At 42.4% G+C, this 72,089-nt stretch overlaps 2 protein-coding genes across 2 annotated transcripts; both read left to right on the top strand.

The window, feature by feature from the left end:
* Positions 1 to 25,006: 25,006 nt before the first annotated feature.
* Positions 25,007 to 26,550, top strand: LOC123938215 (late cornified envelope-like proline-rich protein 1). The gene is made up of 2 exons (XM_045999377.1): positions 25,007 to 25,077; positions 26,244 to 26,550. The coding sequence occupies exon 2, from the start codon at positions 26,266 to 26,268 to the stop codon at positions 26,548 to 26,550; it is 285 nt and encodes a 94-aa protein (XP_045855333.1). The 5' UTR covers positions 25,007 to 25,077; positions 26,244 to 26,265.
* Positions 26,551 to 38,442: 11,892 nt separating this feature from the next.
* On the top strand, positions 38,443 to 38,769 carry PRR9 (proline rich 9). Its single transcript, XM_046001010.1, has one exon. It carries the CDS (start codon positions 38,443 to 38,445, stop codon positions 38,767 to 38,769), a length of 327 nt encoding a protein of 108 aa, XP_045856966.1.
* Positions 38,770 to 72,089: the final 33,320 nt, after the last annotated feature.

Genomic DNA, 72,089 nt, shown 5'->3' with positions numbered 1-72,089 from the left:
GCTAAAATTAACAAGTCAGGAAATGACAGATGCTGGCGAGGATGTGGAGAAAGGGGAACCCTCCTCCACTGTTGGTGGGAATGCAAGCTGGTCCAACCACTCTGGAAAACAGCATGGAGGTTCCTCAAAATGTTGAAAATAGAACTACCCTATGACCCAGCAATTGCACTACTGGGTATTTACCCTAAAGATACAAACATAGTGATCCGAAGGGGCATGTGTACCCGAATGTTTATAGCAGCAATGTCTACAATAGCCAGACTATGGAAAGAACCTAGATGTCCATCAACAGATGAATGGATCAAGAAGATGTGGTATATATACACAATGGAATACTATGCAGCCATCAAAAGAAATGAAATCTTGCCATTTGCGACGACGTGGATGGAACTAGAGCGTATCATGCTTAGTGAAATAAGTCAATCGGAGAAAGACAACTATCATATGATCTCCCTGATATGAGGACATGGAGAAGCAACATGGGGGGGTAGGGGGATAGGAGAAGAATAAATGAAACAAGTTGGGATTGGGAGGGAGACAAACCATAAATGACTCTTAATCTCACAAAACAAACTGGGGGTTGCTGGGGGGAGGTGGGATTGGGAGAGGGGGAGCGGGCTATGGACATTGGGGAGGGGAGGCGAACCATAAGAGACTATGGACTCTGAAAAACAACCTGAGGGTTTTGAAGGGTCAGGGGTGGGAGGTTGGGGGAACAGGTGGTGGGTGATGGGGAGGGCACGTTTTGCATGGAGCACTGGGTGTTGTGCAAAAAGAATGAATACTGTTATGCTGAAAAAAAAAATAAATAAAAAGGGAAAAAAAAAAAAAAAGCATAGCATGTTAGAGACTTCATCTTCAACAACTACCACTTAAGACCCACTCACTCTGTTCCCACAATTTGGGAGCATACTTCAGGAGAGACAGCCATGATTTATGTGTAATCTCATGCTCCTCCAAACCTTTGCTCCCTGAGACTAAAAATCACCCACTCAATTTTTCCATTTCTTAACAGGCACGACTTGATTCTCTCCAAATTTGTTGCTTTGTCTCTGAGTCATTACAATGTGACCACGATCCTCTTAGACAACAGAACCCAGAACTAGCCCCAATCATCCAAGACCTGGGTAGACTTGGACAGACATGGGCATCTTGGTACAGTCCCAGATGACTCCCCTTGATTGAGAGCTCACTCTGTGTAGGCCAGAGTGTGCTGGGGCTCATTGCTATGAGTGGGAAGTTTGGGGAGATCTTAGTCCCTAAGGACGAGGAAGTTCGTGAAGGAGAGGGCACTTTTTCCATGTGACTACTCAGTTCCTCTACTGTCGCTGCCACAGATCAAGTTTATTTACAGTTTTGTATTGGTTATCATCAATCCAGGTAAGATATCCTGCAGTAGCAACCTTAATCCATGGCACAATGCACCCTGCCAATCCCCTTTCGGGTCCCTGAGCCCTGCTCCCCATCCCCAGCTGGCAGAAGGGCAACCGCCTCCATGCAAATAAGAAGACCGCCAACCCAGAAGTAGTTCTTCAGAGGCTCCCTGCCCTTGAAGAGCTGGGCATTCAATTGCCCCCTGCTCCTCTCCAATCCTTTTCTTCTGGCATTGACAGAAAACACTACACAGCATAGGAGTGACTTTCATCTACTCAAGGAGAAAGATATCTTCATAGACCACTAATTTGACTACAGTTTATCAACAGTGCCCTCCCAGAACATCCTCCAAGAAACAGCAAGAATTGGCCAAGGGGGGCATGTTTTAGTCATCCTTCCTGGATGCCATTCTATTTCCAAACTGCTATGGGCAGGACCATTGAATCCTTCTGATTGCTACCTCCTCTACCATTGTTGCCCCTGCCAGTTCCTGAATACAATTCAAAGTGTGAATTAACTGTCTTCCTTAGCTTTCTGTACCTCTGGTTTTCACCATTCTGGGGAACTTTAGTAACCAAATTATTAAAAGTAGCCTAGAACCAAGAAAATAAAGCTATTTTAAACAATTTAAAATTCTTCAGAATTTCCTCACTTTTAAATTCCTCACCCTCAGCTGAAACAACCTCATATTCATATTAATAATTTCCTCTCCTCTTAAGGTAGCTCATCCCTCACTCTTCCCTGGCCTTTTCTGAACTCTTTAAGAGGATGTTCCTTCCCTGATGTTCCCTCCAATAAAAGTAATGTCTCTGAACATTTCTGACTTTGCTTCTGGGCCTGGGGAAGTAGAGAATGTTCCTAACAGGAAGGAGTTACCTGGGTAGGTGAGTGGGGCCTTAGGGGACATCTTTAAAAGATCCTGGGGATAGTCACGGGCCCGTGAAGGTGAGGAAGGTATGCTGCTAAATTAGAAACAGGCTTCTAGTCCACAGAGACTCTCTTCATTAGCCCACACTGTCTCCCTCCCAAGAGCCCCTTCCCTGAGAAAGAGCATGCAGGGGTGGTGGGCAGGGGAGGGCTCTGCAGGCTCAGTGGGTAGGAGCTTCAGCTCTGAGTGGGGACCCTGAAGTGTGAACTGACCCTATCCCGGGCCTCTCCTGGGGGAGGCTGTCAACCCAACAATGCCTTCAGCCTGGCCTCCAGGATATCCAAGCCTGAGAAAGGCAATAAAGGTTTCAGAGAACTTCCTCTCATTACTGTGTCTTCTCTGGTTTCATGAAGTAACATGTATCTTCTGGGTATTCTATTATTTTCATCTCTCAAATTCACTGTTAAATTTACTAAGTAAATTGTTAATTTACCAAGAATCTACTATGCTCACCCTGAGCAATGTGCTGGAGACACAGACAAAAATAGCCCAGGACCTCTCAGAGAGGTCACCAGTCTTCCAGGTTGGGGAGGCTAAGATGGAGAGGCTATATAACTGACTGTTATATAGCACTCAGTCCAGAGAGTGAAATGGAGGTGATGAACATGCATGGAACAAACAGAGAGGGGATGGGTAGATGCAGACTTCAAGGAGGAACTCAAACAATTTAGATACTAAAGGTTGATGGTCAAAGAAGGAAGGAAAGGGCATTCCACACAGAGGAAATTAACATGGAGACTAACTCAACTATTATTTCCTATATTCCTCAGAATTTTATCCTATGACTTCCTCCAACAAGTATCTACCAATTGCCATTTTTTTTTGCTTGACTTTGCTTTTAGAACTGGATAGTGAGCATTCACTATGAAGTACAGGGCAAGATGGAAAGACAAAGGGAGGAACCTAACAGTTTTACTGCTTCAATACAGCTGCCCGAACTCTAACAAAGCCAGTATCAGAGGCAAGTGATAATTGGAAATTTGACCTGCACTTACTCAGGAATCAAGCTAGTGGTACCAAAACCAATCCTGGGATTATTTCCCCAGTTACTGAATGACTATTTGGAACAGAGAATGCCAACAGTTGGAATAATCAGCAAATTAGCTTCCTTACCTTGGGTAAGGGCTATTCTGGAAGAAAAGAATAAGGCAACTCCCTGGAATTCAACCCTCTCCCCATCCACACCATCACCACCTAAATTATAAACTAAAAAGCAAACTTTCATGTCTGGAGGAATCTCAAATATTGGCCACTTCAAATACTTGAAAGGCACAGCAATAGCTCTCTCTAGTATGCATCTATTGAATTTCCTGCTCTTTGTGTCAGCAATGTGAGGCCCATAACCCAGCATGCAGTAGTGTTCAGTAGATGGTTATTGATTAACAGCAATTTTAGAAAAGAATACAAGTAAGTTCACATTGTTAAAATTGATTAAAGACAAATTAGGTGATATGCACAAACTTTAACAATTTATGAAGAAGGCAGTCTCTGTTCCCAAGGGTCCTGAGAATTGCAAAATGGGGCAGAGGGCAGGAAGATTTTATAGGATAAAGAATATGGAATAACCTCCAGTTAAAATAAATAAGTCATGGGGATGGGAAGTATTACATAGGGAATATAGTCATTAATAACTTTGTGTGGTGACAAATGGTGACTACACTTATACTGGTGAGCACTGCATAATGTATAAAACTGTCAAATCATTATGTTGTACACCTGAAACTAATATAGCATTGTTTGTCAACTATACTTCAATGAAAACTTTTTGCAAATAAAAAAGGGAATATTGGTCTTGGCATAAAAGAAGCATGGAGGATAGAGGGCTGAACAAAAATGGATGGTATAGTTCAACTTCTAAGAGTCCACCCCTTTTCACGACCCTTCACCTCAGATTTCCACACTCAAGCAAACCGCCCTGAGGGGGTGGCCATGGACTGACACACACACACATTAAACATCTGACTCATCCTAGGCTGTTCTTCCTGAGGAGAAGGATATGTCATTATTCACCAAGTAGGGCCAAAGAAGGATTTTCTGGATAAAGAAGGAGCTTGACAAGTGTTTTTAGGACCTAGAGAGTGACACCTGGAACCAGGAAGTCAGGGGGAATTCCTCATGTTCTCCCAAGCAGGGCAGACTCCACAATAAAAGGGCCACGGTTGTACCTTCCTCAGCCAGCTTGGAGATATCCTCACAAGACAGGTGCACTTGGAGTGGCAGGTCAGTGAAATGGTTCAGCCACCTGGGGAGAGCACCTCACAACTGCCCAGGACCTCTTGGGGCTGCAGATAGGGGATGCTGAATGTGGACCTTGACTCAGCTTTTTCAGTGGGTGTGATGGGAACTGGAAGGGTTAGTATTGATAAGGATGGGTAAGTTAGTGGATAGACATGTCTTCATATCACAAATGGAATTTATAGAATGATTTTTTTTTGAGAAATATGGACACCAATCACTATGATATAACAAGCTTCAAGTGAGAGAAATGGATGCTACAAATGTTAAGTGATCTTCCCCAAGTCCCAGGAGGAGGATGTGTAAAGTAGGGACAAACTGGATAGTGGACATCCCAATTTTCATTCTAGTACTCCTTCATTTTGGATGGATTAGTTTAGATAAAATTACCATCTAAATAAAAAAAGTAGGATTGGGTGGAACACTTAACTTAAAACAAAACAAAACAAAACTAAGGTTGTATGCTAATATTCCTATATTCCAGGATTGGATGTTTAGCTGCAAGATAGCTCTTGCTTACAGCTTGCTTGCCTTTGACAATGAAGTCATGGGGTGGGGGCAGGTTATAATACACCCCTCAAATATCATCACCAAATGAGCTAAGCAGGACAAGATATGCAGAACAAAACAATAGGGAAGAGAGAAGGGGTTAGATACTGGCCACAGAAATAGGCCTCTCCTGAGGTTAAACCCTTGACCTTGTCCAAGTTCAGAGATTGTGTGACCAGAAAGAGCCCTAGAGAAACAGAAAATAGCTCCCCTCCTTAGCAGAATCCAAAAGTTACTGAGGAGGGTGAATCAACGGGGGAGCCTTCCTCTATCATCAACCCGACAGAGGACATTTCTGCTCATTTCTAAGGTGGATTGCTCTGATATCATGGCTAGTAATTTCCACACACATGCACCGTTCAGGTGGGGTGCCCTTTCAGGTATTGACTGGAAGCTGTCTTGTCCCTCCCCCACACCATAGACTCTATTCTTCCCTACTCCAGGCTGAGCATAAGCCATTACTCCCCACACACACTGTAACACAATTTTTGGATTTTTTCTCCTTGTTGTCTTCCTTTGAACTAGCAATAGGTACTCCCTGGATACCCACCTGTCTATCAGATTTCTCCCTGATTCCTAAACCAATCTTAGGATATGGTCATTGTTTATCCCATTTCAAATGTAAGGCTAAGGAAAAACAAAGGTAGTTGATTTGTTCTTCTTCATACAGCTAGTAGTTGACAACAAGGGGTCAATAGCCAAGTCCTTCTGACCTAAGCTCCCAGCTTCTCAGTTCCATATGTGGCTACATTGTTGGTGTAAAACCTGCTGGTCTTTCCCCTAAATTGGGTACTGCTCAGATGACAGAGTCCCAGGAGTGCTGTAGACCAGGAATGGTCGCCTTAGGGTAGAAAGAAGGACTGACCACAGAAAAACCTTCCTACATTCTTTTTTTTTTATGTTAATGAAAGCATGATCCTTTTTTTTTCTTTTTTCAATTTTTTTTTATTTCTTTTCAGCGTAACAGTTATCATTGTTTTTGCACCACACCCAGTGCTCCATGCGATACGTGCCCTCCCTATTACCCACCACCTGGTTCACCAACCTCCCACCCCCCACCCCTTCAAAACCCTCAGGTTGTTTTTCAGAGTCCACAGTCTCTCATGGTTCACCTCCCCTTCCAATTTCCCTCAACTCCCTTCTCCTCTCCATCTCCCCATGTCCACCGTGTTCTTTGTTATGCTCCACAAATAAGTGAAACCATATGATACTTGACTCTCTCTGCTTCACTTATTTCACTCAGAAAAATCTTTTCCAGTCCCGTCCATGTTGCTACAAAAGTTGGGTATTCATCCTTTCTGATGGAGGCATAATACTCCATCGTGTATATGGACCACATCTTCCTTATGCATTCGTCGGTTGAAGGGCATCTTGGTTCTTTCCACAGTTTGGCGACCGTGGTCATTGCTGCTATAAACATGGGGGTAGAGATGGCCCTTCTTTTCACTACATCTGTATCTTTGGGGTAAATACCCAGCAGTGCAATTGCAGGGTCATAGGGAAGCTCTATTTTTAATTTCTTGAGGATTCTCCACACTGTTCTCCAGATTGGCTGCACCAACTTGCATTCCCACCAACAGTGTAAGAGAGTTCCCCTTTCTCCACATCCTCTCCAACACATGTTGTTTCCTGTCTTGCTAATTTTGGCCATTCTAACTGGTGTGAGGTGGTATCTCAATGTGGTTTTAATTTGAATCTCCCTGATGGCTAGTGGTGATAAGAATATTTTCATGTGTCTGATAGCCATTTTTATGTCTTCATTGGAGAAGTGTCTGTTCATAACTTCTGCCCATTTTGTTGATATGATTATCTGTTTTGTGTGTGTTGAGTTTGAGAAGTTCTTTATATATCCTGGATATCAACCTTTAGTCTATACTGTCATTTGCAAATATCTTCTCCCATTCCATGGGTTGCCTTTTTGTTTTTTAACTGTTTCCTTTGCTGTGCAGAAGCTTTTGATCTTGAAGTCCCAAAAGTTCATTTTCACTTTTGTTTCCTTTGCCTTTGGAGACGTATCTTGAAAGAAGTTACGGTGGCTGATATTGAAGAGGTTACTGCCTATGTTCTCCTCTAGGATTCTGATGGATGCCTGTCTCACATTGAGGTCTTTTATCCATTTTGAGTTTATCTTTGTGTGCGGTGTAAGAGAATGGTCGAGTTTCATTCTTCTATATTCTTCTGTCCAGTTTTCCCAGCACCATTTACTGAAGAGACTGTCTTTTTTCCACTGTGTCTTCTTTCCTTTCCTTTTTTCCTGTTTTGTCAAAGATTATTTGACCATAGGGGCACCTGGGTGGCTCAGTGGGTTAAGGCCTCTGCTTTCAGCTCAGGTCATGATCCCAGGGTCCTGGGATCGAGCCCCGCATTGAGCTCTCTGCTCAGTCGGAAGCCTGCTTCCTCCTCTCTCTCCCTGCTTCTCCACCTACTTGTGATCTCTGTCTGTCAAATAAACAAAAACATCTTTAAAAAAAGATTATTTGGAGGAGGAGTCAAGATGGCGGAGAAGTAGCAGCCTGAGACTACATCAGGTAGCAGGAGATCAGCTCGATAGCTTATCTAAACATTGCAAACACCTACAAATCCAATGGGAGAGCAAAGAGAAGAAGAACAGCAACTCTAGAAACAGAAAATCAACCACTTTCTGAAAGGTAGGACTGGCGGAGAAGTGAATCTAAAACGACGGGAAGATAGACTGCGGGGGGAGGGGCCGGCTCCCGGCAAGCGGCAGAGGAACGGAGCACAAAATCAGGACCTTTAAAAGCCTGTTCCACTGAGGGACATTGCTCCAGAGGCTAAACCAGGGTGAAGCCCACGCGGGGTCAGTGTGGCCCCAGGTCCCGCAGGGTCACAGAAAGATCGGGGGTGTCAGAGAGTCGGAGAGCTCGCAGGTATTAGAACGGAGAAGCCGGCTGCAGAGACAGAGCCGAGGACTGAACTCTCAGCTCGGGGTTACCTTGAACTGGTCGCGGGCTGGGTGAGCTCGGAGCGCGGCTAGAGGCTGGGGATACGGAAGTGATTGGGTGCTGTCCTCTGGGGGCGCACTGAGGAGTGGGGCCCCAGGCTCTCGGCTCCTCCGGGCCAGAGACTAGGAGGCCGCCATTTTCATTCCCATCCTCCGGAAATCTACCGAAAGCGTTCAGGGAACAGAAGCTCCCAAAAGCGAACCCGAGCCGATTACTTAGTCCAGCCGCCGGTAAGGCCGGTGCAATCCCGCCTCGGGCAAAGACACTTTAGAGTCACTACAACAGGCCCCTCCCCCAGAAGATCAACAAAATATCCAGCCAGGACGAAGTTCATCTATCAAGGAAAGTAGGTTCATTTCCTAAGACAGCTGCGCAATTCCAGAGGAGGAGAAAGCAAAGCACGGAACTCATGGCTTTCTCCCCATGATTCTTTAGTCTTGCGGCTACTTAAATTTTTTTTTTCCTCTTTTTTCAATTTTTTTTCTTTTTTTTTTCTTCTTCTGCTAATTTTTTTAAAACTTTTACCCTTATCTTTTTTAACGTTTTTTGACTAGTTTATCTAAATATATATATTTTTTCTTTCTTTTTTATATTTTTTCTTTATTTGTTTTATTTTTAAAATTTTTTCTCTTTTTTTTCCGTTTTTTTCTTTTTTTCTTTTTTTTTTTTTTTTCAGAACCTGTTTTTATCCCCTTTCTCCCCCCCACAATTAGGGGTCTCTTCTGACTTGGTTACAGCGCATTTTTCTGGGGTCTTTGCCACCCTTTTAGTAGTTTATTTGCTCCTTCATATCCTCTTATCTGGACAAAATGACAAGGCAGAAAAAATCACCACAAACAAAAGAACAAGAGACAGTACCGAAGGCTAGGGACCTAATCAACACAGACATTGGTAATATGTCAGATCAAGAGTTCAGAATGACGATTCTGAACATTCTAGCCGGGCTCGAAAAAGGCATGGAAGATATTAGAGAAACCCTCTCTGGAGATATTAAAGCCCTTTCTGGAGAAATTAAAGAACTAAAATCTAACCAAGTTGAAATCAAAAAAGCTATTAATGAGGTGCAATCAAAAATGGAGGCTATCACTGCTAGGATAAATGAGGCAGAAGAAAGAATTAGTGATATAGAAGACCAAATGACAGAGAATAAAGAAGCCGAACAAAAGAGGGACAAACAGCTACTGGACCATGAGGGGAGAATTCGAGAGATAAGTGACACCGTAAGACAAAACAACATTAGAATAATTGGGATTCCAGAAGAAGAAGAAACAGAGAGGGGAGCAGAAGGTCTATTGGAGAGAATCATTGGAGAGAATTTCCCTAATATGGCAAAGGGAACAAGCATCAAAATCCAGGAGATGCAGAGAACGCCCCTCAAAGTCAACAAGAATAGGTCCACACCCCGTCACCTAATAGTAAAATTGACAAGTCTTAGTGACAAAAAGAAAATCCTGAAGGCAGCCCGAGAAAAGAAGTCTGTAACATACAATGGTAAAAATATTAGATTGGCAGCAGACTTATCCACAGAGACCTGGCAGGCCAGGAAGAGGTGGCATGATATATTCAGAGCATTAAACGAGAAAAACATGCAGCCAAGAATACTCTATCCAGCTAGGCTATCATTGAAAATAGAAGGAGAGATCAAAAGCTTCCAGGAAAACAAGAACTGAAAGAATTTGCAAACACCAAACCAGCTCTACAGGAAATATTGAAAAGGGTCCTCTAAGCAAAGAGAGAGCCTAAAAGTAGTAGATCAGAAAGGTACAGAGACAATATACAGGAACAGTCACCTTACAAGCTAATCATGGCACTAAATTCATATCTCTCATAAGTTACCCTGAATGTTAATGGGCTAAATTCTCCAATCAAAAGACACAGGGTATCAGAATGGATAAAAAAACAAAACCCATCAGTATGTTGCCTGCAAGAAACCCATTTTAGACGCGAAGACACCTCCAGATTTAAAGTGAGGGGGTGGAAAACAATTTACCATGCTAATGGGCATCAGAAGAAAGCTGGGGTGGCAATCCTTATATCAGATCAATTCGATTTTAAGCCAAAGACTATAATAAGAGATGAGGAAGGACACTATATCCTACTCCAAGGGTCTGTCCAACAAGAAGATCTAACAATTTTAAATATCTATGCCCCTAACGTGGGAGCAGCCAACTATATCAACCAATTAATAACAAAATCAAAGAAACACATCAATAATAATACAATAATAGTAGGGGACTTGAACACTCCCCTCACTGAAATGGACAGATCATCCAAGCAAAAGATCAACAAGGAAATAAAGGCCTTACATGACACACTGGACCAGATGGACATCACAGATATATTCAGAACATTTCATCCCAAAGCAACAGAATACACATTCTTCTTTAGTGCACATGAAACCTTTTCCAGAATAGATCACATCCTGGGTCACAAATCAGGTCTCAACCGGTATCAAAAGATTAGGATCATTCCCTGCATATTTTCAGACCACAATGCTCTGAAGCTAGAACTCAATCACAAGAGGAAAGCTGGAAAGAACCCAAATACATGGAGACTAAACAGCATCCTTCTAAAGAATGAATGGTTCAACCAGGAAATTAAAGAAGAATTGAAAAAATTCATGGAAACAAATGATAATGAAAACACAACGGTTCAAAATCTGTGGGACACAGCAAAGGCAGTCCTGAGAGGAAAATATATAGCAGTACAAGACTTTCTCAAGAAACAAGAAAGGTCTCAAGTACACAACCTAACCCTACACGTAAAGGAGCTGGAGAAAGAACAAGAAAGAAACCCTAAACCCAGCAGGAGAAGAGAAATCATAAAGATCAGAGCAGAAATCAATGAAATAGAAACCAAAAAAAAACAATAGAAAAAATCAATGAAACTAGGAGCTGGTTCTTTGAAAGAATCAATAAGATTGATAAACCCCTGGCCAGACTCATCCAAAAGAAAAGAGAAAGGACCCAAATCAATAAAATCATGAATGAAAGAGGAGAGATCACAACTAACACCAAAGAAATACAGACAATTATAAGAACATACTATGAGCAACTCTACGCCAACAAATTGGCCAATCTGGAAGAAATGGATGCATTCCTAGAGACATATAAACTACCACAACTGAACCAGGAAGAAATAGAAAACCTGAACAGGCCCATAACCAGTAAGGAGATTGAAACAGTCATCAAAAATCTCCAAACAAACAAAAGCCCTGGGCCAGACGGCTTCCCAGGGGAATTCTACCAAACATTTAAAGAAGAACTAATTCGTATTCTCCTGAAACTGTTCCAAAAAATAGAAACGGAAGGAAAACTTCCAAACTCATTTTATGAGGCCAGCATCACCTTGATCCCAAAACCAGACAAGGATCCCACCAAAAAAGAGAACTACAGACCAATATCCTTGATGAACACAGACGCAAAAATTCTCACCAAAATACTAGCCAATAGGATTCAACAGTACATTAAAAGGATTATTCACCACGATCAAGTGGGATTTATTCCAGGGCTGCAGGGTTAGTTCAACATCCACAAATCAATCAATGTGATAGAACACATTAATAAAAGAAAGAACAAGAACCATATGATACTCTCAATAGATGCTGAAAAAGCATTTGACAAAGTACAGCATCCCTTCCTGATCAAAACTCTTCAAAGTGTCGGGATAGAGGGCACATACCTCAATATTATCAAAGCCATCTATGAAAAACCCACCGCAAATATCATTCTCAATGGAGAAAAACTGAAAGCTTTTCCGTTAAGGTCAGGAACACAGCAGGGATGTCCATTATCACCACTGCTATTCAACATAGTACTAGAAGTCCTAGCCTCAGCAATCAGACAACAAAAAGAAATTAAAGGCATCCAAATTGGTAAAGAAGAAGTCAAACTATCACTCTTCGCAGATGATATGATACTATATGTGGAAAACCCAAAAGACTCCACTCCAAAACTGCTAGAACTTGTACAGGAATTCAGTAAAGTGTCAGGATATAAAATCAATGCACAGAAATCAGTTGCATTTCTGTACACCAACAACAAGACAGAAGAAAGAGAAATTAAGGAGTCAATCCCATTCACAATTGTACCCAAAACTATAAGATACCTAGGAATAAACCTAACCAAAGAGACTAAGAATCTATACACAGAAAATTATAAAGTACTCATGAAAGAAATTGAGGAAGACACAAAAAAATGGAAAAATGTTCCATGCTCCTGGATTGGAAGAATAAATATTGTGAAAATGTCCATGCTACCTAAAGCAATCTACACATTTAATGCAATCCCTATCAAAATACCGTCCATTTTTTTCAAAGAAATGGAACAAATAATCCTCAAATTTATATGGAACCAGAAAAGACCTCGAATAGCCAAAGGAATATTGAAGAACAAAGTCAAAGTTGGTGGCATCACAATTCCGGACTTCAAGCTCTATTACAAAGCCGTCATCATCAAGACAGCATGGTACTGGCACAAAAACAGACACATAGATCAGTGGAACAGAATAGAGAGCCCAGAAATCGACCCTCAACTCTATGGTCAACTAATCTTCGACAAAGCAGGAAAGAATGTCCAATGGAAAAAAGACAGCCTCTTCAATAAATGGTGCTGGTAAAATTGGACAGCCACATGCAGAAAAATGAAATTGGACCACTTCCTTACACCACACATGAAAATAGACTCAAAATGGATGAAGGACCTCAATGTGAGAAAGGAATCCATCAAAATCCTTGAGGAGAATGCAGGCAGCAACCTCTTCGACCTCAGCCGTAGCAACATCTTCCTAGGTACAACGGCAAAGGCAAGGGAAGCAAGGGCAAAAATGAACTATTGGGATTGCATCAAGATCAAAAGCTTTTGCACAGCAAAGGAAACAGTTAACAAAACCAAAAGACAACTGACAGAATGGGAGAAGATATTTGCAAACGACATATCAGATAAAGGGCTAGTATCCAAAATCTGTAAGGAACTTAGCAAACTCAACACCCAAAGAACAAACAATCCAATCAAGAAATGGGCAGAGGACATGGACAGACATTTCTGCAAAGAAGACATCCAGATGGCCAACAGACACATGAAAAAGTGCTCTACGTCACTCAGCATCAGGGAAATACAAATCAAAACCACAATGAGATATCACCTCACACCAGTCAGAATGGCTAAAATTAACAAGTCAGGAAATGACAGATGCTGGCGAGGATGCGGAGAAAGGGGAACACTCCTCCACTGTTGGTGGGAATGCAAGCTGGTGCAACCACTCTGGAAAACAGCATGGAGGTTCCTCAAAATGTTGAAAATAGAACTACCCTATGACCCAGCAATTGCACTACTAGGTATTTACCCTAAAGATACAAACATAGTGATCCGAAGGGGCACATGTACCCGAATGTTTATAGCAGCAATGTCTACAATAGCCAAACTATGGAAAGAACCTAGATGTCCATCAACAGATGAATGGATAAAGAAGGAGTGGTATATATATGCAATGGAATACTATGCAGCCATCAAAAGAAATGAAATCTTGCCATTTGCAACGACGTGGATGGAACTAGAGCATATCATGCTTAGTGAAATAAGTCAATCGGAGAAAGACAACTATCATATGATCTCCCTGATATGAGGACATGGAGAAGCAACATGGGGGGTTAGGGGGATAGGAGAAGAATAAATGAAACAAGATGGGATTGGGAGGGAGACAAACCATAAATGACTCTTAATCTCACAAAACAAACTGGGGGTTGCTGGGGGGAGGTGGGATTGGGAGAGGGGGAGGGTGCTATGGACATTGGGGAGGGTATGTGCTATCGTGAGTGCTGTGAAGTGTGTAAACCTGGTGATTCACAGACCTGTACCCCTGGGGATAAAAATACATTATATGTTTATTAAAAAAAAAAAAATTTGGAAGGGGAGGCGAACCATAAGAGACTATGAACTCTGGAAAACAACCTGAGGATTTTGAAGGGTCAGGGGTGGGAGGTTGGGGAACAGGTGGTGGGTAATGGGGAGGGCACGTTTTGCATGGAGCACTGGGTGTTGTGCAAAAACAATGAATACTGTTACGCTGAAAAAATAAATAAAATGGGGACAAAAAAAATATTATTTGACCATAGAATTGAGTGTCCATATCTGGGCTCTCCACTCTGTTCCACTGGTCAATGTGTCTGTTTTTATGCCAGTACCATGCTGTCTTGGTGATCACAGCTTGGTAGTAAAGCTTGAAATCAGGTAATGTGATGCCACCAGTTTTGTTTTTGTTTTTCAACATTTCCTTAGCAATTCAGGGTTTCTTCTGATTCCATACAAATTTTAGGATTATTTGCTCCAGCTCTTTGAAAAATACCAGTGGAAATTTGATCGGAATGGCATTAAAAGTATAGATTGCTCTAGGCAGTATAGACATTTTAACAATGTTGATTCTTCTGATCCAAGAGCATGGAATGGTCTTCCATCTTTTTGTGTCTTCTTCAATTTCTTCCATGAGTGTTCTGTAGTTCCTCGAGTACAGATCCTTTACCTCTTTGGTTAGATTTATTCCCAGGTATCTTATGGTTCTTGGTGCTATAGTAAATGGAATCAATTCTCTAATTTCCCTTTTTGTATTTTCATTAAAACCTTCCTACATTCTTAAAGTGTTTTCTTATTTGGAAGCTGCTGCCCATGGTGGGTACTGTGATTTGACAGATGTGCTAGAAAGTTTGATGGGAAGGTTTTCTCTGAGGCTAGGGTTATGGTGGTTTGAAAAGGTACCAACAACAAAAGAAAACAAATGCAATGAAAAAGCATTTCCTATTTCTTACAGATTCTCTTCAACCCAGAAAGATGTCTTTTCAGCAACAGCAACAATGCAAAATCCCTTGCCAGACCCCTCCCCAGTTCCTGAGTCCTGTCCTCCCCAGGTCCCTGTGCCTTACCTTCCCCAGGTCCCTGTGTCCTACCCTCCCCAGATCCCTGTGTCTTGCCCTCCCAAAGGGCCTGAGCCATGTCTCCCACTCCCCAGCCAGCATAAGTGCCTCCCTGTGCAACCTCCCCCATGCCAAGAATATCTACCAAAGCAAAAGTGATTTCTCTGAAGCCACCCTCCTCAACTTGGTTATAAAGCAGATGGACTCTCTTTCCTTTCACTGTAGATTTTATTTTCATCCAATAACATGGAACCACATATGGCCCAGAAGAGGTTAATTCTCCAAATTCAAGGTGAATCCTCCATAGTTTGCCCACGAGCTTTTCTCATTTTACCCCAAACAGCAGAAGTTGGCCAGATGTGACATGTTCTCAGGGCAGTCCTTGGAGGCTGGACAGGTATGTACTTCTCTGGCTATCATCAGCTATAATGGCCCATTCTTCCACCATAGCACCTTCTATCCACAATGCCATTGGTCTCTCCATAACAACTTCTACCTCTGGAAGCTGAAAAGAATCCCACAACGCAAACAATAACTCTTCTTTAGATTTTATAAAGGAAAACAAAATTCTCCTAACTGATGTTAAAATTCACGTGAGAAGATACTCTCCTCTTCTACATCCCCCAGGGTAGTTGTTGAAGTTTCCTGTCTTCTTTACACCTCCTCCACTCTATCTCTCATGGCTAGTTAGACCCTTCTTGGGACCAACCCCTGGCTCTGTGGTCCCTTCCCCAGTCCCACTGGAATCATGCTTTTGACTCTCTGTTTGATCCATTAAAAGTATTATTCCTAAGGAAACTTGACTTTTGTACAGTTACTACTCAGACCATTATGGGTATAGATAGGGTTTGGGAAGCTGGGGAATGGAAAAAGTTACATAACAGGAGTAATGGCTTATACAAGGAAACAGAGCACAGGAAAAGAGGAAGTCCTCCTTAGAAACACCCCTCACCCAGTCTCCAAACCCAACTGACTAGCCCCAAATATTGGCTCTACTTTCAGCTCCTCAGCCTTCTTCCCAGAGGAAACCCACTCTAGGGAAAGGAGATGAGCAGTACTGACGATGGAATGATGGGACAGCTGAGGAGCTGTGGGGTCAGCAGGACTCTCAAGGAAGTGGAGAGTAAATATTCCCTTTGAATTGTGTTTAGATAATTATACCATCCTTCAGCTACAATGCTAAATGAACAGAAAAGATTCAGAACAGCATGTGACCTCCATAGTGTACAGTGATAAATAATGTATTTTTAATTGAAAGCCCAAATGCCTCCCCTATATTGGATACTGTGGGATTTGCTCTAATACAAGGAATGGCTAAAAAAAAAAAAAAGAAAAAAAAGAAACATGGTAATTTTAAAACTCCCCTGAAGCATCAAGGAGTGGGTGCCCACAATGTGTGATGCCATGTAACAGCTCTGTTTTTTTACTGTTTTTTTAGGGAGATGCAAATATAAACCACAAAACTTTGTGGGGGAGACAAGAAAACAGAACAGCCACCAGACCTCTAAATGACTGTGTGTTTGTGAATGGATACAATCTTGTGGCTGAATGGCTGAATGATGTCTCCCAAAGATGTCTACAACTTAATCCTGGGAATTTGTGGATACGTTACTTTACAGGATTAAAGGGATTTTGTAGGTGGGAATATGAAGGTGAAGTGAAGGATATGGAGATGGGGAAAGTATCCTGGATTATCCAGGTGAGCCCAGCGTACTCACGTGGCTTCTTATAAGAGGGAGTCAGTAGGATCAAGAGTGAGTCACAGGAAATGTAATGATAGAAACAAGATATAGGAGTGATATGAACAAGGGGCCATGGGCCAAGGAATTCAGGCAGCCTCTAGAAGCTAGAAAAGGCAAGAAAACAGATTCTCCTTTGAAAGTTCCAGAAGGAAACACAGCCCTGCCAACATCTTAATTTTAAACTCTGACTTCTAGAACTCTAAGACGATAAAATCACATTGTTTCAAACCACTGAGTTCATGGTGATCTGTTACAGCATATAGAAAACTAAAAGAAACTTCATTCCCTCTGCTTAAAATTCCTGAAGAAAACAGGAGGTGGGAGGATGAGGCAGGGGGCAGGGGCATAAAGAGCACTTGGCTCATGAGTCCTGGACCCCCTAAACTAGGTCTAGTGGCCTGCTGGAGATGACACTCAGGAGAGCTGATTGTTAAGTATTTAGAAATTTGGAACCTATTGTTAAAACATTGGTAGCTTGAAATTGTCCAGGATTTACACCCTGAAAAGCACACAAATCCAGGCTTTGCTATTCTCCCTGCAGCAGTGTTACCAGCCACCATCGATTAGCCCCAGCTTGGGGTCTGATAAATTCAGTAGTGCTGTGACAGAGACTGCCAGGTGGCAGGGGGCTATGGGTACCTTCTAGCTGCTGAAGACTTCAGTCTTATACCTGGGAGGATCTGAATTCAGGATGAGGGCCCAAGCTCCAGAAAGGAACACAGGAACCATCACCTTGATCTCAGCCTGGTGAGACCCTGAACAGGGATCCCAGCTAAGCCATGACCACACCTCGGAACCAAGGGCACCATGAGATCCATGAGGTAGTCAGTATGTGTTGGTTAAGCTTCTGTTTGTGTGATTTGTTATTAGCAATAGCAAACTAACCTGCATTCTATAAATGGTTTCTTGCCTTCCCAAATATCCTCTTCCTCAGGTTCCTAGTCCTTTTTTTTTTTTTTTTTTAATTTTAAAGCATTGTTTACACAGTCCCAAGTCCTGGTTCTACCCCATCTTTGTCTCTCTCATCTTGAGAGATTCAGATGACACTATTCCTCCAGCTATTAGGAGTGGACCTAACAGGACAAACACAAGGATAAGTCAATCCAGGAGAGAGGCACAGGATCCATGTTCTTAATTGAATTGCTGGTAGATGTGGCTGTGGTGGTTCCTGTGATTGTGGCTAATTCCAGGGGATAGAATGGCAGTCACAAAGGGTAAAAAGAGTAAAAAAATGTGTGAGCAGGCAATGACACTCCCCTCCCCTCTTGGTCCCTCATGATTATTGTCCCACTGTGAGTGTCCAGCCCACCAATGAAGGGCTTCTGTTAGAAGTGTGAGAGAGGTCCTATCACAGCAGAAATGAAGGAAAGGTTCCCCAACCCTCCCCAGATCCCTGAGCACTACCCACTGGCTCCAGCCAGCATTTGTGCCACCAGTGCAAGGCCCATGGTGCTCCCGGGGAGACCACCAAAGCAGACATGCAGCCTCTGAGGCCACCACTTAAATTCTTCTCATTGCACCTCCTTCCCCCACTAAGCACCACACAGTCCCACAAAATTCCAGCTCTCATGTGCTCCAAGTATAAAACCTTCACACTCCCCTAGTTTTCCATAGACAGTTAAGCAACCCACCATGGGTCCTATAACAAGGGATTAGACCAGAGTAGCCTGATGGGTGCTTCCTTCCCTTTCTGTCTTCTGATCAGAGCTGGTTCTTCTAGCAGCTGCGGGTCCAGTGTTGCCTCCTGGTGGTGAGAAGATCATTAGGAAAACCGTTCTCTCCCTCCTCCCATGTTAAAAATATGAAGCGCTGGGTGTTATACACAAATAACAAATCATGGAACACTACATCAAAAACTAATGAAGTACTGTATGGTGACTAACATAACATAGTAAAAATATAAAATAAAATAAAAATATGAAGACCTTGTAAAGCAAAGATGTTTCCAGAATTAACAAGAGCTGTCCTAAATCATCTGAAATTTCCCCAGAATTTCCTGATTTTCCAATCCCACTTTCAGGAAAGGAAATGGGTCCCCAGTGTTTTATTGCACGCACAGAGATTAACCATGCAGAAGGTACCCGGTGTGCCGAAGGGGCTTCTCTTCAACTCTGTTGTCTCCATTCAGACATCTCTCTCAGTGAGACCCCATAATTTTCCCCCTTGCAGGGAGATGGGAAGGTGACAGAGTCATAGGAGCACACAGGAAACAGAAGCTGGTTGGAAAACCTTGGGAAGAGTTTGAGGAGAATATGGGTCACAGCAGAGGGAGTGGGGAACTCTGTTCAAGGGAATGACTCCCACCTTCCCACGGCCTCAGCCTCCATGACAGCTGCTACCCTTACAGGTCCACCCTATCCTGTATCTTGCCTTTACTCCTGAAGCAGATCTCTCCAGGCAGGGGATTTGGGAGGGTTGGGGGTGGAAGGAGGAAGGGTTCTGGGCAAGGAGGAACTAGTTCCAGAGAAGGGAAGATTGACCCTCTAGGCTGGAACTTGACATGTGAGTCCATCTCTATTTGCTGTATCCTGGACAAATATGGGTGGTCTGGGATTTCTAGCCCATAGGCCCAAAGATGCCTGCCTCCCGGGGTCTCTGGACTGATATAGATATACTGACAATGGAAGCTGACCTTTGGAGACGGATCTCTTCATTATCATCTCCACCTTCATGGAGCCAGATCTCCCTCCTCTAACAAATAGTTTATTTTGTTCTTTTTTTTTTTTAAGATTTTATGTGTTTATTTGACAGAGAGATAGAGAGCACAAGTAGGCAGAGCAGCAGGCAGAGGGAGAGGGAGAAGCAGGCTCTCCACTGAGCAGGGAGCCTGATATGGGGCTTGATCCCAGGACCCTGGGAACACAACCTGAGTCAAAGGCAGATGCTTAACCAACTGAGCCACACAGGCACTCCTAGTTTATTTTATTCTTAACTCTCTGCTAGATTTTGTCTTGTATATCCACTCATTCATTCCCCATTCACTGAGCATCTATTATCTATCAAGTCCTGTGCCAGCACTGAAGATGCAAAGAGGAATAAAAAGGTCCTTCTCTGGAGCAAGGCACTCTGTGAGGCAGGAAACAGAAGTATACATAGGCCTTGCCTCCCAGCAGAACAGGTGAGGGCACCAAGCTGTAGGGAATGCACTGGGGATGTTCAGAGATAGCATCTTTTAACTACAACCATATAGGGCCTAGGGACATCAGCATGGAAGGTGGGGTTTTCAAGATGAGCTTGGAAGGTGAGAAGAAAAATAAACATCATTCGGACAAGAAGGGAAATGAATTCCAGTTTAAGAGAAGAACATTGGGAAAGTTACTGAAATATTACTGCATTTCTTCATTGATTATAAGCATCAGTCACTGAGTGACCAAGACATGCTGAGATATGTGCTGGGGATTAGGAGTACAGAGATAAAAATAAGTGTTTCCTGATCTCCTAGACTAGCCCATCATTTAAGGGAGAGAAATTGGGAAATAAATATGCTAAATGGGGATGAAATCTTAGAATGAGCCTGGCTCAGGCAACTAACAGCCTAGAAGAGTCAGGTAAATCATATCAAAGACAAAATGTCCTAGAAGTTCAAGGAGAGAAGAGGGAGGTAGGAAAAGAGGAATGGAAGGAAAGAGGATGTGACTGGTGGAGAAAAAAGCATAGAGTCAAGAAACCCCAACACATTTTGGGAACCATAAGTAGTTTAGAAAAATGAGATGAAATATTATACACTCAACTTTTGAGACCCTTGGGCCTTATCTTCAATTTGATGGTAAAATTGGGGTTTATCTTTTAAAATTAGCTGTAAGAGTGCTGTAGAGGATGAATTAGAGCTGGGGCACTTTGGGACACCTGTGACAATGACAACTTCAATGAAGCAACAGCAGTTATCATGAAGGTGATGGGGGGCTGGCCGGAGGGAGATGTGGGTCCCAATACCAGCCTGGGGCATGAGCCTGCAGTTTGGGAGATAGAACTGGCAGGTGCTGCCAGCACGTTTAGAGTAAGGCTGAGTGGGAGGTAGGAGGCGGGGTGATCCTAGGTTTTTGATCTGGAGGTCTCAATATATGGGAACACCCCTCACAGATTTGGAAAGAATAAGACAGCATATAAAAAAGGATGTAGAAGGTGACAAATTCTGATTGTGTGAAATCAGTTTGAGGTGCCAAAGAATATCCAATGAATGTTAATATTTAGGCCTGGAGAAAAGGGAAGAGTGTGGGCTTTGGATTTGTTGTAGAGGTGGTAGAAAACATTGGTAGAGAAAGAGGTCAGCAGCAATGTGTCAGGTGAATGAAGTCAGGTGGAGTTGAAAGGACTGAGCAGAGAAGGAGGAAGTCATGGAGGAGGGTAGATGAGGCCAGAGAAATGAGCCATCATCCAGGTATTAGAGGAACCCAAGTGAGAGGGGTGAAAAAGGGACTATAAGAGTGTCAAATAACTGCAGTAAGGTCAAACTGGGTCAACACAGAACCACGTCCATGAAGATGCCATAGATTTCCTAATACACAGTGAATGAGCAAAAGTGCATAAACATCAGGAAAACATCACTAAGAGTAATTGAAGAAAGAAAGGGGAGGATCATGAGTGTTTCCCATGCACCACATATGGCCTACCTACAAGAAAGGGAGAGCTGGCTCTCTCTGCCATGTGAAATCCTATCCAAGAGGGCTGCCTAAAGGGAAGGTAATTGCAGCAGAGAGAAGCTGGAGGGGAGATGTCAAATGCCTAGGCGCTGTAGGAGTTATACATACTCAACACTATGTTCAACACCACAGTGAGGGGTGATAGGATCCCCTGAAGAACATATTCAAATTCCCCACAAGAGAAAAAAGTCAGCTTTAACCACCTGCGAAGCTCAGAAACCTCCTAAGTATCAGGACACCAGAACAATATCATTCAGATAAGGACTTCCATGTCCCTTCTGCCTCTTCCCTCTGCAGACCCTTTCCTGAAACCAGGGGCATTTGGGCAAATGAAGGAAGAAGAGGAGAAACTCAAAAAAGCAAGCAGAAATGTTTTCCTTTCTGGTCCCAGAGAGAAAGAGAAGGAAATCCAATGTTCAAGGAAATATACCTTCTAGCCACTGAAATAACATTGTTTAGAATAAATAGAAGTGACTAGAGAACTTATCGTTTAAGCATGATCCTAAAAGTCTAGCATATGCTAGAGATTCCATCCCAGGAGGAGGGGAAGAGCTAGCCCCACAGAGAGGGTTGTAAGAGGCACCAATGGGAGAAATAGAGTTGCTTTCTTACTTTATCCTGTGAGGGCTATTTATTCAACAAGAATTACACAGACAGATAGAAAAAGACAGAAAAAGAAGACTTCACATGAAAAACAGAGAGGGGGGTCCAAGTGAAGTTAAACTGCTGACACGTAGAATTCCCTGACCTGATATAATATGCAGGCATACAGATTCTGCAGGCTTTCACAGATAAACCACTGAATGGTCCACTTGTCTCATATTCCTGTGAACTCCATCAGGAACTCTGGCTGGAAGGCAGAAAAAAATGATATGGAGAAGTGAGATTTCAGGGCCAAGATCTGGTGAGGGGAGCAGGGAGAGATCCAGCAAGCCAAGGGATGAAAGAGCCAGGAAAGCACTGACAAAAATAATAACTCACATGTATAGTAAACATTTTCTAACAACTTGGGAGGGTCAGACAAATCATGCCAAGGACAAAATGTCCTAGAATTTTGTACTTCATTCGTACTTCATAGAATCTCATTCAATCTTCACAGCAAACTGTGAGTACAGTTAGAGTGTAGGGTGTAGGCTTTGTGCTTGGAAATGTGCCTGACATATGGTAAGCACTTAATATAAGTTACATTTTGTCCTAAGATAACTGCTATTATTATCACATTTTATGGATGAGGGAGCTGAAACTTAGAAAGTGAAGTCAATTACCAGGGGTCATTGGTAAGTAAAAAATGAAGGTGGGATTTAAACCTAGGGATCTGCATCCAGCGTCCTCACTCTTAATCTAGGGGCTTTAATACCCACTCCTCTCCCCTTGCAGCCTCTTTCCCTCTAGACCCAGCAGCTCCAGAAGCTGTTCTGTGTTGACCTCAGCAGTGCTTTGCTGCCAGTCATGCTGCTGACCAAACACTGAGCCAAGGGTGAGGGTGATAGCCAGGAGATTAACATAACACTGTCTTGCCCTTTAAAGGAGGGTTTTAAAGATGGCAAGATGATGGACAAATGCCCAAGTGAAAGGCCAATGGATGATATACTTTCAATCAGTGGGAATTTATTGAGCAAGAAATAGGACAGGGAAGAAGCAAGAAATAGGAGAGGACTGCAGCCAGGCAAAGGCCAGTAGAAATCACCACATCTTTTTCTTTCTTTCTTTCTTTCTTTCTTTCTTTCTTTCTTTCTTTCTTTCTTTCTTTCTTTCTTTCTTTCCTTCTTCTTTCTTTCTTTTTTTAAGATTATTTATTTGAGAGAGAGAGAGAAAAAACACACATGGCAAAGAGGGGCAGAGAGTCTTAAGCAGACTGCAGCTGAGCATGGAGCCCAACACAGGGCTTGATCTCCTAATGCTGAGATCACAACCTGAGCCAAAGCCAAGAGTCAGATGCTTAACTGACCGCAGCACCCAGGTGCCCCCATGTCACCATGTCTTTTGACATCACCATCACAAATAATTGCCCGATGGCTAGCGTTGGTCCAGAGCTGAACAGCAGGTGGAGCTGAGTCTCTTGAGATGGGTACAGAAATTTCTTCTCAGCCGCTTTGAAGAGCTAGAGCTTGAAACAATGAAAAGGATAGGGCAAAGAAAATGAGTGTTGAGGGGTAGGCTGTACCAATACAAGGGGTCTGATACCAGTTGTCCTGGTGACAGGGAGTTAAATTCTGACCCACACTTCCCTTTTATTTGGGTTCATTTGGGTTTCAGTTGTGTATGACATTCCTTCTCCTTTGTAAATATCAAATAAACCATATACTGGTGTTCCCCATTCTCCCTAGTACATTGTCTGTTCTCTCTCCCAAACCTCTCATCCTTATCCACTCAGCAAACACCTGTGGTACTCAATCAAACTCAAGTTCTGAGTCTGCTCAGTGGTACAAGACTGGAACCACATTCCCAATAACCATTCAAGATGTTCCACTGTGACCACACAACGTGCACAGACTTAAACTCATCTTTTTCTAACACAAATCTATTCTGTTTCCTCATCACCCATTAATAATAATACCTGGGAGTCATCTTTCATAATTTTCTCCTAAGTTTCCCATTAACTGAATCTCATAAATGTACTTCTCTGATGATACTTCTCTCATCAGCATACTTTCACTACCATCACCACTGCCTTCCTTCAGACTTGGAGATGTTTATAACCTCTTTGAAACAGACTAGTGCAACGTTTGACCCATCCCCCAGTCCGTCCCACACTTTGCTCTCAGAATCTCTGTCAACACCTTAGACATGATCCTTTCACCATTTTTACCAAAAGTCACTCATGGCTGTCAGTGAATGACTGCCAAGATGAAATTTCTGGGTTCAAGGGATTATTTATTCCACTCCATTTGTCTTTCCCACATCAACCTCCAACTACAACCCAGATCTGTTCCAACCACAGAGACCCACTGGCCAGTTCTTTGAAAAGGCAAGGAAGGAACTTTCTCAGATGCAAATCTTTCTACTCTAAGACCAGATCTGGGGATTAACCCAGTATGTCAGAACTGGTCAGGAGCATCAAACTCAAGTTCTTTACAGTAAGCAGGGTTTACTTTCGATATCAAGGGTGGCCACTCCCTGATTGAATAAAAATTGCAAAGCACAACAATCAGTGAGTTACAGGCAGAAAGGAAGAAAAAGAGCTAAAATAATCCCTGGACTTTGGCTAGGTTGTGTGGAGTGGTATAAAGAGGCTTCAGAATCTGATATTAGAAAAATAGGAAGGAGAGAACCAAAATGGCTGTGAGCAATCTGGGAAGCTCTCCTAGAAAGGTGGAGAAGGGGCAAGTTAAAAAGGAGTTAAAATTTGGGGGGAAAGAGAGACCATGTGTAAACAGAGATTTTCTGCTCCTAGCAACAATGAACCTCCCTATACTTAGAGTTCAGTAGTCTTCATTATCGTCTGATTTCACCAGCATGAATTTTGAGTGACCCTGGGAGAGAACATGACACCAAAGGAGGGTTGATTAAACACAAGCCCTATTTTCAAGGGCTTGAGTTGAGCTCGGCGCTCTGGAGTCACACAACAATCACTACCTGATGATGCAGTGATGAGGTCACAAGTGGGGGGTCCCCTTTTCCCCCCACCTTTGGCTTCCTCAGAGCTAGGCAGAGGACCCAGAGGGAAAATCCACCTTCTCACACACAGCAATACCATCCACCTCACTCGACTACTTGTCAAGTTCACTACCAACACAAAGGGGTGAGTTGCATTTGGATAACTGCAAATGCCCCGTCTTTTCCCTCTCCTTTCCTAAGAGTGACTTAAAGCACCCCAGGCATTGAGCAGGGTTGAGATGATGGCTATTTTTGAATGAAAGCATCCCTTCATTTTCAGAAGCAAGAACTGGGTATGCCTCATTTGAAATAGAGATTCTTAACAAATTTGGAGTTTGACTTAATTATCTCTCCAGAGAGTCATATTGCTTTCAAAACTAAATTAGATAAATGTATATTTTTATATCATTAAAGGAAATCAAAGGAATGTCAAATTAGATACAGCTTGCAAGTATTGTCAGGGACTGAAAAGCCCTGCTCATATCTAGAAGTCAAATCATCCATAGAAGACCTAACTCAGGGCAAAACTTAACAGAGGAGGAAAAAGTTCTTCCTTAAAATTATATTATGTGGTTCTCAAATTCATATTTTCAGAAGAATTAGAATTTCCCTGTTCATCTCTTCCTTTCCTGAGTTCTTCCCTTCCCCTCATGGGGAGGAGTCACAGAGTGGCCTATGGGAGTCCAGCCATGTTAGAGATTCAGTTTCTTTCCATCCTCAGTTTTCAAGTGAAGAAAGCAATTCTCAAGGCTTTGAGGGCTTAGGGAAGATGCAGGAATGAAAGAAGTATCCTGAGTCCCTAAACCCGGTAACATGCCTTCTCATTCCATCTCCAGAGGGTTAGGGTAGTAGCCCTGCAGGAACTGTTTCAAACCCTTGCTGTGACATGAGTGCTTTTAGCAGTTTGACCAAATTCACGACTTCAGAATAATGTACTTAAATGAATTAATTAAAAGACATGGAGTTACAAAAGATGCCACTTATATTGATAACATATGATTAAATATGGTTTTATCATGGGGCAGGGTTAGTTCCAGGACCCTAGGTTGAAAACGCCTGCTGAGGGATATGGAATTGAGACAAGGTAAGTGAACAAAAAGCACGGAAAGGGTGAAGAGACCAAAAAATGTTGTCACCAATGACTCCAAGGACAGAAGGACAGCCCTTAAATGAGAATTTGGTCTACAGCCCGAAACATCCCAGGAAAGTTTTTCATAAAAACAAGGATGAGCAGGAGGTGTGAGTGGGAAGCCTCCTGGTCCTCTTGCAGTGTGGTCTCCCACATATGACTTGTTGCATATTTCTTTACAGGACCCAGAAAAATCAAAAAAGAATGTCGAGTGATGATAAAAATAAATCTAGTGAACCTAAGAATGAGCCCAAGAACTGTGATCCCAGGTGTGAACAAAAGTGTGAAGCCAAATGCCAGCCCAGCTGTTTAAAAAAGCTGCTGCAACGGTGCTCTGAAAAGTGCCCACGGGAAAAGTGCCCAGCACCACAAAAGTGTCCACCATGCCCCCCACCATGTCCTCCTCCGTGCCCAGCTCCCTTACCCTCCAAGTCCTGTTCCAAGCCCTGTCCTCCTAAATGTCCATCTCCCTGCCCACCCCCAGAGTGAGGCACCAAGGGTACCTTTCATTCTACTACCTCCAACATCTCTACCATGTTCACCATCTTATCCTGAAAGCTGAAGCCATGAACTGACAAGTAAACGTGTTCCTCTGCTGCACAAGTGTTTCTTCTGTTTTGCTTTGTTTTGACAGTTTGGGGTTTTGTTGTTGTTGTTGTGTTCCAGCACTAAACCACCAAGAATCAATCCCTAGAGAGTGAGGTTAAAACCCTGGCATTCTACAATCAACAGTTTTTGAAGACAGTCTCCCCTCTGGCCCTACCTGCTGCATATAGGGATGTGGTATCTCCTGAGGGGTGCATCCAGGGCCTTCAGACTGAGAGAGCTGTAAATATGGCTGCTAACAGTGGTTCACCTCAGGTGCCCAAGCCACTATGACAGAGGAATAAGGCAAAAGGGGAAAAGAAGAATGGGATGTAGAGGAAAGGTCCAGTCTGGAAAGGCTCAGGAAAAATTCTGCCCTCAGCTATTAATCCCACTGCATAATGCTTGTGCAGAACACTCTGAAAACAGGCTGCATGGGCTTCAACCTCTAGCTCTGTTCTAAGCTATGGTTTCCTGCGCTCTGTGAAAGGAACTCTGATGCTAGCAGTGGGTTTACAGGGTCTTGTCATGAGGCATAGGAGATAATGTGTGTCCAGAGTGTGATATACTGGGACATAGCCAGCACTCGAAGAGGGGAACACACGGCACCTGCCCAGGTTTCATGTGTCACACCTGAACATAATTGCCCTGTGCCTTTCTTCCTCATCAGGTATAATATTTAAGTTCTAACTCATACCTATTAGCACAGCTAGGCACTCTTTTCAAAAAAAAAAAACAAAAAAAAAAAACAGTACTACCTGGGTAGCTCAGTTAGTTGAGCCTCTGACTCTTGGTTTCAGCTTCATGATCTCAGCATCATGAGATTGAGCCCCATGTCAGGCTCTGTACTCAATGAGGAGTATCTGCTTGAGATTCTCTCCCTCTCCTTCTCTCTCTGCCCCTCCCCCATTCATGTTCACTCTCTAAAAGATAAATCTTTTTTTTTTAAAGATTTTATTTATTTGACAGCTAGAGATCACAAGTAGGCAGAGAGGCAGGCAGTGGACGGGGTGAGGGTGGGGAGAAGCAGGCTCCCTGCTGAGCAGAGAGCCTGATGTGGGGCTCCATCCCAGGACTCTGAAATCATGACCTGAACCAAAGGCAGAAGCTCAACCAACTGAACCATGCAGGCACCCCTCTAAAAAATAAATCTTAAAAAAAATAAAAACAAAATTGAAGTTGTGAATTACACTAATGTCAGCAGGCTGGTTTGGATACTGAACCATAACTATATAGCAAGTCACCATGGAGAGAATTCCAGTGAAAGGTGCATGGAATCTCTATTAGGGAAACATCCTGTGAATCTACAAAATGTCAAAAGGAAAGCTTTACACAAAAGAAAGGATAAATCCAAAAGCACCTCAATTAGGAATGAATGGGGAAAATATTCACAGCTGCTATGTTAATGGGGATTATTTACAAGTGGCTAGGGAAAGCCCACATCAACCTTGCTTAATTCACAAAAGGGAATATATCAGTTCACTTTGCTGGGAAGGGTATTAGAATGGGAAGGGAGCATAGAAATAGAACTGTAGGAAATGGGGTGTTAGAGCCTGGGAGTGTGGTCACCATTTCAATCTCCCTCATCTCCATCAGTCTCTACTCCTCTTCAGGGTGGGTCTCCTTCCCTCCTAGGACCCTCTCCATGTGGTAAGGTCTTTGACCAAGTGCAGACCCAGTTTGTTGATGAGTTGAGCTTGAGATGCTCCTATTCTGGGAAAGAAACCTGATTTCCCAGGAGTACCCTGTGGATAAGAGAGCTTTGCCACACAGACCAAACTAGTTTGTCATTACAACCCACAACATTCAAGTGGAACTAGGTTTAGGATTCTCTGTTATCATGGTAAGGGGAAATGAGAGAGGTCAAAGGTAAGGAGGCTTCCTACGGAATCATGGCACACAAACAGCTTTCCATCCTTCTGAGTCTAGAAGCTGCTACAGGATCACAAAGGTGCAGAAAGAATAGATAGTCCAAAATGTGCTCAAGACCCCCACCAGACCAAGTCATATAATTAGGTAGTTGCAAAAGCAGACTTTTGGGACATGAGCGCTAGACAAGTCTTTAAGGCATGCAATCCCTCTTTTTCCAGATGTGAAGATTACTACCTTCTCTGACATGAAGAGGCCTTAGTGTCCCCCAAGCCCTGCAGAGAGGTGCCTCCTGGATACTGGGAACTTCTGTATAGCCTAGTTTAGGGCATTAGGGTCCTATAGTCAACTGTTGATAAAAGATGGACAACTCTTGAACCTCAGTAGAAATCACGAAGAAGGGTGGGAGAAAAGATGGAAAAGGAAAGAGAGAGAAGAAATAGCACTATGATGTGACAGCATCTTCCATCTATTTAATGATCACTTTCAAATAATAAAGCCAAAAATCCCAGTGCTATGGTGTGTCACTGTTGATGAGAGCATAAAGAGACAAAAATCATTTTAGGAAATAATTTGAGAAATACGGAAATATGTATCAAAAGTGTAAAATGGTTTAATCCTTGGACCCAGTTGTTCCATGTCTTGGAATATGTGCAAAGAAAAATAATTCCAAAATGGAAAAAAAGAAAAGCTATGTAAAAGCTGATTATTACAGTGTGATTTAGAAATAATTTAAATATCTAATAGAAATTTGATCAAGTGCACTTTATTCCTTGGTGAAACCTTATGTAATTATTAAAATGTATTAAAGGGGGGGAGAGCAAGGTCCCAATTGGAGGTATAGCATAAAAGCAATTATATTTAACCAAAAACTTCTATGAATGTTGATGATGATGACAGAAGGAAGTTTGTCAACATTCTAGTTATTTTATGACAAAGTAGTTATGGGTAACCAATAGAGTATTTTTATTTTCACTAGTCTTTGGATTTTCATAAATAAGCTTTTATTTCTCATGTAATAGAAAAATGTACATAATCATTAATACTTCAGAAACCCACTAAAGTCCTTTCATTTGCTTAATGAACTAATTAAATAATAAAGAAATAAAAGGAAAAGAAAGAAGAACCACTTCCTACACCTGAGTGCACACCTTGGTTGCCTTCTTTTGAGGGGTAGGGTCTCAGTCCCAGGCATTCAGTGGCTCTGTGGCAGTGTGGGTTAGGGGCTGGTGCTCTCCTGGTTGACTTTGACGACTCTGGGCACAGACTGGGTGGAGGCCATCTCTGAGAACATGAAACCATCCATTTGCCAATTTAGTTCTCTTTTCTCCCATGTAAATGAAACCAAAGATACACATCTCTTAATGGCTACTTTCCCAGCAAAAGGCTGGATCAAAGGCAATGCCAGGGAAGATGGCTAGAACATGATGAGTGTGCTACCTTCCTGCAGAATGCCATAATTACTCCTAGCCCCAGTGGCGGCAGTCACTGGAGCCCTGCCCCAAATGGTAGAGAGCTGTATAAATAAATAAGCAACACCTGAAGAATGGCACCACGAGAACCCTTAAGGTGTAGTCTTGATGGCTCACAGATACTGTAATAGTGCAGGACCAAGCCTTTCCTGTCATGGAAAAGCTGTAAGAAGAGACTCTACCACAGACCCCCTGGCATCATGGTTTCTTGAGAAGCAGGCAGAAGACTTGGATGTCCTCCCAGACCAGGTCAGCTGGGGGCGGTGCTGTGAGCTGGCCAGTGTTATATGAAAGGGCTGGCACACAATCACAAGGATGTCTTGCTTTGAAGCTCTGAAGCTGGAAGGAACCATAGAGCTCACTTTTATGTGTCCCCCACATGCAAGTGGCAGCTGGGGAGATGGCCTCAAGAAGCCAGTCACCAAACCTGTCTTATTTTCATGTCTTGCTTTCACATGACCAAATTTTCCAGCCAGGGACACAAGCACAGGCACATCCTGGGAGGCTTTATTGACAATGACAAGTCATAACTGCTTCTGTGCCACAGCTGTTGATGCTCAGCAAAGAAATAGGTGGGCAAATACAGTAAGTCAATTGCCAAACATATAAAGATGCTAAGATACAAATTGATTGTAAAATGCATAACAGTGTATTTTCAGATGCCCCACATGCATAAAACCTGTGATGCCTTACCTACAGAGCTCTGTGTTCTCTCCCAGGCTCGAGGGAAATGATGCCCAGACTGAGGGTTTGTGCTTTTCCCACCAGAAATACCCTCATAGTTTCTCACCTACACCACCCAGAACCTCCTAACTAGTTTCCAAGTTTTCCTTCTAGTCCTTCCTCCAATATAAGGCAGCCAAGGCAGACTGGCTAAAATCTAAATCTAAACATGTCACTCCCTTGCTTAAAAGCCATAGAAGGTTCCCTTTTTCCTAAGCAATAGCTTGATGACTTGACAAGTCACACAAAAGTCTTCCAGTGCTGCCCCCACCTCCTTGTTTGGCTTTACCTTGCTACTTCTCTCTCCTTCTAGAACTGTGCAGTCTAGCAACAGGCAAACGCTGGCACTTCCTGGCATGCCAGAGAGTTTCTGGCCTGTGTGATTTTACACTTGTCTGTCCTGCATTCTTTTTCCATTGAGTACTCCTCTGAATGGTCCACTTGAGCAGATCTTCATCTCCCTCCGAACCCAACTTAGGGGTCACCTGCTTCAGAAAGCTCCCCCGCTGCCTCCTGCAGGCTGGTCAGAGGCCCCTTTTTGTGACCTCAAAACATCTATGCATTTCTCCTGCAATGCTTATCCCATCATATTCTATCCATCTGTTTATACTGGCTGTTCGTGACATTTAATAACAATAAATGAGTGCATGTTCAGTGGCTTTGAATGCACTTTTCTAAAGAGGAAGGGATCACTCTGGGCTGAGGCCCTGGCTACTATGTTGCTTACCCTCATCACATGTGTCATTCCCAGAATTCAGAGGTAGGAGAGGGGGACAGGGCTGGCTATGGTAGGCCTGTGGCTGAGAAGAAGGCATCCCTGGAATTGGTCACTTTTCCCTTATGTTACAAGACGCAGATCCTGCCAGCTTCCCCTCAGCCTCACCTGGGAAGTAGAGCCTGTCTTCGAGCAGATTTCTCACTTTGGAAGGCAGTATGGAAAAGGGAAATAGTTTGTCATCACAAAGATGTGGATTCGAAGTGAGCCCTATGCTCTTAACTGGGAGGCCCAGGAAAATTGTGTCACCTCAGTGGGAGAAGTGGTCTGTTTATTCCCTTGAAGAATGAGAAGAAAATTCTCACTGAGGTGTGGAGAGGACTGACCAGTGAGGTGGTAAATGCAAAGCCACTGGCATGGGAAACTGAACTTAGAAAGCCAGGACGCAAAGGTACTCAAGAACATGGTCAGCTTGGAGTCCCCACTCCCATCATCTTGTTCTTCCTTTTTGTTCTGTGAGGCAGTGGGGTTGAGGAGGAAAGAGAGTTAAAGGAAAGGAAGGTAAATATCTTAGAAGACAAGTGAATTGCCACCCCATTCCCAAACTGGGCCCTGGAGCCCACAGATCGCAGTAAGAGCCAGATGTGACTTTTGTAACCCTGAGTGTAAGTTCCAGATGTGGCACACAACATGCCCAGTGTCTCAGTTGTTTGGGTGAGGAAACTTAGCTCCAGAGAGGGAAACATCAAGATCACGCTGTGTAATCAAGTGTAATCAAGATCACACTGAGTTGGTTGCTGGAACAGTCTAGGATTTCTAACCCTAACCTGGGCCACACTGAGGCAGAACAAAGGGGGAAAAGGACTGAAGACCTATATTAACCTAAACATTTTAGGAACATACATCTCCCCATTTTCTGTCTCAGTGGTCTTTAACCTGGGCACCATGAACCTCCTGAAGGTGAAGAGGTGTACCTCTGTATATTTCCTCATCACCTCAGTACTGTCAAGAATCACTGGCTGCGCTGCATCTTTGTTGCCTCCCTAAAGTTTATAAGGAATTCCCAATACAGTGGTGTCCTAAATGTTTTTACATGGGCCATTACCTGGTCCAGACATGATCTCCCCACATGATCTTGAGGAAAGTCCTCAACACTTTTGTACCTCAATTGCCTCAACTTAAAAATATGTAGTTGATAATTTAGTGCTTCCTATTTAAAGCACATGTTACGCTGAAACAAGGAAGGGGAATCAGGTGGCCTGTCACGTCCCCTCTGGGTACAGTGGCCTGTGACCCATGGCCCCTCCTACAACCCTGTTCAGGCAACACTGGAGGCAGGGAAGTGAGGGGGTGGTGGAGTCTCCCTAAGGAGCCCACAAGCTCTCCAGTAGCACCTGCTCCTAGGGAACGGGGTGAGCTACATTCTATACTATTTGGCTTTATCAGAGCCACTGCCCTATAATATGCAGACCGGCCAGCTGAGTGAATCAGAAGAGTCTGGGAACTTTTATGATATGAACAAAGAAGATAGTTATTTGATGGGAATGGGGGGAAAAAGAATGTCCTACACACACCTGACTCTCTTCTGCTGACCTTGTATAATTACACACTAGCTCCCAATAATGATAGCTGAAGAAATTTAAAATATTCAATCTCCGATGGCATTCAATCAGATTAGCCCCAGTCTCACTGGAGGGTTGGTAATGGTTAAGGAAACTATTTAGGCACCTTATCTTAAGATGTAGGATGGGACACTCACCCCAAAGCTGGGGAGATTAAATCAACTAAGGTTGATTTTTGAGGACTTGGACCCCAAATACTCCCACTATAAGGTCATTCAATCACCTGGCTGGGCTACTGCCACCCACAGAAGACAGAAGACTAGGTGGATTCTAAGTTATAATCTAATCAAGGAGGATGACTCCCCCCATCCCCGTTCCTGCCCCACCACACAGACATGCATCCACATACTTATAAAGTCATATAGATGCCCAAGCTAATCACTCATGAGTAGCACAGAACGTCAAAGGTGCAATGGACCTAGCTTGACTCGTAGGCTACCTTTGCTATTTTAATGATAAATAGCAAGCCAGAAAGGGTCAGGGGCTTGCCTAAGGTCACATATCTTGTTAGGGACAGGTCCAGGTCTCTGGGCCTCTGTGCAGTACACTGTACTACATCCCAATGAGTAGAAAAGCATAAGAAAAGATGAGCCCCAGGAGGACAGAGTAAAGGAGATGGAGTAAGAACCAAGAGAATCGGGAAGGCTTCATGAGGGAGCTGAGTCCTGAACAAAGTCAGATGGCACTAACATTCTATAAATAGCTTGAGGGTCCTGAGTGTTGGCACATATATTCTCAAATTTATTCCTCACAAGAAATTTGTGAAATAATGTTATCCCTTCCCAACGAGAAGAAATGGAGGCTCTGAGTAACTAAGTATTTATCCAGGATACACAAACTCTTTGTAATTGAGTCGAGCCCAAGTCAATTGGGGTCCTGAACCTGGTTCTTTTCCCATGCATCACTAAGAGCTGGTATTTGACTGACGGGTTGACATGACCAGTGAGTAGATACTTAAATAAGGGAGTGCTAAGTGGAATTTTACATCTTCATTTGAGACTTCCCAAGAGCTCCAGAAGTTGGGAAGGTCTATTAATTTTCTATTGCTGCTGTAACATTACCATAACGCTAGTGGCTTAAAATCACAGAATTATGTTGTCTTAGAGTTCTGGAAGTCATACGTCTGACATAGGTCTCTCTGGGCTAATATCAAAATGGGGGAGCCTGAGTGACTGTCAGTTAAGTGTCTGCCTTCAGCTCAGGTCATGATCTCAGGGTCCTGGGATCGAGTCCCACATCAGGCTCCCTGTTCAGGCAGGAGTCTGCTTCTCCCTCTCCCTTGACCTGTCTCCCCTTGCTTGTGCACTCTTTCTCTGAAATAAATAAATAAAATCTTAAATTAAAAAAAAAATTAAAATAAAAATGTCAACAAAGCTATATGTCCTTCTGGAGGTGCTAGGGCACAACCTGTCCACTTGCAATTTATAGTTTCTAAAGGCTGTCCACATTCTTGGCACATGGTCTCCATCTTCAAAAGCAACAATGACCAGTCAAATCTTTCTGTGACCTCACTGTGACACTGGCTCTTCTGTCCCCTTTTCCACATTAAAGGACCCTTGTTGTTCCATTGGACCCACTTCACGGTCATCAGCTCACTGTGAGGCAGAGAGAGAGTCCTTTGACAGAAGTGGAACTCTGACCTCTCCCTAACTGCATCTATCCTCCTCCATGAGCACATGACCTGCTTTCTTCATTGTTTAACACATCCCTATTTGGTCTTCTTCCTGAGGCTCAGCCAAAGCCACAGAATGCATATGGCACAAGCAAGGTAAGCTCAGGCATCCTGTTGTAGAAAATTTCTGGAAATCTCAACCAAGCAATCTCTCTCCCTCAACTTCTGACCTATCGCTTTCCTGAATCAGCCTCAGACTCTCCTCTCAGCATAGCTTTAACAAACATTCCGTCTGTCAGGCTGTCTGTAACACTGATGCCCACTCTCCTTGCCTGGTAATTCTTACTGTCCAGCAAAACACATCACAGACACTCCTCTCCCAGAAGCTTTCCAGAACCTTCTATCCATCCAAGACTGATCAAGGGACCTTCTTCTGGCACATGCAAGCATATCTCTCTCAATCTTATCTATGAGACTGTTGACTCCTTGAAAGCAGGGTCATGAATGACTGAAAGAATGAATATCCATTCATCTGTTGAAGGGCATCTTGGCTCTTTCCACAGTTTGGTGATTGTGGACATTTTTGCTATGAACATTGGGGTCTTCTTGGACCTTCTTTTCACTCATCTGTATCTTTGGGGTAAATACCAAACAGTGCAATTGCAGGGTCATAGGGTAGCTTTATTTTTAATATTTTGAGGATGTTATCAATACATACAATGTACTATTACTCAGCCATCAGAAAGGTTGAATACCCAACTTTTGTATCAACATGGATGGGACTGGAGGGGATTATGCTGAGTGAAATAAGTCAAGCAGAGAAAGTCAATTATCATATGGTTTCACTTACTTGTGGAACATTAGGAATAACATGGAAAATATTAGGAGAATACAAGGAAAAGTGATTGGGGGAATTTGAGGGGTAGACAAACCATGAGAGACTGTGGACTCTGAGAAACAAACTGAGGGTTTTAGAGAGGATGGGGGCATGGGTGAGCCTGGTGGTGGGTAATAAGAAGGGCATGTATTGCATGGAGCACTGGGTGTGGTACATAAACAATGAATCTTGGAGCATTGGAGGGAAAAAAGAATGAATGAATAAACCCAGTGATGGAGAATTTCTTGCCCTCTAGGGCTCCACAGAGTCAGCTTGTTTCTTAGACAATGTTTCATACACAAAATGGAGATGAAGAGGGAGAGGAGAAATGGAAAGAGAAGAAAAAAGAGAAGAAGGAAAAGGAAGAGAGCATCAATCCTCTGTGCACCAGTCCTAAAGATCAAAATGTCACCTGGTCTGTCCCCAGCTCACCTTTTAAAAACTATCTGGGGGAGTAAGCATCCCAAAACTGTATAAACCTTTAAATGAACATCTGATTTTAGCAAAATACTTTACTTAGGAAATGACCTAGACAACTTCTTCAAGTTAAGGGGGACTTCATCTTCTTTAAAGTCCCTGGGGTTCAACCAACTGTAGCAAATAAGCACAGGGCCACCCCTTCATGGTGTAGGAGCTTTTTTTTTTTTTTTTTTTAGATTTTATTTATTTATCTGTCAGAGAGAGAGAGAGAGAGAAAGAGCAGAGGTAGAAGAAGAAGCAGGCTTCCAGCTGAGCAAGGAGCCTGATGTGGGACTTGATCCCAGGACCCTGGGATCATGACCTGAGCCGAAGGCAGATGCTCAACTGACTGAGCCACCCAGGTGCCCCAAAGGGCTTCTTTTATTTTTTTAAAGGAGAAAATCAATTTATATGATAGCTATAACATGATGAAATTTATGTAAATATGAATAATCCTTAATATTTAAGAAAAGGGACTTTGGATGACATTGGACCAGAGGGACTTCACAGATATATTCAGAACATTTCTTCCTAAAGCAACTGATACACATTCTTCTTCAGTGCACATGGAACTTTGTTCAGAATAGACTGCATACTGGATCCCAAGCCAGGTCTCAACCAGTACCAAAAGATTGGGATTACCCCCTGCCTATAAGTGGCTTCTTTTATAACAAATGTTTTCCCATCCTCTGATACATGAGATCCTCATCTACTCCCAATTGTCTCCTACATTCACCTTCTTTATTCCTTAATTAATACATTCACTCCATTAATGGTCATTGATATTCCACTTACTAGCCCCCTATCTTCTAGGAACCTACAACGTAAGGTAGTAATAAGATCTTGTACATAAGATAACTGGAATTCCTAATAACTATAGTTATTTACCATAGTAAATTTCATATAAACAGCATCAACATTAGATGCTATGGAAGTTCAGAAGGAGGTGATTTCTGGTTTAATGTAATCAGCAAAGGCTCGTGGAATGTAGACTTGAGTGGAGCCTTGCAGAATGTTTAGGGTTTCACAAGTCACAGAGAGAGAGAAGGCACACAAGACAGAAGTGGCAGGCCACACAGAGTCTCAGAAAAAACTGAATGTGTTTGCTTTGAAAGTTTTGCTATCATCCCCCCTGGCTTTTACTGACCTAAGTTTTAAGGAAAGTTTTTCCAGAAAGCAAGGAGGTAAACCAATTTTGTTCCATTCTATTTTCTTGGTCACTGTGAAAACTCTGTAACTCCACTTTTAGAAATGTCATAAATCAAAGTGAGAAGATGAAGATTACCTGCCTTCTACCTCCCCTTTTCCTCCACCCTACTTCACAACCTAAGAGTAACAAATGACCGCAATTTCCCTGAATATTTCTAGGTAGGAAAATCACTCTCTCCAGGTCCTTTGTGTGCTTGGGGCCTTAAGACAAGTGTGTCTTAAGTGTGACTAGAAGTGTGACTTTCCAGCTCAATGAAGAGACATCCAGTGGAAATGTCTGAAATGGGCCATACATGCCCTTGACCCAGACAGACCCCAGGTCTTAAAAATAAAGTGTTCTCATGGGCGAAGACAAGATGAATAAGGTGGATCTTATCTCTCACCACATCCTGAACTGGTTTGTCCAGACAAGGAAGACAATCCCAGTTTAACAGACTGAGATAACGTTTTATGAACATTCTTTTGCTGCTACCTCTAATGAGAGAGATCTGAGAGGAGCCCCTCCCTGCTGAGGTCTGGTGAGGACCCAGCAGCTCAAATGGAGGCTGGTTAATAGGCATCCCAAGCAGTGACTCAAACCATGGGCAATTTCAGAGGAAGCTCATTGTGGTGACTCCACAATTAGGACATCAGCCCACGTGGCCAGTCAGTACCTCAGGAGGCAGTACCAGGCACTGTATAAAAGTCCCTACTTTGCTGGGCCCTGCAATCCTCGTCCTTTGAGTCTTGTTGAAGACAGGTAAATGGGGACATCTGTGCCCTTTCTCCCTTTCCCTTGCTTTTCTGCCTTCAGGATCCTATTCTCTTTCTTCGCTAGACTGTATTTTCCACAGATTTTAAGTGGCTTACCATTTCTTTCTTTTTTTTTTTCCATTTCTTGGGGCTCTCACACCATCCTGTGTATTCTGTTCAGTCTCTTGTACCTGATTTTAAAAAAGATTAGCCAAATAGATGAGAATGGAAAAACGTGTAGTAGAACTGGGTGTTAGGTATGATTGGGCTCTGGGTATTTATACAAGAACTCTGAGAATATTCCCACCTAGGAGTTCAGTGTCAGAGGGAGCTACAGTAGAGATAGAAAAGAGAAAAGGATGAAAAACAGCAAATAAGTTCTTAGGGTTTATAATCATTCATTCCCCATTTCCTTCTACCAAGCCATCATCTCTCAGTATCCATCCTGGTACTGCTAGTTAAATTCGAATCTTGTGCTTGTTGCAGGTTCTGTTACCTATCCTAGGATGTCCTTTAATGAACAGCAGTGCAAGCAGCCATGTGTGCCTCCTCCATGTCTTCAAAAGACCCAAGAACAGTGCCAGGCAAAGGCTGAGGAAGTGTGCCTCCCCCCATGCCAGGACCCCTGCCAGGAGAGTTGCCCAGTGCAAGTTCAGGAGGTATGTCTTCCTCAGTGCCAGGAGTTAAACCAAGAGAGTTGCCCACAGCAAAGCCAAGACCAATGCCCACCTCAGTGTGTGGAGCCATGCCAGGAGTTTTCTCAGACAAAATGTGTGGAAGTTTGTCCACAGAAAGTCCAGGAGAAGTGCTTACACCCCAGCAAGGGAAAGTAGCATCTCATAATGCCATCTGGGGTCAAGAAGAAGATGGCCAACAGATGAAAACCTAACCCAAGCCCATGCTATGGTAACCTTCACCTATGGGTAACTCTGTGCGTACCTGCTCTTGCCTCCTGGCTTCTTCAGAATTCCAGGACTGGGTCTGTTGTCTCTGAAGACATTTTTCTCTGTATTTCATCAATCTCTGTGAATAAGTACTGTTCTCAGCAGTCTAGCCGAAGGTTTCAACTAGAGAAATAGTGCAGTTGTTCAGCTCCCCATGGAACATGAAATCATCCAGCCCTGAGTGTGTAACAGCCAAGGATGCTTCCATTCATCATTCAGAGCTTCAGCTTCTCAATTGAGCCTCAAAACAAGCTGACTTTTAATGGACTTTGTACTGATCATCACCACACCACCATGGATACTGAGAAGAGGTTGGTGGTGTTACAGATATAAAAAATCAGGTCACTTTGTCTATGTATCATAAAAAGGAACAGCAAATTATTGGACATTGGAATGTTAGTTATGCTTTTAAAAATGAAGCAAAAGTGTATAAATTATTTAATCCAAACAGCCAATAAGGACAGATGAGATGGGATGCGTGGGGTTCTGTTTGATCTTTGTGTTTGATGGCTGGTCTGCTTTGGGCCCTGTAATTTCACATACATTCTTTAGAGATGTGATTTGTTTCTGTGTGGTGAAGGCTGGTCTGCTCTCCAGCTTCATTGTTTTCTTCTCCCTGGTGAAGGTCAAATACAGAATAAAGCTGATTCTAAGGCTGATGTCTGACTTGATGTGTGCTCTTTCCTCCCCACTGCCCAACCACAGTTCATCCCTGTGATGATTATGTTTCCCTTTTTTTGGACAATCTGGAGTAGGAATGAAAAACAGACCTCACAAGTGCATAGAACAGCAATGTTGACAGAGGCCTTCTAGAAGGTCATGTGGATTGTTCCACCCCCACTCACAATGCATCATGGGCTTACCTATACACACATTTTCCACCTGCGAGAATCCATCAGGGCCTGGGACCTGCGCAGACTCAGAACTTTACATCCAGAATTCTTACCACTATGGCTTCTTTCCCCTCGGATCCTTGCTTTTAGAGGAAAGGGCTCAAATGGGAGGAGGAGAGTTATATGGAAAAAGGGGTCCCCAATGAATCCATGATATCTTACAAGCATAGTGTTCCTGTCAGAAGGAGGAACTAGGCACATTTTTGTGATAAATAGACTCAAAGGCCAAAATTGTCCTGCCATCCCTGACTTCAGGAAAACAAGTCAACCTAGGTCACCTCCCTGCCCCATATCACCCCACTTCCTCTCACTGAAAAGGTGCAGCAGGAGCAAGACTTACTTACATGAAAGAACACATAGCTGCTTCCTCAGTGGTACCCTGAGATCTGACTTGGACCTGATGTTAAGGCCCGGCCTCCTAAGAGCTAAAGGGGCCCCTCACTCACTCCCCTGGACTCCCCCTTCTGAATCAGCACATATGGGTATGCCAATAGAGAGCAGCTTGACTGACAAGAGGGCCTTGCAGCATTGGAGTCACCCAAGCCTCTTAATCTTAGAGATATTTTAAGTCAAGAGAAGAGGGGGCAGGGGGCAACTTGGGGGAAGATTTCAAGCAGCAACATGAAGCCCTAAGAACTCACTGACTCTGCAGGTGGCAAGCAGGCGCCCAGAACTCTATGCACATTCTCTGAGGGAATTCTGGTAGCAGTTCAAGGGGTCCATGTGTTGCCTCTTTATCTTTGTTAGGAAACTTGTCTGGCCTCACAAAATGTGTATGTGGTGAAGTCAAGATTCTAACTGGAGTCCCCCTTGACCCAGAACAGAGCTCTTACTTGCATGAGGAAGACCTGTGGAACACAGGGAAGATTTCCTGAGCTCTCTTCACAGGTGCTGTGCCAGATGCTGGACAGACAGTGGTGAGCAGGCAGGCAGCAACCCTATGCAGAGCTAAAGAGCTTCTTTCCACAGGCCACATGTGCCTAGGGGCCCTCTCCAAAAGCTAGTCATGCCAAGTCCTTGAACATCTCCAGGTGCCTGAATCACAGTTCTTTTGCTTCCCTGCTTAGTTGGAATAAGTTTCTGACTTTGGAATAAGCCTATGCTCCCCCCGGGGCAGCAACCTGCAAAAAGCCTCCAGAGAGCCCTTTTAGCAGTAGAGATTTTAACTGGGCTGACCGAGGTTCACGACACTTCTCCAGCCTGGCTCAAGCCCAAGGAATTTCTTTGTTCTCTAGCACTAAAGGCGTGCACAGATTGGAGTCCAAGATGGGACACTCAGACGCTGAGCAGAACTGCAAGGCTGTCAAGCAGAGAGAGTCTAACAATATCAGAGAAAGGACAGCCTGCTGATTATAAGGGAAGCCTCAGGAGATAGGAAAGAGACGCACCTACAGATTATAGATGACGGAAGAGACGTCAAGGAGCTAGAAGGCCTTCATAAAACTCTGCCATGAGAACCACCACAGCTTCCTCGTGCTCACAGAGCTCTGACCCAGGCGTTGCCCACCCTCTTGCTCAGGGGATCAGGGCCCTAATGACATGGGCCTGGGACATGGGACAGTTAAGACCCAAATGTTTATACTAAGCCTTTCAGAAAGAGAGATAGGGACATTACCAAAGGGAGTCTGGATTTAGAAGTTCCAGTTGACAATCCCAGGGGTAAAAACAAACCTGGAGCCTGTAGTTTGAATATACTCCTAGACCAAATACCCATAGCTGCATAACTGAAATTTACAATTATCCTGATTTCTCCAAAATGTGGCTCTGACCATAAGCGAAGTTAAGTTTCCTCTAGTCAGCATGACCTCACAACTTCCTGAGCCTATTGGCTACAAACAAAGAAGTTTATGCAACACTGTTCCCCTAAAAGGAATATAGGCATCTAGTGGTTAATCATCAATAGAGATCAATGTACTCGAGTTTTATCAACTGAGCTGTAACCCTCATTCTGTGAGCTTCTTGCCACTTTCAGCTTGAAACCTTCCAGTTTTGTGAGCTATTCTCTTGTTCCTTTCTCTTAACTTGATTTGATCTCAGTTTTGACTCAGTTAACTCAATATGTGACCAGAGTGGATTTCTGGGCTCCATGTGTCAAGAAGAAATGTGCCATGAAAACATTAGTAGACATGTATGGAGAACCCACTCTGTGTAAGGCACCCACACCAGGCTCTGGAGAACCAGGTGGAAGGCCAAGTTGATAGTACAATGGCCTGAAGACTTTCATAATAGAAACTGTTGAAATATATTTAGACTGGGAAAGAATATACCCAAGGGAGCAGGATAGCTCTTCTCAATATTTTAAGTGCTTTTGTGAAGGAGGGATTGGATTTCTGTGAGGTTCCCAAGGACACAGTTGGGACTGATAGATAGAAGTTACTGATTTGGTTCAGTTTAAGAACTTTCTTATGATGAGATCTGTTTTGCTGGTGACAGGAGTTTCCCTTGGATGTGCCACATTCCCATGAACTGGAGGAATACAAGTAGGGAGTGATAGGAAATGTAAATGCTAAGCCCCCTTCCAACCTGTCTGGCACTAGGACTCAACTAGCTCATCTAGGTCTCCTTGGCAAAATTGGGACCCGGGGGCAGAGGAGCCCAACAGAACAACAAGACTCAGAAGACCAGACCCTGAGAAAATTACTTTGGCCTCTAGAACACTGTTAGAAAGCCCTAGGGACCAGCACAGTGTGGTTCATGGCTTGAGACTAAAGGAAAGGAGGAGGTAAGGGATGGGAATTGGCTCCCCCAAATTTAGGTATTTTCTTAATATGTTTTGGGGGCCCAAATACTTCATCCCTGAGTGGTATTTTACAGTAACTCCTCACCAGCTTCCTTAATCCAATCTTCCCAGTCCAGTTTTAGAACACCTCTCTTCCCTTTATTCCTTGCTTCTTTGCCTGCTGGGCCTCTTTTCTCTCCCGGGCCAGAGTAGTCCATCTGTGCTATGTACATGTGCACCTGTTAACCTATCACAGCCTCCTTTCCACCTGCACCTGCCTCCCTCCCACTCACCCAGGATTCTCCCTCTGCTGTGTCAGTCAGTCCATGGGTTTCAAACCCATGTCATGTCAAAAGAGCCAGCAGGTACATCTACACAAGTTCTGAGGGGTTGGTTTCTCCCTTCCACTTACCTTGTGTGTAACTACCTGTATCTCCTTTTGACATAAGAGCCCTAGATGACAGCCCTTGGGCCTTGGTGTACTCTTTGCCTGTCTTCATGGGGCCAACTACACTGAGGTCTTAGGCACTCTCAGAGTCAGCCAACCAGCATGTCCTATGAGACAGAGAGAAAAGAGGCTTCTTTTATTGATAGGGTAACCAAATATCCTGGTTTTCCTGGGACTGACGGGGGTAGCCAGCATGCAGGACTTTTAGTGTTAAAATTGGGCTTGTCCTAGGAAAATCAAAACAAGTCTGTCACCCTGACTGTGTACCTACATGTATAGGATGTGGTGTTTGGTGCTATGGGAACACAGAAGGAAAGCCTGTGAGACTGTCTATGGTGGGGGAATTTGCAACCCAAGGTCAGAATGGGCAGAACTTTCTGAAAAACTGAGTACTCAGAACGCTTAGTGATCACTGCCTGCTCTCCTCCACAGCCCCATTCTGGTTGTGCATATGTATATGTGTTGGGTGAGGGACACTGGATCAACAGGCAGGTCCTCAGGCTAGCCCTGTATAAGCACAAACTGTCTGGTCCTCAGTCAGAGAAATAGTGTAGTGGGGTATATCCCCATGTCCTCCCACTCTATCCCCACTGCCGTCATTAACCTCAAGATATCTTGACCAAAGGGCAGCATGACTGGAACTTACCCATTCCTGCTTTTTATTCTCTCCCATGGACATTTGCCTCTCACCTAGAGGTGGCTGGAAGAAGAAGGGGCAGGCTGGCAGGACTCTGCATCTCCCATACTTCCAACCAGGCTTGTACCAACCAGCTCTCCTTTAAAAGCCCTGGGGACTGTTTTTGTCTTTCCAACAGCACCATCTACTGGCCACAGAAACAATGGGCATTCTGTGGGCCACACCTAGCCTGGCCATATGTCAGAGATGGCCCCACAAGGAGAGGGCCAATGCTAGATGTTGGTGGAGACAAGAGCAGAGATGTAGCATCTAATAGAATAGGAGGAAAGCTTAATGAGAAAGACAGAGTTAAATAATGTATGGAGTGGGGGAAACAGGCATGATGGTTTGGGACATAAGCTCTGGTATCAGACTATAGGGATTAAAACCTAGACTCATCACTTATGTTCTTTCCTTAAAAAAAATTTACTGAAAGCCTTGTCAGTACCAAGCACTGTTACTGTTGTGAGCACTGAAGATACAGCAGTGAACTAGATGCTTAGAGTGCCTGCCACCCAGAGCCTTGACCAGGAAGAGACAGACGAAAAGTACCTAAGCAAAGGCATAAATAAGAAAATGTAGAAAATAGGGGCACCTGGATGGCTCAGTCGTTTAAGTGGCTGCTTTTGGCTCAGGTCATAATCCCAGGGTCCTGGGATCAAGCCCTGCATCAGGCTCTCTGCTCAGTGGGGAGCCTGCTTCCCCCTCTCCCTCTGTCTGCTGCTCTGCCTACTTACTTGTGTTCTCTCTAACTCTCTGTCAAATAAATAAATAAAATCTTAAAAAAAAAAAAAAAGAAAATGTAAAAAATAAAACAGGGTGACCAGATACTCTGGTGAGCAGAGAGAGGTGCACTTTAATTGGGAAAAGCCACTCTGAACAGGTGACATCTGAGTGTAAACATGAAGGACCCAGAGGAGCCAGCCATGTAGGGACTGGGGGTCAGGGACAAATATCAGTAGAGTAATAAGCAACTACAAGGAAGTGCCATAGGCAATGGCCTGTGGAATATCACTCCAGATACACTACATTTGAAGATGGACACTGACCAACTTTTAGTACATTCAAATGAATGTGAGCAGAAGGGCAAGGCCTATGGGCACCATGTTGTGTAGGTGGTGACTAAAGAATGGGAGCATTTCATCCAGAGATGAGAAAGATTTACAAGATATGTGGCAGCTGCCTTTCGATCTTTCCAATGTAACTCCAGTGAGAAGAACAAGTTTAGGATACAGAAAGACGGATCATACCAGGAATCAAATGACCCAGCAGTGAAATGGGCTGTTTGTACAGTAGTGAGTTCCCATCACTGACAATATGCAAGAAGAGGCCAAATGACTAGCCAAGGTAAATAGGAAGTTTGGACTAGATTTTAAGTCTTGTATCAACACAAAATTGAACAAATCTTTCCCAAAATTTTAAAGAGAAAACAGTTTTATTTGAGCCCTGATTAGGACAGCTGCCCAGGATACACAATCTTAATAAAGAAGAGTCCTCCCCTGGGTGTGGTGCATAAACAATGAATCTTGGAATAATGAAAAAAATTAAATTAAATTAAATTTTTAAAAAAAGAAGAGTGCTCTAGGGAAGGAACATTTGGTGTAAGGTTATATAAGCTTTGAGTAAGGGACAGGTGGGGCAAGGTAAGGAGAGATAGGTAGGGGGCTCTGTGATCAGGCTCACAGAAATCCCAAAAATGAGGAGGTGTAAGGAAACCAGAGATAAGAGAACAAACCAGACCATCCCGTCCTAGGTGTCAGAGGTAGAGTCTTGTAATAACAGCTGCTTGTGACCAACAAAGAATTACCAACACTAAAAAGGATGTAAGTCATTAAAGGCTTTGTCACTAATCCTTTCACAGTGATGCTAACAGTAGAGATGCTTTAAGTCCCCTGGCTAGATTTCAATAAAAGACCAACCCCTAAAAGCCCTCAGTGGCAATCCTGTCTGGACCCCTCTCACTCCTGAGAGCTTTTTCTGAATCCTTGTTTAATAAAACTTTTATCGCTTTACTCTCCTTTGTCCACAAGATTCATTCCTCCACTCCATAAAGACAAGAACCTCACTCTCCCGCTTCAGTATTTTTGCATGGTTACAAGTCTTCATGAGAGAGGACATTCCAGAAGGCTACAAACTTTATATTATGTTTTTAGTATGTGCAAGACCATGGCTTTAATCTGATGGGAACCAGGGAGGTTTTTTTGTTTTTCTTATCTTTTTTTGGAATGCTCCTTGCTGGTTATTATTATTCTTTTTTTAAAATAATGAGAATGTACAATGTGTGATTGAGGCAGAAATGGAGCCTATGCTTTGAGGTTTTGCCAAGTCATTTTGACCTTGGTAAACATGAAAATATAGTTTCTCTGGAGGCCCAGGAATAAGGTCCACGAATGTTGAAAGTTGAAAATTTCCTTTATCACTTCTAAGTCCTCTCTACTCTTGCACTTGAATCATTTATAGGTTGCTCTGAATATAGTGAAAACAGCTTTCAGCAGCCAGTCACTGAAGTGACATACGTCCCAGAGTCCTAGGACCAAGACATCAGGTCAGAAAAGTGAGTGTCAGATACAGAACAAGCTTTTACTCAAACCCAGGGCAGACCCTGGTGAAGATAAGTAGGAAGTCTTCACCTTCCCTCTCAATTTGTTCCTTGCCCCCTTTCCCTGTCACAGCACTGGAAATGGGAACTTCTTCCTCTACAGTGGTCTGATGAAAAAGTAGTCCAAACCGATGTAGGAAAGATGATTTTAGGGTTCAAAGATGACAGCCAAGAAAGAATTCTTGAGATGTCTTTGGTGAAAAAGGTGATTTTATTAAAGCACAGCGACAGGACACACGGGAGAAAGAGCTGCACTGGGGTCATGAGGATTAGCCCATTATATACTTTCAAGCTGGGAAGGGGTTAAAGGTAGCTTAAGTCTCTGAAGAATTTCAGAAGCAAGGTTTCCAGGACCTTGAGGGGGCTAGCTATTGTTGGGAAAACGTCATTTATTACCATCAAATAAAATCATAGTCATGAGATCCTTCAGATGTATATCAGTGGCCCATATGGTTGGGGGATGATTGCCAACAAGTATCTTGGGGGAGGTTTAGAGATAAAGGAAGTTTCCAAAGGAATTTTTATACATTAAAGTGGACTTACAGGATCCTAGGCCTGGGGGTGGGGGAGACGTTCTAGCTAGGATTGCCTTTTGCCCTTACCAAAGTATTAACATTGAAGCAGTTGAGTCCCTTAAAGGAATGTCACTCTGCCTATTTTAAGGACTTGACAGTGGGCTCTAGGTAGTAAGGAAACTTAATAATTTTTCCTCTGCCTTTGTTTCCCACATCAAGTGGAGGAGAGGAAATAGACACACAAAATGCATTAGGATGGGGGGCACCTGGGTGGCTCAGTGGGTTAAGCCGCTGCCTTCGGCTCAGGTCATGATCTCAGGGTCCTGGGATCGAGTCCCGCATCGGGTTCTCTGTTCAGCGGGGAGCCTGCTTCCCTCTCTCTCTCTCTCTCTGCCTGCCTCTCTGTCTACTTGTGATCTCTCTCTGTCAAATAAATTAAAAAAAAAATCTTTAAAAAAAAATGCATTAGGATGAACCCTCTGAAGTTGCCTTTATGGAGGTCAAAAACTGTTGAACATTGACAATTTCATGGTTCAACATAAAGCATACTCCTTTTTATATCATTTATATAACCTACAGAAACTGGAAAAGCAAGTCTGTGTTGTAGGGGTCAGGATAATAGTCATACTTGGATCGAGGGCAGGATGGTAGTAACTGGAAGACAACAGGGAGGAGATTTGTGTGTTCCTGCTAATATTTTGTTTCTTAATCTGGGGGTTGCTAATCTGATTGTGCCATCTGTGAAAATTTGTTGAGCTTTGCACTTAAAAATTTTTACTTTTCTGAATGTATACTTTAATAAAAAGATTAAGTCCTAAGTTCATCATATAATACATATAGATATGTACTATTATTCTAACATATAAATTATAAGCAAACTCAAAATGAGACAATCTTAAGGAATGAGATAAAGATAAACACAGAAAAACACCCAAATATTTTGTTCCTGGTCCCAGTGGATGGTTTTATGCCCCCTCAGTGGATGAGCAGCTCCCTCTGGAGACTTTTTGTAGTGAAGTTCTGGATTACTTAGCAGCTCCGTGACCCTGAGTAAATGTCATGTTCTCAGTTTCTGCATCTGTGAAATTGAAATGCTGAACACCTACATACCGTTCTTCTACATGGCTATTCTCAGGATCAAATGAGATATTTGTGAAAGTACATTGTAAATGTTAAATATGAGGGGTTATTGATTATTACTGTGATATTGTAATTTATAATAAGAAATATATATTTCGTCTTCAATGTCTCTTACATGGAACTCTTAAAACCCTTGGCACTTCCTGAGTAAGAAAGATTATAAAGATATTTTTTGTGTGTTAATGACATGTGCCTTTTGGACTGCACCTAAGAATGGGGCTGGTTGCCAGAGGAATCAAACCTGTAATTAGACTGTTGGAACTTTCAATCCTACCCCTCTGAGCTCTAGGAAGAGGAGTAGGGATAAAAGCTGAATCACCATGGCCAATGATTGACTCAATATAATGAGGCTTCTGTGAAAAATTAAAAAGACAGAGTTCAGAAAGTCCCTGGGTTGGTGAGCTTGTATGTAGGGAGAGTACCATCTGGACAGGGCATGAAGCCTCCCAGCTCCCTATGCATCCCTTCCCTCTAGCTGTTTCTGAGTTTCATCCTTTTATAATAAACCAGTAATCTAGTAACTACAATGCTTTTCTGACTCTGTAAGCCACTCTCCCAAATTAATCAAACCAAAGGAAGTGATTATGGGAACTTATGATTTATGACTGGTCAGAAGTACAGGTGAAAACCTGGACTAGCTGCTGGCATCTGGGGGGGATGAGGGGAGGGGGACACAGCAGTCCTAGGGGACTGAGCCCTTAACCATCGAAATCTGATGTGATCACCTCCAGGTAGATGGTGTCAGAATTGAGCTGAATCCTTAGGACACCCAGCCGGTGTGTGAGAATTTCTTGTTAGTGTCAGAGAACTTCTACCACATTGGAAGTGGGATCCAGAATCACCCTTTAATTGCAATTAGTACAGAGTTAGGATTAGCAGAATCACTATTAACATAGTGATACATGCTAATGAGGGGAACAATCTGACAAAATAATTTTGAATTCTGTTAGATGTAGCTCAAGATTTCTGGAAGAGCTTTCCTCAATCACTAGAACTGGTGAAACTACCTGCCAGGAAGGTTGTCGTCCTTTCTATACCAAGTAGAGAGTAGAGGTGATAGGTAGGTAGATAGGTAGATAGATAATAGATAGATAGATAGATAGATAGATAGACACACAGACAGACAGACAGACAGAAAATTGTAATACTGGCAAATAATATGTGGCAGATATTTTCTAAGGACTTAATGTTCATTAACCACTATAATCCTTTTAAAGAGCAAAAGAAAGAGATCATCTTATTATCACTATTTTATAGATCAGAAACTAAGGCTCAGAGAAGTTAAGTAAATTACTCAGGGTCTCACAGATAATAACTGAGAAAGCAGAGCTTCAAATCCAGGTTGCCTAGTTCCAGAGTTTGTATTATACTTAAAATAGATGTCTTCCTTATTACTTTCCAAAGCTGATGTTAACATTTATAATCTCTTCCCATTCAGTAAAGCTCAGTCTGATATCAAATAACCTTCCTTCATTAATCTATTATTCAACAAATATTTTTGGACATCAATTACATGCCATATACTAAACTTTGTTTTGGATATGTCAGACACTGATGGGTCCCAGGCCTCATAACAATAAGGTTATCTTCATGTGGGGGCATCACAGCCAGGGTTAATATATACATGCATATGTACATACTTGTTTATATAAATAAGCTTGCACCTATTTAACTGTGTGTCTCACTACACCTCAAACAACGTGTATATCATGTTTGATTTTATTCAACATGCAGTGAGAATGTAACCAAACCAGCATGAATTCGTACCCTGGTGAGTCACAGAAACTGCACCAGGCAAGTTGTCACATAAAGAAAACTTCATTCGCAGCAAATAAGGAGATCACAGGAAATGGCTTCCAAAATACTGAGTCTCCAGGAGAGGGTGAATGGGTTCCTTCTGTTTAGGGTTAGGATGAATATTTAGATAGGAAAGTCTTGCCATTGTGCATAGGGGTGAGAAGAAGGTCACATATGTGGCTTAAGAAAACATGACTTTACACGTCATATGTTTTGTAAATGAGGCTGGAGCTCCTCCTTGGACAGAGGTTTTAGTATTAATGAAATAAAGGTAATGTTAGGTCATTCCAGAGGTCACCCCATGGTCCATCAGTGCAGGCATGAGTTGGGCATTTAGCTCAAAAGGTCTGGGTGGTCTGGGCCAGCAGGAAGTTTTGTCAGGGCTGTCACCATCATCTGAGGGGTGTTTTTGGATTTCATTTGCCTGAGTTGAGGTAAACTGGAAAGAAGAGTTTAAGGAAAAATGTAAGAGAAAGTTTAGTGAGTATAAGTATATAATGAGTTAGGAGATGGGTGATAAGTGTCAGATCTTGGGGTCCAGCTTGTGACAGGAAGACCCTGAAGGGTTTTAAGCAGAGAAGTGACAGTTGATTTGATTCAAGACCTTGAAAGATGATTCAATCCACAAAGTAGATAGAGATGATAGGGAATGCATGAAAGGACATGTAATTCCTTTGGATGGCAGCAGTGGAGACAGAGAAGAGGATGGGTCTGGGAAGTGTTTTGCATGAGAAGTTAACAGGTGGATTCAATTTTGGCATGCAGGAGCAGGAAAAATGCAGAAGTGCTCTCATGTTTCTGTCTTGAGTCATTGTTAGGGCATTTACAGAGAGGTGAAGAGTAGGAAATATTTGACTATACAAGTCTCAACCTTAGAGATATTTATGTTAGAAATATAAATTTGAGAGCCATCATCACATAGAAGGTTTTGGAAGGCATGAGAGTGGCTGAGATCACCCAAGGAGAAGAGAGGGGACACTCCAGGGTCTCAAGTTTGGATAGCAGAGGAGAAGCCTGCACAGCCAGCCAACTGATAAGGAGAAAACAGTGAAGGTGAGTGGGGTCTCAGGAGAAGAAAGGAGTCTTAGAAAGCAAGGAGAATCAGTTGACATCACAGAGGTCACTGGTACCAGCGACAAGAGTGGCAGAACAGAAGCCAGAATAGAATGGGTGGCAGGGGTCTAAGGAATAAAGGAAGGTGCTAAGGCAAGGATGGTCAGTGTGGAGAGTTCATTCAAGGTGCTTCGAGGAGGTAGCTGGAGGGAACATAGGAGTCAAAGACATTTGAGCCATTTGGTTTTTCTTTTATTTATTTATTTATTTATTTATTTTTTGTTTATTTACACCATAACAGTGTTCATTGTTTTGGCATCACACCCAGTGCTCCATGCAGTACGTGCCCTCCCTATTACCCACCACCTGGTTCCTCAACCCCCCTGCCCCTTCAAAACCCTCTGGTTGTTTTTCAGAGTCCATAGTCTCTCATGGTTCATCTCCCCTTCCAGTTCCCCTCAACTCCCTCTCCTCTCCATCTCTCCATGTCCTCCATGTTATTTGTTATGCTCCACAAATAAGTGAGACCATATGATACTTGACTCTCTCTGCTTGACTTATTTCGCTCAGCATAATCGCTTCCAGTCCCGTCCATATTGCTACAAAAGTTGGGTATTCATCCTTTCTGATGGAGGCATAATACTCCATTGTGTATATGGACCACATCTTTCTTATCCATTCATCCATTGAAGGGCATCTTGGTTCTTTCCACAGTTTGGCGACCGTAGCCATTGCTGCAATAAACATTGGGGTACAAATGGCCCTTCTTTTCACTACATCTGTATCTTTGGGGTAAATACCCAGCAGTGCAATTGCAGGGTCATAGGGAAGCTCTATTTTTAATTTCTTCAGGAATCTCCACACTGTTCTCCAAAGTGGTGGCACTAACTTGCATTCCCACCAACAGTGGAAGAGGGTTCCCCTTTCTCCACATCCTCTCCAACACATGTTGTTTCCTGTCTTGCTAATGTTGGCCATTCTAACTGGTGTCAGGTGGTATCTCAATGTGGTTTTAATTTGAATCTCACTGATGACTAGTGATGATGAACATTTTTTCATGTGTCTGATAGCCATTTGTATGTCTTCATTGGAGAAGTGTCTGTTCATATCTTCTGCCCATTTTTTGATATGATTATCTGTTTTGTGTGTGTTGAGTTTGAGAAGATCTTTATAGATCCTGGATATCAACCTTTTGTCTGTACTGTCATTTGCAAATATATTCTCCCATTCCGTGGGTTGCCTTTTTGTTTTGTTGACTGTTTCCTTTGCTGTGCAGAAGCTTTTGAGCTTGATGAAGTCCCAAAAGTTCATTTTTGCTTTTGTTTCCTTGGCCTTTGGAGACATATCTTGAAAGAAGTTGCTGTGGCTGATATCGAAGAGGTTACTGCCTATGTTCTCCTCTAGGATTCTGATAGATTCCTGTCTCACGTTGAGGTCTTTTATCCATTTCGAGTTTATCTTTGTGTACGGTGTAAGAGAATGGTTGAGTTTCATTCTTCTACATATCGCTGTCCAGTTTTCCCAGCACCATTTATTGAAGAGACTGTCTTTTTTCCATTGAATATTTTTTCCTCTTTTGTCTAAGATTATTTGACCATAGAGTTGAGGGTCCATATCTGGGCTCTCCACTCTGTTCCACTGGTCTATGTGTCTGTTTTTATGCCAGTACCATGCTGTCTTGGTGATCACAGCTTTGTAGTAAAGCTTGAAATCGGGTAACGTGATGCCGCCAGTTTTGTTTTTGTTTTTCAACATTTCCTTAGCAATTCGGGGTCTCTTCTGACTCCATACAAATTTTAGGATTATTTGCTCCAGCTCTTTGAAAATTATCGGTGGAATTTTGATCGGAATGGCATTAAAAGTATAGATTGCTCTAGGCAGTATAGACATTGTAACAATGTTGATTCTTCCAATCCAAGAGCATGGAACAGTCTTCCATCTTTTTGTGTCTTCTTCAATTTCTTTCATGAGTGTTCTGTAGTTCCTCGAGTACAGGTCCTTTACCTCTTTGGTTAGGTTTATTCCCAGGTATCTTATGGTTCTTGGTGCTATAGTAAATGGAATCGATTCTCTAATTTCCCTGTCTGTATTTTCATTGTTAGTGTATAAGAAAGCCACTGATTTCTGTACATTGACTTTGTATCCTGCCATGTTACTGAATTGCTGTATGAGTTCTAGTAGTTTGGGGGTGGAGTCTTTGGGGTTTTCCGTATAAAGAATCATGTCATCCGCAAAGAGAGAGAGTTTGACTTCTTCCTTGCCAATTTGGATACCTTTTATTTCTCTTTGTGGTCTGATTGCCATTGCTAGGACTTCTAATACTATGTTGAACAAGAGTGGTGAGAGTGGGCATCCTTGTCGTGTTCCTGATCTCAATGAGAAGGCTGCAAGCATTTTCCCATTGAGGATGATATTTGCTTTGGGTCTTTCATAGATAGATTTTATGAAGTTCAGGAATGTGCCCTCCATCCCTATACTTAGAAGCGTTTTCATTACCAATGGATGCTGGATTTTGTCAAATGCTTTTTCTACAACAATTGAGAGGACCATGTGGTTCTTCTCTCTTCTCTTATTGATGTGTTCTATCACACTGATTGATTTGCGAATGTTGAACCAACCTTGCAACCCAGGGATGAATCCCACCTGGTCATGGTTTATAATCTTTTTAATGTGCTGCTGGATCCTGTTTGCTAGGATCTTGTTGAGAATCTTTGCATCCATATTCATCAGTGATATTGGTCTGAAATTCTCCTTTTTGGTAGGGTCTTTGCCTGGTTTGGGGATCAGGGTAATGCTGGCTTCATAAAAAGAGTCTGGAAGTTGTCCTTCTGCTTCAATTTTTTGGAACAGCTTCAGGAGAATTGGGGTTATTTCTTCTTTGAAAGTTTGGTAGAATTCCCCAGGGAATCCCTCAGGTCCTGGGCTCTTGTTTTTTGGGAGGGTTTTGATCACTGCTTCAATCTTGTTACTAGATATTGGTCTATTCAGGTTGTCAATTTCTTCCTGGTTCAATTTTGGGAGTTTGTAGTTTTCCAGGAATGCACCATTTCATCTAAGTTGCTTAGCTTATTAGCATATAACTGTTGGTAATAATTTCTGATGATTGTTTCTATTTCCTTGGTGTTCGTTGTGATCTCTCCCTTTTCATTCATAATTTTATTAATTTGGGCTTTCTCTCTTTTCTTTTGGATTAGTGTGGCCAGTGGTTTATTGATCTTGTTGATTCTTTCAAAAAACCAGCTTCTAGTTTCATTGATACGTTCTAAGGTATCTCTCATTTCTACCTCATTGATCTCTGCTCTAATCTTGATTATTTCCCTTCTTGCATGTGTAGTTGGTTTGATTTGTTGTTGATGATTCTCCAGTTCTTTAAGGTGTAGAGACAGCTGGTGTATTCTGGATTATTCCATTTTTTTGAGGGAGCCTTGGATGGCTATGTATTTCCCCCTTATACAGCCTTTGCTGTATCCCATAGGTTTTGGACTGAAGTGTCTTCATTCTCATTGGTTTCCATGAATTGTTTAAGTTCATCTTTGATCTCCTGGTTGATCCAAGCATTCTTAAGCAAGGTGGTCTTTAGCTTCCAGGTGTTTGAGTTCCTTCTGAACTTTTCCTTGTGATTGAGTTCCAGTTTCAAAGCATTGTGATTTGAGAATATGCAGGGAATAATGTCAGTCTTTTCATATTGGTTGAGTCCTGCTTTGTGACCCAGTATGTGGTCTATTCTGGAGAAGGTTCCATGTGCACTTGAGAAGAATGAGTATTCTGTTGCTTTAGGGTGGAATGTTCTGTATATGTCTATGAGGTCCATCTGGTCCAATGTTTCATTCAATGCTCTTATTTCTTTAGTAATTTTCTGCTTCGATGATCTGTCTATTTCTGAGAGAGGCGTATTAAGATCTCCTACTATTATTGTATTCATATCAGTATGACTCCTTATCTTGATTAATAGTTTTCTTATGTAATTGGGTGCTCCCATATTGGAGGCATAGATATTCACAATTGTTAGATCATCTTGGCGGATCGTCCCTTTAAGAATGATGTAGTGTCCTTCTGTATCTCTGACTACAGTCTTTAGTTTAAAATCTAATTTATCTTCTATGAGAATCGCTACCCTGGCCTTCTTTTGAGGCCCATAGGCATGAAAGATGCTTCTCCATCCCTTCACTTTCAGTCTGGGTATATCCTTAGGTTCAAAATGGGTCTCTTGTAGACAACATATGGATGGGTCCTGTCGTTTTATCCAATCTGCAACCCTGTGTCATTTTATGGGCGCATTTAGGCCATTCACATTGAGAGTGATTATTGAGAGATAGGTTTTTATTGACATCGTGTTGCCTTTGAAGTCTTTCTGTCTGTAGATTGTTTCTATATTTCTGTTCAATGATATTCTTAGGATTTTTTCTCTTTTATAGGACCCCCCCTTAATATTTCCTGCAGTGTTGGCTTGGTGGTTACATAGTCTTTTAAGCCTTGCCAGTCTTGGAAACTCTTTATCTCTCCATCCATTTTAAATGTCAGTCTTGCTGGATAGAGTATTCTTGGTTGCATGTTCTTCTCATTTAGTACTCTGAGTACATTTTGCCAGCCCTTCCTGGCTTGCCAGGTCTCTGTGGAAAGGTCTGACGTTATTCTAATGGGCTTTCCTCTGTATGTAAGGAGCTTCTTTGTCCTAGCTGCTTTTAAGAGGGTCTCTCTTGAAACATAATTCCTCATTCTAACTATAAGGTGTCGTGAGGACTTTCAAGAATCTAAAACCTTGGGAGAAAATCTCTCTGCCTCTAGTACATGAATGTTGTTTCCATTCATGAAATTGGGAAAATTTTCATAGACAACTTCTTCCACTATATCTTCTAGACTTCTTTCTTTTTCCTCCCCTTTAAGGATTCCAATAATTCTGACTTTGGGATGTTTCATGGCATCGTTTATTTCCCTGATTCTGTTTTCGTGGCTTCTGAGCTGTTTGTTCCAGGCTTCCTCCTGATCATTTCTCTCTATCCGTTTGTCCTCCAGATCACTAATTCTATCTTCTGTCTCAGTTACCCTAGCTTTTAGAGAATTTAGATTAGATTGGAACTCATTGAAAGCATTTTGAACATCATCCATCGTGGCTTTCAGTTCTGTCCTAACATTGTGAACATCATCCCTGGTAGCTTTCAGTTCTGCCCTAATCAATTCTGTTTGGTCATCCATGGGTTTCTCCAACCTAGCTATTGCCTGGATAATTGTTAGTCTGAATTCCTTTTCCGACATATTGTCTATGTCGATAGCCATTAGCTCTGTTGCAGAAGGCCCAGCCTCTGTATTTTTCTTCTGTTGGGTATTCCTCCTCCTAGTCATTTTGGTAAGAGATGACTGAACAGATGCAGCTGGACTTCTCAATTGTGGTGCAGTCAATGTGCACCCTGGAACGCTTCTGTGCAATCAGGATTCCCCACCCAAATGAGAGAAAAAAGAAAAGAAAAAGAAAGAGAGAAGAAGAAAGAAAGAAAAAGGGGAAAGAAAAAAGGAAAAAAAGAGCAAGAGAGAGAGAGAGATAGGAAAAAAAGGGAAGATAAAAGAGAAGGCTCAGCCTAAATGGGCCACAAGGTAAGATTTTTGAAGTATACAAACAAAAACAGACAGATAAAAAGAGTGATAAAAGTATATGACAAGAGAAAAAAAAATATATATAAGCAAAAAAAAAGGGAAGAACCTCATCAGAAAGAACACCAAGCATAAGATTTATATATTATCAGGATAAACACAAATTCACAGAAACACTGACAGAAGGAAAAATTGGGAGAGTGGTTATAAATTCTCAGTGTGGGTGAGGAAGTTTATTTTGATTCTTCCTGAAGGTATCTTGATGTTTTTGTTAAGGGACTCAACTTTCCTATGTTACAGGGGTATTAGAAACTGGTTTGCCTATAGGGGTAGCATTGATTGGGAAAAGGGGATTACCTTGAAGTTTAACTCTATATGTATAGTAGAAAATAAAAATTAAAAAGAATAAACTAGACTAAACTAAGTTAAAATTAAAAAAGAATTAAAAAAATAGAAAAGCAAAAGTAAAACATGGGTGTATGTATCAAAAAGTTCAGGTTAGAAGGTTATTAAAGAATTTGATGTACTGGACATCTCAGTGTGGTCGTAAATAGGTTAAAAAATTCTCTGTATGTATAAAAAAAAAGAAAAAAAAAGAACCAGAATATTGGTAAAGAGTTAAAAATAAAAGTTGTATTTATGAAGTAGTGGTGGTTGTTCTCTTGTAGTCTTTTTTTTTTTTTTTCTTCCTTCCTGGTTGGTTTTCTGGGGGAGGGGCCTGCCACGTAGGTTTTTCAGACAATGATGTTCCCTGAGTTAGGTCCTCCCCCTCCCCTCAAGGGGGTGAGCTCTGAGGAAACTGTTTTTTTCAGCCTTTTGCTATCTGGGGTTTTTTATGTTCTTTCATCTGCTTTCTCTTGCCTTGACAGCTTTTGATGGTTTTTGGAGGTTTAGAGGAGAGCAAACGGCACCCCGACCTCCCTCTCAGAGAGAACCATTGATCTTTGCTACTAGTCATGCCCAAGTTCCGCCGTCCTACTGTCTCCTGCCAGCATTCCAGTCCGAAGGCTGGGATCTTCCACGTTGCCGGGGCCACAGAAGCCCACGGTGGCCGGACCAGCCGTGGCTCCGCGGGCTGCCGACACCGAAGGCACGGAGACCGCACCGTCCCCGAACTTCACACCGGGCGAGGCTGTGAGAAGTCCGCCATTTAGTTTTTCTTAGGATAACTGACACTAAGAAATGATCCAGCAGGGGGGGAGAAGACTGAGGATAGAGAACAAGGGGGAAACTGAAGACTGATGTACTTCAAAGAGAGACCTGACAGACTCACTGTTTAGGTCTCAGCTCATCCTCATTTTTGAGAAAGGTGCTACATGCCTTCCAGCTACAGACATACACAGACACACAGACACACACACACACACACACACACGCACACACATGCCACCATCATCATTATTACAATCAACATTCTTTTTTCTATGTATTGAATATTTTATTTTCTTCTTAGCACTTACTTAATTATAATATTGATTTTCTTTCCTATCCCTCCACTCACCTGCCCTCTGTCAACCACCATTTGGTCTCTGTATTTAAGAGTCTGGTTTTTGTCTCTTTTTTGCTTGTTCATTTGTTTTATTTCTCAAATTCCACATAGAAGTGAAATCATATAGAGTTTATCTTTCTCTGACTTATTTCATTTAGCATTACACTCTCTAGCTCCATCCATGTAGTTGCAAATGACAAGATTTCACTCTTTTTTTTGGCTGAGTTATAGTTCATTGAATACATTTACCATATCTTCTTCACCCTTTCATCTATGGACGGATGCTTGGGTGGCTTCCATTTTTTTGGCCATCATAAATAATGTTACAATACCACAGTGGTGCATATGTCTTTTTGAATTAGTGTTTTTGTTTTCTTTGATAAGTACCCAGTAGTGGAATTAGTGAATTATAGGGTAGTTTTATTTTAAAATTTTTAGTGCCATTCTCCACAATGACTGCACCAATTTACATTCCTACCAACAGTGCATAAGGATTCCTTTTTTTACCCACATCCTTGCCAACTCTTGTGTTTTGTTTTGTTTTTATTCTAGCCATTCTGACATGTGTGGGCTAGTATCTCATTGTGGTTCTGAGTTGCATTTCCCTGATGATTAGTCATGTTGAGGATCTTTTCATGTGTCTGTTAGCCAAATAATAATTTTTTGTTTGGACGTTTATTGTGATTTTTCCCATTTCAATATGAGCTCCAAGAGGGCATGGATGTGTCAGTGCTGTTCATGAATATATTCATACCATCAGAGCAATAGCAAGTACACAGTGAGTATTAATAAGTATGTGTGAACAGAAGGGCCCAGGTGGAGAAAGGAGGAGGAACACCTACCTGCTCTGTTGTAACAGGAGGGAAGATGAGGAAGACAGGCAAAAAGGCAGGTAGGCTGACTGATTTGGTGGTGAGGAGACAAGAGGGTTCCCAGTTGAAGGCTTCCATTTTCTTAATGAAGCCCACTTTTTGGTTCACAGTCATGGGCTGAGAATAAAGGCAAAGGGGTGTGGGAAATAGAAAGTATGTAGGAAAGACTCAACCAGTAAGCAGTACCTGGAAGCCATTACTGCTCCAAACCATTGGAAGTTGTCAAAATATATTAGACTTTACATATATTCTTCCCTCTGCTGGGAATGGCCTTTTCTCATTTATCTGCCAGGCAAACACCCAAGTCTTGGCCTTAGTATCACATCCTCTATGGGGTTTTCAGCAGAGCATCATCTCCTGACTGTAGGTGACCACCTGGAGTCTTCATTTACACATATTCACACAAAAAGCCATCATTTGGAGGTGACACCACTGGATGCAATAGTTTGTAGGCATGGTAGTCTCCTCTATTCAGCTGCAAGCCCCTAGAAAACAGAGCTTATCATTTTCTTCCCTTCATCCCAAAGTTCTTCTTGAGGACTGGCACACAGTGATCTTAAATACAGGATCTCCAGAGTCAGTTGGATTGGCTTATTGTTCAAAGAAAATCTCAGACCAGAGCTACCCTGGGATATAAGAGGCTTTAATGAAAGATGTGTGGCTGTGGATATCGGGTGTGGACAGGCTAATGGGCAGAAGCATGGTTGAGTACCCGCTTCCCAAACACAGGGAGAAGCCAACACTGAAGCCTGGGCTCCATTTATAGGGCTTCCATGGGTGGACCTGGAACTCACATGAACACTGCACCCCAGTTACAAAGACAGCCCCACCTGAGTCTTTGACACTACAGAGGCTAAATCAGGTCCAAATAGGGAGTGTGCTTCAGGCCATAGATTCTACATGTGAGCTGCACCATGAAATTCACTCTGCCCATCCCCACCTCTCTGTCCCCACCATGTCTTTCTGGAAGAGGGAGCACCTTTTCCTCTTTACCCTTTAGAGCCTCACACACCCATAAGGTTTACAATCTCTATGCACCATATGCAACGACACATGTAAACAAACACAGACACATGCCCTTCATGGGTACACACCACACCACACACATGTATACACATACATAACACATGTGCACATATATGTATGTGTCATGTGTGCATGCACATATGTACAAAGTACACACACACACACACACACACACACACACACAGGTGGTCCTCCTCCAGAACCAGTGCAGGTTACTCTGGGTGCTGGCACCATGCCTGCCCCCTTGCCCTTTGCTACTGCCTGAGCCTGAAGCACAAGCCATGTGGCCACAGAGGCAGAAGGAAAATTACAGGTCTGTCTTTTGATAGTGCATCTCTACCATTTTTGTACATCATAGGGGCCTCAGTCAAAGGCCTGTGTGTCCATAGTTTCCATTTGGTGTTGGAGGAATCATCCCATCAGATGATTCAGCCCTTATTAAAAGAGACCTCCAATTTGAAAATGGGACACAGCCAACCTTAGGGAGCCTCCAACCCTCCCCTCTGGAGCCTCCAGGGAGACAAAGTCTTGGCCTTAAGGTCACCCCCAGTTTGAGGGGCAAGGAAAAGCCTCTGGCCTCAAAAGATCCTCACATGCAAAAGGAATCCATCAAAATCCTTGAGGAGAATCAGGCAGCAAACTCCTTGACCTCAGCCACAGCAACTTCTTTCTAGGAACATCGCCAAAGGCAAGGGAAGCAAGGGCAAAAATGAACTATTGGGACTTTATCAAGATCAAAAGCTTTTGCACAGCAAAGGAAACAGTTAATAAAACCAAAAGACAACTGAAGGAATGGGTGAAGATATTTGCAAACAACATATCAGATAAAGGGCTAGTATCCAAAATCTATAAAGAACTTATCAAACTCAAGACCCAAAGAACAAATAATCCAATCAACAAATGGGCAGAGGACATGAACAGACATTTATGCAAAGAAGACATCCAAAGGGCCAACAGACACATGAAAAAGTGCAACACATTACTCGGCATCAGGGAAATACAAACCAAAACCACAATGAGATACCACCTCACACCAGTCAGAATGGCTAACATTAACAAGTCAGGAAATGACAGATGCTGGTGAGGATGTGGAGAAAGAGGAACCCTCTTACACTGTTGGTGGGAATGCAAGCTGGTGCAGTCACTCTGGAAAACAGCATGGAGGTTCCTCAAAAAGTTGAAAATAGAGCTAGCCTACGACTCAGCAATCACACTATTGGGTATTTACCCTAAAGATACAAATGTAGTGATCCAAGGGGCAAGTGCACCCAAATGTTTATAGCAGCAATGTCCACAATAGTCAAACTATGGAAAGAGCCTAGATGTCCATCAGCAGATAAATGGATAAAGAAGATGTGGTACAGCCACCAAAAGAAATGAAATCTTGTCATTTGCGATGACGTGGATGGAACTAGAGGGTATTATGCTTAGTGAAATAAGTCAATCAGAGAAAGACAACTATCATTTGATCTCCCTGATATGAGGAAGTTGAGAGGCGATATGGGGGATATGGGGGGTAGGAAAGGAATAAATGAAACAAGATGGGATCAGGAGGGAGACAAACCATAAGAGACTCTTAATCTCACAAAACAAACTGAGGGTTGCTGGGGGGGAGGGGAGGGGGGTAAGGAGAGGGTGGTTGGGTTATAGACATTGGGGAAGGTATGTGCTATGGTGAGTGCTGTGAAGTGTATAAACCTGGCAATTTACAGACCTGTACCCCTGGGGCTAATAATACATTGTATGTTAATTTAAAAATTTAAAAAAAAAAAAGACCCTCACATGCTAAAGACCCTAAAACGTTTGAGAGTACTCATCTCATGCACCTCCATCCTCACCCTTTCCAGACTTTGGTCTTTAAGAAAACATGATATAGGGGCACCTCACCAACTCAGTCAGTAGATCATGTGACTCTTGATCTCAGGGTTATGAGATTGAGCTCTAATTTGGGCATAGAGCTTACTTTTAAAAATTTAGAAAAATAGGGCACCAGGGTGGCTCAGCTGGTTAAGCAACTGCCTTCGACTCCGGTCATGTTCCTGGAGTCCCAGGATTGAGTCCCATATCAGGCTCCCTGCTCATCAGAGAGTCTGCTTTTCCCTCTGACCTCTCCCTTCTCATGCTCTCTCTCTCATTCCCTCTCTCTCTCTCTCTCTCAAATAAATTAAATCTTTCTAAAATTTTAGAAAAATAAAATTATTTATTAAAAAAAAAAGATAGGGGCACCTGGGTGGCTCAGTTATTTAAGCATGTGCCTTGGGCTCAGGTTATGATCCTATGGTCCTGGGATAGAGCCCTGCATTAGGCTCCCTGCTCAGCAGGGAGTCTGCTCCTCCCTCTGCTCCTCCACCCTGCTCTTGCTCTCTCTCTCTCTCTCTTTCTCAAATAAATAATCTTTTTCAAAAAAGACAAAGAATATATGGTATCAAAAACAAATGAAATGCACACACACAAACTTGACTAAACTATTTATGTGTTAAAGAGTTCTGTCTAAAATATGGCAAGCATTTTTTAACCCATATATTGAGCACTCAGCTGAGGTCTAACACAGGCTGGGCAAAATATTGATTTTGACATTCGCAGTCTGTATCACTGCAACTTAATATACTTACCACTAACACCATCACCTCATTTACCTTGACCCAATCTTAAACTCAAGATTTTTTGTATCAGAGGTTAAGAGGGGTTCAAGAACAGGGGATGGTACCAGGTGACTGTAAAGGTGGCCTGTTCCATGTTCACACACTTCGTAAAGCCCTCACCAGGGTCACCATGCTCCAGTTTCTCACCCTGTCCCTAAATCTCCAGACCCCAGGTGATGTTCCCAAGACCACATCCACTTGACTGATGACACAGCTCAGCAAAGATGACTCATAGAATAAGTTGCTTCATGTGTATTTGAAAGAAGAGGACAGTTGTGCAAGGTGTGTTTGGGCAGGTTGTGAAGAAGGCCGGATGTGAGGCAGCAAAAAGGAGGACCAGCTGATAATTATCATAGCTTCTACTGGAATATCTAGGTGACAAATCCACCCTGGTGCTCATAGCTCAAGATGTTGCAAAAACTAAAAGTGGGTGAGTCTCATTGGCTATTCCACCCAATGACTCAATGGTATAAAAGGATCACTCTGCTTCAGTTTCATCTGGAATTAAATCATCAGTCCCATTTGCTGCCCTCTATCACAACTTTTCAGTGGACAAGGGCCAGGTATATAAAGCACTTGAGCCCCCTTACCTGTGAAAATAACATTGTATTAGATGCCCTCTAGACACATCCAGTGGTTCTAAGCAGGAGTCAGAAGGAAGCTGGAGTTGGAGAGCACTCATACTTATATGAAACAATGGGGAACCCAGCCAGAGCACCCAAGTATAAAGTCCAAGATAAGAAGTCTTGTCTCTAGTTCCACACTGCAGACTAGTGGCAAATCTCTGGCATAAAGAATTCCTGACAACGAAATATGAATGCAAAGTTTGTTCATGAAACTGGCATGGTATATCCATTGGTCTGTTCATTTATTCAAGACACATCTTAATGGAAACAGCTGTGGCTGGCATTGAGCTAGACCCTAGGAATTCAGAGAAGAATAAGATAAAGTTTGCTGTCCTCAAGGGGCTCAAAGTCTACTTGGAGAAGCAAACATAGAAACAAAGAAAAGAAAATGAAAGAAATACAATGTTAGAAAAATGTCTAACCTTAAAGGTGGGCAAGTGAGCAACTCTGCCCATGTAGTTGAGGAAGTTAATTCACGAAAGTAGAGATAATTGAGCTGTGACAAGAAGGAAGAAGAAAGAAGAAGAAGAAGAAGAAGAAGAAGAAGAAGAAGAAGAAGAAGAAGAAGAAGAAGAAGAAGAAGAAGAAGAAGGAGAAGGAGAAGGAGAAGGAGAAGAAGAAGAAGAAGAAGAAGAAGAAGAAGAAGAAGAAGAAGAAGAAGAAGAAGAAGAAGAAGAAGAAGAAGAAGGAGGAGAAGGAGAAGGAGAAGGAGAAGGAGAAGGAGAAGGAGAAGGAGAAGGAGAAGGAGAAGGGGAAGGAGAAGGAGAAGGAGAAGGAGAAGAAGAAGAAAAGACCTGGAACCCTTCAGCTTGACCTCAAATCTCAAATTCCTGGTCCTAATGAGCCATGTGAAAGTCACCTGTATCCTCAGTGTCTTGGTTTATAAGATGAAGGTAGGTCCACAGAGCTCTTGTCCAGTTCATAAAGTTCAGAACATCACAGAATGAACACATTGACTCCAAGTGCAGGCAAGGACCCAAAACACAAATATGATTCAGTCTCTAAGGTCAAAGTCAGCCATGAGGTCAGGCACTAAATAAGTTTTTGGTAAGTGCTCAGTCCTTAATGTTTGGCAACATTCAAATCTCAATATAACTGTAACATTTTAGGTGTAGGACATTCCCAAATATTAGTAAATATGACAATGTTTTAGCATGCCTTTCATAACTATGCTAATAATGCAAGAGCACTTTGGGATGTAATGAACTTACGTCTTCAGGCCAGGCAGAGTTGGAAGATGGATGATGCAGTTCTATATCATGATTCAGGTAGACCAGGGTCTAGACTGTAATTACCACCAGAGAGTACAGAGCAATAGTAATTGATCATTACTGAAAATGGCTGTCTTTGGCAAATTTTCCCCCAAATTCAGTTGACTTAGTAATTCCATGAAACAGACTTATACATTGTTCCAGGAAGGGTGGGAGGCCATTTTGTAGCTAATTCAAAAACCAAAGGGGCCTGAGAGAAGCTACTTGGCTCAGGACCAGGGGAAGCTTACCAAGGTATTCCTGTCACCAAACCTTTTGTTTCCAGAACAAATTACTTCTGCCTGTGTTGTGGGACAGAAGACTGGGGACTCAGTGAAGGACATCCACAAGGGTTAGAGCTGAGCCTCAGCTACTTCCTAGAGAAAACTCAGCCTTATCCTCAGGTGGCTCCAAAAGCCTAGCTCCACACAGAGGCAGACCTCCTGCCCTGCAGGTTCAGAGCACTGGCCTGACATCTTGGGCCATAATAGATTGTCAAATCTGCTCCCTACTTCTCTGGTTTCCAAACTCTGTGCAAATACAGTCACCAGCACTGCAGGCATGTATCTGAGAGAGTACCTTCTCACTTGGGGGTCCAGAAGGCTCATCCCAAAGGAATGGTAATGATAACCATAACCAACATTGCTGCACAGCCCTCTATAGTAGGCAGTCTTCACTCCTAACACTGGAAAAGTAGTCAGAGGAAGTTATCTAATCACCCCTATCCTCTAAGTTCTATCTAGGAGACAAGTTAGATCATTGTAAGACTCAAAAGTCAAATGTATCAACCTATATGCTCAAAAAGTGACCTTTCTTGGACCAAAACATTGTTTGCTGACCCAGAATTTTCTGCATGTCTTAAAAAAGGGGAGCAATGGAAACTATTTCTTTATGTTATCACACTCTTCCTGGAGACCGGGTGATCCTTATCACCTGGTAATCCCTCTTCTATAAGTTCCCACTGATAGACATTTCTTTAAAAAAACCAAAAGTCTCCTGGGAGAGGAAGCAAGATGGCAGAGGAGTATGAAATTGGAATAACATTTGGTCCCAGGAGTTCAGCTAGATAGTTATCAAACCATTCTGAACACCTACAAACTCAACAGGAGATAGAAGAAGAGCAGCAATTCTAGGAACAGAAAATCGACCACTTTGGGGAAGGTAGGACGGAATCCGAAGGGAGGAGAAGATAAACCGCAGGGGGATGGGCTGGCTCCCGGCAAGTGGTGGAGCTGCAGAACACAAAAACAATACATTTAGAAGTCTGCTCCACTAAGGGACATCACTCCAGAGGGTAAGTGGGGGTAGAGCTCTTGCGGAGACAATGTGGTCTCAGGACCCACGGAGTCACAGAAAGACCAGGGGTGTCTGAGTGTGACAGAGCTGTCAGGTATTGGAACAGGGAAGCTGGCTACAGAGACAGAGCTGAGGTGGGGGGGAGTCTCAGTTTGGGGTTACCTTAAACTGTGATCCAAGACACAGTTGGGCCACTGTAGGGATCTCACAAGTGGCAGAAGCAGAGAAACACTGACCTTCCTCTTCCCAGAGGAGCAGCATGGAAGTGCATGGCAGGAATCTGCTGGGTTTGGAGACTCCAAATGGGGCTGGGTGCCAGAGATAGAAACGCTCAGTCACAGGCCAGGTGAGCACAGAGTGCGGACAGGGACCAGGAAATGGGAGGGATTGACTGCTTTTCTCTGAGGGCGCACTGAGGAGTGGGGTCTTAAGCTCTTGGCTCCTCTGGGCCAGAGATTGGGAGGCTGCCACTTTCATTCCATCCTCCAGATCTTTACAGAAAGCATTCAGGGAACAAAAGCTACCGAAAGCGATCCTGAGCAGATTGCTTAGCCTGGCCACTGGCGAGGTCAGTGCAATTCCACCTCAGGCAAAGACATCTGATACTCACTGCAACAGGCCCCTCCCCCAGAAGATCAGTGAGAACATCCAGCCAGGACCAAGCTCACCCATCAAGGAGAACAGCAGAACTCCAGAGCTAGGGGAAACCAACTCATAAAATTCATGGCTTTTTTAATGATCATTTACTCTTGCAAAGTTAAGTTTTTTTATTTTTTCTTCTTCCATTTCTTTAATTCTTCTCTCCTCTTTTAACATTTTTAAACTATTTTATCCTATCAATGCCTTTTAAAAAAACCTTTTTAGGGCGCCTGGGTGGCTCAGTGAGTTAAGCCGCTGCCTTCGGCTCAGGTCATGATCTCAGGGTCCTGGGATCGAGTCCCGCATCGGGCTCTCTGCTCAGCAGCGAGCCTGCTTCCCTCTCTCTCTCTCTGCCTGCCTCTCTGTCTACTTGTGATCTCTCTCTGTCAAATAAATAAATAAAATCTTTAAAAAAAAAAAACCTTTTTAAATTTTCATTGTTGTAATCATATTTTATCCCTTCATTGGATATAATCTTGTTTTTTGTATAGATATAGTTTTTTTTTCTTTAAAAAATTGGAATATAATTTCTTCTAATAGATCAAAATATACCTAAATCTAGCTCCAGCCTGATCACATTCACTTCAATTCTTTTTTTCTTCCTCCAACCAATATATCTTATCAATTCCTTTTTAGAATCTTTTTAAATTTTTATCTTTACAGTCATATTCCATCCCTTCACCATGTTTACCCTTATTTTTGTATATATATAAGTCTTTCTTTAAAATTTTGGGAGGTAGTTTCTTCTAAGAGACCAGAGTACACCAAAAATCAAATGGGTGTCTCTGTTCTATTTACCAGTCTAATATGTGTGTGTGTATATATATTTATGTTTATGTTTTTATTTTTTTCCTCCCTTTCTTCTCACCCCAGTTTCGTGTATCTTCTGATTTGGTTAGTGTATATTTTTCTGGGATCTTCACCACCCTTTTAGTATTTTACTCTCTCATTCATATATTCTTATCTGGATAAAATGACAAGGCAAAAAAACTCACCACAAAAAAAAAAAAGGAACAAGAGGCAGTACTAATGGCTAGGGACCTAATCAATATGGACATTGGTAATATGTCAGAACTAGAGTTCAGAATGACAGTTATCAATGTGCTAGCTGGTTCAAAAAAGGCATGGAAGGTATTAGGGAATCCCTTTCTATAGAAATAAAATCCTTTTCTGGAGAGATAAAAGTACTAAAATATAACTAAGTTGAAATTAAAAAAGCTACTAATGAGGTGCAATCAAAAATAGAGGCTCTTACTGCTAGGATAAATGAGGCAGAAGAGAGAATTACTGATATAGCAGACCAAAGGATAATGAATAAAGAAGCAGAGCAAAAGAGAGAAAAGCAACTACTGGACCACAAGGGGAAAAATCGACAGATAAGTGATAGCATAAGAGTAAACAATATTAGGGTAATTGGGATCCCAGAAGAAGAAGACAAAGAAAGATGGGCAGAAGATATATTGGAGCAAATTATAATAGAGAATTTCCCTAATATGGTAAAGGGAACAAGCATCAAAATCCAGGAAGCACAGAGAACCCCCCTCAAAATCAATAAAAATAGGTCCATACCCCATCATCTAATAATAAAACTTACAAGTTTTAGTGACAAAGAGAAAATTGTGAAAGCAGCTTGGGACAAGAGATCTGTAACACACAATCATAGAAATATCAGATTGATAACAGGCATATCCACAGAGACCTGGCAGGCAAGAAAGGACTGGCATGATATATTCAGAGCACTAAACGAGAAAAATATGCAGCCAAGAATACTATATCCATCTAGGCTATCATTGAAAATAGGAGAGATAAAAAGATCCAGGACAAACAAAAATTAAAAGAATCTGTGAACACCAAATCAGCCCTACAGGAAATATTGAAAGGAGTACTCTAAGCAAAGAGAGAGCCTAAAAGTAAGAGACCAGAAAGGAACAGAGACAATAAACACTAACAGTCACCTTACAGGCAAAACAATGAGACTAAATTCATATATTTCAATATATGCAGAATGCAAATGGCCTAACTGCCCCAATCAAAAGACATAGGGTATCAGAATGGATAAAAAAACAAGACCCACCAGTATGCTGTCTACCAGAAATACATTTTAGACCCAAAGACACCTCCAGATTTAAAGTGAGGTGGTGTAAAATAATTTACCATGCTAATGGACATCAGAAGAAAGCTGGGGTGGCAATCCTTATCAGATCAATTAGATATTAAGCCAAAGACTATAATAAGAGATCAGGAAGGAAACTATATTATATTAAAGGGTCTGTCCAACAAGATCTAACAATTTTTAAATATCTATGCCCCTAACATGGGAGAAGCCAATTATATAAACCAATTAATAACAAACTCAAAGAACATTAACAATAATGCAACAATGGTAGGGGAATTTAACACCTGCCTCACTGAAATGGACAGATCATCCAAGCAAAAGATCAACAAGGAAATAAAGGCCTTACATAACACTCTGGACCAGATGGACATCACAGATATATTCAGAACATTCCATTCCAAAGCAACAGAATACACCTTCTTCTCTAGTGTACATGGAACATTCTCCAAAATACATCATATCCTGGGTCACAAATCAGGTCTCAACTGGTACCAAAAGTTTGGGATCATTTCCTGCATATTTTCAGACCACAATACTCTGAAGTTAGAACTCAGTCACAAGAGGAAAGTTGGAAAGAACTCAAATACATGGAGGCTAAAGAACATCCTACTAAAGAATGAATGAGTCAACCAGGAAATTAAAGAAGAATTGAAAAAAGCCATGGAAACATATGAAAATAAAATCACAACTGTTCAAAATCTGTGGGACACAGCAAAGGCAGTCCTGAGAGGAAAGTATATAGTGATACAAGCCTTTCTTAAGAAACAAGAAAGATCTCAAGTACACAACCTAACTCTACACCTAAAGGAGCTGGAGAAAGAACAGCAAAGAAAGCCTAAGCTGAGCAGGAGAAGACAAATCATAAAGATCGAGAAGAATTCAATGAAGTAGAAACCAAAATAACAGTAGAACAAATCAATAAAACTAGGAGCTGGTTCTTTGAAAGAATTAATAAGATTGATCAACCTCTGGCCAGACTTATCAAAAAGAAAAGAGAAAAGACCCAAGTTAATTAAATCATGAATGAAAGAGGAAAGATCACAACCAAGAGAAAAAAAAAAAAAACACCACAAACAAATGTAAGAGCATATTCTGAGCAACTATACACCAGCCAATTTGACAACCTGGAAGAAATGGATGCATTCCTAGAGACATATAAACTACCGAAACTGAACCAGGAAGAAATAGAAAACCTGAAAAGACCCATAACTGGTAAGGAGATTGAAGCAGTCATCAAAGATCTCCCAACAAAAAAAGAGCCCAGGGCCAGAGGGCTTCCCAGGGAAATTCTACCAAACATTTAAAGAAGAATTAATACCTATTCTCCTGAAAATGGTCCAAAAAATAGAAATGAGAGGAAAACTTCTAAGCTCATTTTATGAGGCCAGCATTACCTTGATCCTGAAACCAGACAAAGACCCCATCAAAAAGGAGAATTTCAGACCTTGATGAACACGGATGCAAAATTTCTCGCCAAAATACTAGCCAGTAGGACACAACAGTCCATTAAAAGGATTATTCACCACGACCAAGTAGGATTTATTCCTGGGCTGCAAGATTGGTTCAACATCTGCAAATCAATCAATGTGATACAATACATTAATTAAGGAAAAGAACAAGAACCATATGATACTCTCAATAGATGCTGAAAAAGCATTTGACATCCTTTCTTGATTGAAACTCTTCACAGTGTATATACCTCAATATCATAAAAAGCCATCTATGAAAAACCCATCATTCTATCATTCTTTTTTTTTCCATTTTATTTATTTTTTCAGTGTAACAGTATTCATTCTTTTTGCACAACACCCAGTGCTCCATGCAAAACGTGCCCTCCCCATTACCCACCACCTATTCCCCCAACCTCCCACCCCTGACCCTTCAAAACCCTCAGGTTGCCCCAACCTCCCACCCCTGACCCTTCAAAACCCTCAGGTTGTTTTTCAGAGTACATAGTCTCTTATGGTTCACCTCCCCTCCCCAATGTCCATAGCCCGCTCCCCCTCTCCCAATCCCACCTCCCCCCAGCAACCCCAAGTTTGTTTTGTGAGATTAAGAGTCATTTATGGTTTGTCTCCCTCCCAATCCCATCTTGTTTCATTTACTCTTCTCCTATCCCCCTACCCCCCCATGTTGCTTCTCCATGTCCTCATATCAGGGAGATCATATGATAGTTGTCTTTCTCCGATTGACTTATTTCACTAAGCATGATACGCTCTGGTTCCATCCACGTCGTCGCAAATGGCATGATTTCATTTCCTTTGATGGCTGCATAGTATTCCATTGTGTATATATACCACATCTTCTTGATCCATTCATCTGTTGATGGACATCTAGGTTCTTTCCATAGTCTGGCTATTGTAGACATTGCTGCTATAAACATTCGGGTACACGTGCCCCTTCGGATCACTATGTTTGTATCTTTAGGGTAAATACCCAGTAGTGCAATTGCTGGGTCATAGGGTAGTTCTATTTTCAACATTTTGAGGAACCTCCATGCTGTTTTCCAGAGTGGTTGGACCAGCTTGCATTCCCACCCACAGTGGAGGAGGGTTCCCCTTTCTCCACATCCTCGCCAGCATCTGTCATTTCCTGACTTGTTAATTTTAGCCATTCTGACTGGTGTGAGGTGATATCTCATTGTGGTTTTGATTTGTATTTCCCTGATGCCGAGTGACGTGGAGCACTTTTTCATGTGTCTGTTGGCCATCTGGATGTCTTCTTTGCAGAAATGTCTGTTCATGTCCTCTGCCCATTTCTTGATTGGATTGTTTGTTCTTTGGGTGTTGAGTTTGCTAAGTTCCTTATAGATTTTGGGTACTAGCCCTTTATCTGATATGTCGTTTGCAAATATCTTCTCCCATTCTGTCAGTTGTCTTTTGGTTTTGTTAACTGTTTCCTTTGCTGTGCAAAAGCTTTTGATCTTGATGAAATCCCAATAGTTCATTTTTGCCCTTGCTTCCCTTGCCTTTGCCGTTGTTCCTAGGAAGATGTTGCTGCGGCTGAGGTCGAAGAGGTTGCTGCCTGCATTCTCCTCAAGGATTTTGATGGATTCCTTTCTCACATTGAGGTCCTTCATCCATTTGGAGTCTATTTTCGTGTGTGGTGTAAGGAAGTGGTCCAATTTCATTTTTATGCATGTGGCTGTCCAATTTTCCCAGCACCATTTATTGAAGAGGCTGTCTTTTTTCCATTGGACATTGTTTCCTGCTTTGTCGAAGATTAGTTGACCATAGAGTTGAGGATCGATTTCTGGGCTCTCTATTCTGTTCCACTGATCTATGTGTCTGTTTTTGTGCCAGTACCATGCTGTCTTGATGATGACAGCTTTGTAATAGAGCTTGAAGTCCGGAATTGTGATGCCACCAACATTGGCTTTGTTCTTCAATATTCCTTTGGCTATTCGAGGTCTTTTCTGGTTCCATATAAATTTTAGGATTATTTGTTCCATTTCTTTGAAAAAAATGGATGGTATTTTGATAGGGATTGCATTAAATGTGTAGATTGCTTTAGGTAGCATAGACATTTTCAAAATATTTATTCTTCCAATCCAGGAGCATGGAACATTTTTCCATTTTTTTGTGTCTTCCTCAATTTCTTTCATGAGTACTTTATAATTTTCTGTGTATAGATTCTTAGTCTCTTTGGTTAGGTTTATTCCTAGGTATCTTATAGTTTTGGGTACAATTGTAAATGGGATTGACTCCTTAATTTCTCTTTCTTCAGTCTTGTTGTTGGTGTACAGAAATGCAACTGATTTCTGTGCATTGATTTTATATCCTGACACTTTACTGAATTCCTGGACAAGTTCTAGCAGTTTTGGAATG

The sequence above is a fragment of the Meles meles genome, chromosome 1 (genome assembly GCF_922984935.1).
Source record: "Meles meles chromosome 1, mMelMel3.1 paternal haplotype, whole genome shotgun sequence".
Classification (NCBI taxonomy): domain Eukaryota; kingdom Metazoa; phylum Chordata; class Mammalia; order Carnivora; family Mustelidae; genus Meles; species Meles meles.
Note: the sequence above shows the minus strand (reverse complement) of the source record. Positions and strands in the feature narration are given on the sequence as shown.

Excerpts from the sequence above, each read along its gene's own strand:
- LOC123938215 (XM_045999377.1), top strand. The coding sequence starts at position 26,266 with ATGTCGAGTGATGATAAAAATAAATCTAGTGAACCTAAGAATGAGCCC.
- PRR9 (XM_046001010.1), top strand. The coding sequence starts at position 38,443 with ATGTCCTTTAATGAACAGCAGTGCAAGCAGCCATGTGTGCCTCCTCCA.